Source organism: Coregonus lavaretus (assembly GCF_964263955.1).
Source record: "Coregonus lavaretus genome assembly, chromosome: 2".
Lineage (NCBI taxonomy): Eukaryota > Metazoa > Chordata > Actinopteri > Salmoniformes > Salmonidae > Coregonus > Coregonus lavaretus.
Genome location: NC_139989.1, coordinates 64,359,143 through 64,430,552, shown reverse-complemented (window position 1 = coordinate 64,430,552; position 71,410 = coordinate 64,359,143). Strand labels below are relative to the sequence as shown.

General features: G+C 44.7%; 4 protein-coding genes across 6 annotated transcripts in view; 2 read left to right on the top strand and 2 right to left on the bottom strand.

Annotated features, from left to right (window-relative positions):
• The window catches only part of LOC311105594 (ras-related C3 botulinum toxin substrate 3-like), a 14,761-nt gene extending 8,112 nt beyond the window's left edge, over nt 1–6,649 (bottom strand). Inside the window, exon 1 of the mRNA XM_084147788.1 lies at nt 6,478–6,649. Within this exon, the coding sequence (XP_084003914.1) occupies nt 6,478–6,512 (35 nt within the window). The 5' untranslated portion in view covers nt 6,513–6,649. The remainder of the gene's footprint in view (nt 1–6,477) is intronic.
• Nucleotides 6,650–11,642: 4,993 nt separating this feature from the next.
• LOC311148040 (cAMP-dependent protein kinase type I-alpha regulatory subunit) lies at nt 11,643–24,088 on the bottom strand. 2 transcript variants are annotated; one of them, XM_084184930.1, is made up of 11 exons: nt 23,997–24,088; nt 22,082–22,275; nt 15,426–15,593; nt 14,993–15,084; nt 14,775–14,836; nt 14,548–14,594; nt 14,193–14,351; nt 13,817–13,877; nt 13,381–13,502; nt 12,933–13,014; nt 11,643–12,521 (listed from the first exon to the last, which is right to left on the bottom strand). In XM_084184930.1, the coding sequence occupies exons 2-11, from the start codon at nt 22,253–22,255 to the stop codon at nt 12,349–12,351; spliced, it is 1,140 nt and encodes a 379-aa protein (XP_084041056.1). In that variant the 5' UTR covers nt 22,256–22,275; nt 23,997–24,088; the 3' UTR covers nt 11,643–12,348. The 2 variants fall into 2 exon arrangements, with proteins under 2 accessions (XP_084041056.1, XP_084041055.1); XM_084184929.1 differs by having other exon boundaries at nt 15,384–15,593; nt 23,997–24,084.
• An 890-nt stretch (nt 24,089–24,978) lies between these two features.
• Nucleotides 24,979–37,320, top strand: LOC311101710 (actin-related protein 2/3 complex subunit 1A-A-like). 2 transcript variants are annotated; one of them, XM_084142868.1, is made up of 10 exons: nt 24,979–25,132; nt 25,976–26,122; nt 29,246–29,350; nt 29,613–29,835; nt 30,213–30,320; nt 31,060–31,266; nt 32,279–32,354; nt 32,695–32,885; nt 33,231–33,321; nt 36,829–37,320. In XM_084142868.1, exons 2-10 carry the CDS (start codon nt 26,059–26,061, stop codon nt 36,832–36,834), a joined length of 1,071 nt encoding a protein of 356 aa, XP_083998994.1. In that variant the 5' UTR covers nt 24,979–25,132; nt 25,976–26,058; the 3' UTR covers nt 36,835–37,320. The 2 variants fall into 2 exon arrangements, with proteins under 2 accessions (XP_083998994.1, XP_083998995.1); XM_084142869.1 differs by having other exon boundaries at nt 25,007–25,132; nt 25,979–26,122.
• A 5,002-nt stretch (nt 37,321–42,322) lies between these two features.
• On the top strand, nt 42,323–66,335 carry LOC311148904 (WD repeat domain phosphoinositide-interacting protein 1-like). The gene is made up of 14 exons (XM_084185924.1): nt 42,323–42,659; nt 49,546–49,628; nt 52,760–52,926; nt 53,256–53,352; nt 53,505–53,602; nt 54,082–54,174; nt 54,563–54,633; nt 56,482–56,589; nt 59,403–59,481; nt 59,674–59,759; nt 60,388–60,495; nt 61,971–62,110; nt 62,244–62,344; nt 65,115–66,335. The coding sequence occupies exons 1-14, from the start codon at nt 42,550–42,552 to the stop codon at nt 65,163–65,165; spliced, it is 1,392 nt and encodes a 463-aa protein (XP_084042050.1). The 5' UTR covers nt 42,323–42,549; the 3' UTR covers nt 65,166–66,335.
• The last annotated feature ends 5,075 nt before the right edge of the window (nt 66,336–71,410 follow it).

Sequence of the window (71,410 nt, the reverse complement as noted above, 5' to 3'; positions counted from 1 at the left end):
AAATTTCTAAAAACCTGTTTTCACTTCGTCATTATGGGGTATTGTGTGTAGATTGATAAAAATAGATATTTAATCAATTTTACAAGAAGGCTGTAACGTAACAAAATGTGAAAAAAGTCAAGGGGTCTGAATACTTTCCGAAGGCACTTTGTATATCAATGAATTGGCGAGGGCACTAGAACAGTCTGCAGAATCCAGCCTCACCCTACTAGAATCTGAAGTCAAATGTCTACTGTTTGCTGATGATCTGGTGCTTCTGTCCCCAAACAAGGAGGGCCTACAGCAGCACCTAGATATTTTGCACAGATTCTGTCAGACCTGGGCCTTGACAGTAAATCTCAGCAAGACAAAAATAATGGTGTTCCAAAAAAGGTCCAGTTGCTAGGACCACAAATACAAATTCTATCTAGACACCGTTGCCCTAGAGCACACAAAAAACTATACAGACCTTGGCCTAAACATCAGCGCCACAGGTAACTTCCACAAAGCTGTGAACGATCTGAGAGACAAGGCAAGAAGGGCCTTCTATGCCATCAAAAGGAACATCAAATTCGACATCCCAATTAGGATCTGGCTAAAAATACTTGAATCAGTTATAGAACCCATTGCCCTTTATGGTTGTGAGGTCTGGGGTCTGCTCACCAACCAAGAATTCACAAAATGGGACAAACACCAAATTGAGACTCTGCAAAAACACCAAATAACGTAAAACATAAAACACCAAATAATGCATGCAGAGCAGAATTAGGCCGATACCCGCTAATTATCATAATCCAGAAAAGAGCCGTTAAATTCTACAACCACCTAAAAGGAAGCGATTCCCAAACCTTCCATAACAAAGCCATCACCTACAGAGAGATTAACCTAGAGAAGACAGAGTTTACCTTGTATCTTTATTGACCTTTTATTTCAGTATTTGCACTGTCTCTGTGCACACTCACAGGGCCCTACACACTCACACACACTGTCACTCCAACACACTCACTCAATAATTTGCTCACACACACATAATATGCACATACATTTATACTGACTCTACACACCTGCACAACCACTCACATACAAGCTGCTGCTACTCTGTTGTCACGCCCTGATCGAGAGAACTCTTGTTGGTTGGGTCAGGGTGTGAGTTTCTGTTGAATTCTATGTTATTGTATTTCTAGGTTGTAGATCTAGTTTGAGATTTCTATGTTTGGCCGGGTGTGATTCCCAATCAGAGGCAGCTGTCGCTTGTTGTCTCTGATTGGGGATCATACTTAGGTAGCCTGGTTGCCTACCTTAGTTGTGGGATCTTGACTCGCGTTTGGCTTGTTGTGTTGTAGCCACTGTTTGAGCGTCACGTTTCGTTGTTTTGTTATTTTGTCAAGTGTTTATTCTTATTAATAAACATGTACGCATACCACGCTGCACCTTGGTCTGACCCGTCTCTCAACGATCGTGACATCTGTTTATCTTATATCCTGATGCCTAGTCACCTTACCCCTATACATATCTACCTCTATCACGCCAGTATCCCTGCACATTGTTAATATGGTATTGAACTGACCCTGTATATAGTATGCTTACCCCTATACATATCTACCTCCATCCCTCCAGTATCCCTGCACATGTAAATATGGTATTGGAACTGACTTTGTAAATATTTCCTGTATATAGTTGCTTACTTACTTACTTTATTGTGTATTTCTTATTCTTATTTCTCATGTTTTTTTTATTCTTCTAGTAATACATTGTATTTTTTGTTTATTTTTTATTATTATTTTTATTAATTTTTTTGGTGGGGTAGATCAGCTTAATATTGCAGATAGATTGTAACTTCCATCAATGTAATTGTCTGCATCAATTCCAATCCCCCATGTTTTTTTTTATATATACATACACATATACACACACACACATACATACACACATAAAAAAATATATATATTCCCCTTTATTACTTTCCAACCCCGCCACCCTTTCCCCACTTGGAGTAAACTAGTGAACAACAATGCCTAGGCCTCTACTTCCAGCCCATACCTACTATCTACATTTTATGGACACAGTCAATTTTACAGTAATTACATTATGTTTGTTCTTTCTCCTGAACAACTTCTACTCTCAACCTCTCCGATCATTTTCATGATGTCCATCCGGTTTGCTTCTATATGCCATATCTTTCTAACTGTGCTCCTCCACAAAAGCTCCCAACCTACAACCCATACACTTATTATGGACACAGCGTGCCTACATTATTAGTTATCTTGTTATTATTTGTTGTTAGTTGTTATTAGTCCCATCCTTCAATTCCATTCAACACCTCCCATCTATCTTTTAACACCATCCATATAGGATTTCTATTTGCCATATATATTTCAACTGTACTGTGATGTCTTACAAAAGTTCTGAACCTTTCTATTCTCATTGTTTCTACAGATTGTGAATTGAAAATAAACATTTTTGCTAATAGTATTATTATGTTATTGATCGATTGACTATGACTTTTCAGATCACCCAGTAGTGCTATCTGCAGGGTTAGCGCCAGGTAAATATTGCAATCCTTTAGCCATTCCTGGACCTGTGTCCAAAAACAAGCTACAAATGGACAGTACCAAAACAAATGATCTAATGATTCTGTCTCTTCGCAGCAACATCTGCAGAGCTGGGAAGATTGTATCCCCCATATAAATAACATTCTATTGGTAGCAAGAATTTTATATAATAATTTAAATTTAAAAATTATACGTTTTGAATCCGGTGTCGTTTTTGCATATCAGTTCATAAACACTATGCCATGGAATCGGTACGTCAAAAATCTCTTCCCAACTATTTTGCAATCTATACAGTGGGGAAAAAAAGTATTTAGTCAGCCACCAATTGTGCAAGTTCTCCCACTTAAAAAGATGAGAGAGGCCTGTAATTTTCATCATAGGTACATGTCATCTATGACAGACAAACTGAGAATTTTTTTCCAGAAAATCACATTGTAGGGTTTTTAATGAATTTATTTGCAAATTATGGTGGAAAATAAGTATTTGGTCAATAACAAAAATTTCTCAATACTTTGTTATATACCCTTCGTTGGCAATGACACAGGTCAAACGTTTTCTGTAAGTCTTCACAAGGTTTTCACACACTGTTGCTGGTATTTTGGCCCATTCCTCCATGCAGATCTCCTCTAGAGCAGTGATGTTTTGGGGCTGTCGCTGGGCAACACCGACTTTCAACTCCCTCCAAAGATTTTCTATGGGGTTGAGATCTGGAGACTGGCTAGGCCACTCCAGGACCTTGAAATGCTTCTTACGAAGCCACTCCTTCGTTGCCCGGGCGGTGTGTTTGGGATCATTGTCATGCTGAAAGACCCAGCCACGTTTAATCTTCAATGCCCTTGCTGATGGAAGGAGGTTTTCACTCAAAATCTCACGATACATGGCCCCATTCATTCTTTCCTTTACACGGATCAGTCGTCCTGGTCCCTTTGCAGAAAAACAGCCCCAAAGCATGATGTTTCCAACCCCATGCTTCACAGTAGGTATGGTGTTCTTTGGATGCAACTCAGCATTCTTTGTCCTCCAAACACGACGAGTTGAGTTTTTACCAAAAAGTTATATTTTGGTTTCATCTGACCATATGACATTCTCCCAATCCTCTTCTGGATCATCCAAATGCACTCTAGCAAACTTCAGACGGGCCTGGACATGTACTGGCTTAAGCAGGGGGACACGTCTGGCACTTCAGAATTTGAGTCCCTGGCGGCGTAGTGTGTTACTGATGGTAGGCTTTGTTACTTTGGTCCGAGCTCTCTGCAGGTCATTCACTAGGTCCCCCTGTGTGGTTCTGGGATTTTTGCTCACCGTTCTTGTGATCATTTTGACCCCACGGGGTGAGATCTTGCGTGGAGCCCCAGATCGAGGGAGATTATCAGTGGTCTTGTATGTCTTCCATTTCCTAATAATTGCTCCCACAGTTGATTTCTTCAAACCAAGCTGCTTACCTATTGCAGATTCAGTCTTCCCAGCCTGGTGCAGGTCTACAATTTTGTTTCTGGTATCCTTTGACAGCTCTTTGGTCTTGGCCATAGTGGAGTTTGGAGTGTGACTGTTTGAGGTTGTGGACAGGTGTCTTTTATACTGATAACAAGTTCAAACAGGTGCCATTAATACAGGTAACGAGTGGAGGACAGAGGAGCCTCTCAAAGAAGAAGCTACAGGTCTGTGAGAGCCAGAAATCTTGCTTGTTTGTAGGTGACCAAATACTTATTTTCCACCATAATTTGCAAATAAATTCATTAAAAATCCTACAATGTGATTTTCTGGATTTTTTTTCCTCATTTTGTCTGTCATAGTTGACGTGTACCTATGATGAAAATTACAGGCCTCTCTCATCTTTTTAAGTGGGAGAACTTGCACAATTGGTGGCTGACTAAATACTTTTTTTCCCCACTGTATGTGACGGCTGCCAATCCTTTGGTCCTTAAATGAAACTAATATACCTTTTTATTTATCACAGTTTTCCTTAACCAATTATGTTCTTTAATGCAAGACCGACAGACAAGTTCCTTACTTTCTCCTCCTTCCACTTTCCTCTTCCATTTTTGCGGTAAGGCTGCAATTATTTGGTTGTAATTTTGGGTAGAGCAGACATTTCCATATGTTTTTGTTAGCTGCATGTGCGACATAACTCCACCAGTCCTACCGATGATATCATTTGCAAAGATTATACCTTTTTTAAACATTTTGTCAAAAAAAAAAAACTTTGCAATTGTAATACATTGTTATAGATTATTTCATTGTTGGGTTTTGAGTTTGCAAGAAAGGCATTTCACTGTACTTGTGCATGTGACATTAAAACTTGAAATCGAATTTAATTGAGAGAGAGAGAGAGGAGAGAGAGAGAGAGAGAGAGAGAGAGAGAGAGGGAGAGAGGAGAGAGAGAGAGAGAGAGAGAGAGAGAGAGAGAGAGAGAGAGAGAACAGAGACAGAAAAGGAACATCTCAAACTAGATGTTTCCCATGCCAATAAAGCCCTTTCAATTGAATTGAGAGAGAGTGAGAGAAGGAGAGAGATAGAGTCTTAGCTGAAGAGGTCTCTGTGCATCCTCCAAACCAGGATGTAAACATGTCATTTCTCAGAGGGTGGAGAGAAATGAGCTCCAATGAGAGGTCCCACAAAGAACAAATATGAAAAAGGGAGACATTAGCCTCTGTCCCAAATGGCTCCTTATTCACTATGTATTCCAATAGCTTCCTTATCCATCCCCTCTGTACCTATTCCCCAGGTCATTGCTGGGTTAAATTTAAAAAAATGTAGTTCACTTCTTTTGACCACATCTCATTGGGAATATGGAGCCATTCGGGATTCTAGCTAGACTCGAGAGTCACCAAGAACAGGACATTGCTCTCATACCTCTGTAGTAACACTGTCGTTACTATAGTTACTATAGTAGAAAGAATACATATGGGAGCAGTCAGCCTAGTCCATCAGGACACACAACTGCAATGCGTTTCAACTACTAGAGTCTTCCTCAGGCAGCGTTACTATAGTAACACGTCAACTTCATTACTATGTGTTGAGAAAGCATTAGGATACAAGGACATGGTAATATAATGCTGTTACTGGAGTAATTACAATGTTATTACACAGGAATAAGAGCAATTTCATGTCGATTGTTGTGCTACCGTTTTAGCACCACGTCTGTACCCCCTGCTATCGGAAGACTCCACTTCACATCATTACCTGTGTGTGTGTGTGAGTGTGTGTGAGTGTGTGTGTCTCTCTTGCACATCCTCTAACAAAATCCTAGACAGGGCCCCCCACAACCCTGTTTACCTATGCTATGCAGTGCAGTACTGTGTACCCTACCTCCTCCACACACTACCCAAGATCTACACCACATCCACACCAATTCACAATGTAGCAGCAGTAAAATAAACCTGTCTTTCAAAGATGTATATGGTAGAAAGGCTATATAAACACAGTATCTTGCATAGGTGCCCATGCCCATGCCCATCCGTAGCCCGACGCCTTCGTAGGAGCTGGATGTGTAGGTGTGAAAGCATTACATCATTTAATGAGTCTCAGCCAAGACCTCCCGACATTTCTGCAACCATGCACATATTTATGTATATTTCACAATTTTGCACACCAAAAAAAAAAAATCGTCACATATGGGTTTATAAATGTTGTTAATCGGAGAAGCTTTAGTTAGATATTGTTTTTATATTTCAATGAAACCTTCGAATAGCTATAGTTAAATTTCAGACAGAATATTTCACAACCCGCCCTTATAATTTATTGTGCAAAACCTGGCGAAAATTTTGGCAAATACATTGATAACATGTAATCACAAAGTAGGCTAACAAAATTTTAATTAAATTGCTCAACATTCATTTCACGCTCACGCACTTTGATGAGAGAGCGGATTCTAGCGAACTGAAAGCCGCCCCAGCCCTTATTGCAACAATTGCCCTCTCACAGACTCGAAAAAACACAGTCTTACCCATCGCCCACCACGACGCATTTGATGGCCTGCATTTTGCAGAGGGTGGTGGTATCCAACGCCTGACTTTTCCCTGCGTTTAAATATGACAAATTGTTTATAATTTCTGATATCGCTAATAATAAGTGGATTGGTACAGCTCCTCGCGACAAGGCTGCAGTAGCGAAGCGGAGGCAGTGTCGAATCTCGACGGAACCTCCCGGAAAAGATCGAACGTGTTTAAAGGGAAAGTTCTATTTTTGCCCCAACAGCACTTGAACTCTGTAGACGACAATGTGCGCTTCCCAAATTACACCCTATTCCCTATGTAGTACACTACGGGCCCACGGGGCTCTGGTCAAAAGTAGTGCACTATATAGGGAATAGGGGGCTATTTGGGTTTAGCTCCGTGCAGAGTTCTGGTGATGAAGGGTATCAGGATGAAACAACCAGCCTAGCGCGCACACGCACACACACGCACAGAGACATACGCACACGCACAGAGACACACGCACACGCACACACAGCAACACACACACACCTCAAAACAATCCATCAATAACCACAGTTGACACACTTTGTAAGAATTTGTTTTATTGCTTGACCTAACATTAGGACAACCTATACCAAAAATGATTATAACTGAGCACAAACAGTAAATCAAACCTTGTACAGTCATTATAATCATAATCATAGAAAAATGGTCCTCTGGCCAAAACCCACAGCTCCATGTCTGGTGGCTGCAGGACTACGTCCCAAATGGCACCCTATTCCCTACACAGAGCACTACTTTTGAACAGGGCTCGAAAGTAGTGCTCTATACAGGGAAAAGGATGCCATTTGGTACGCAGACTGCAGGCCTTTACAAAGGTCAACGAGAGCTTGAAGGCTGCGTCCTGATTCGCCACCCTTTTTTCTCCTGAAGTGTGCACTGGCACACTTTTTTTGCACTGACTTAGCAACGGCGGAAACTGCCCCCTCCCTCCAGCCAACGCTTACACCAATCCTATGCTTTTCAGTCTATGACAGGGAGTGTGCAAGCCAAGTGGACACTTTGTGAGCAGGGAAGAGAATTGGGACATAGCTGAAGAATGGGAGCACTAAGCAGAGTGGGCCCAATCCTAAACCAAAACCTTGACCCCTTATTCCCTACTCCCTAGTTTAGATAGGAAAGGATTGGACAGGTACAAGCCATATGGTAACAGCTCCACCTTGCCCTCTGATAGGGTAGGTGGAGTTTTGAGCCACCTCGATGACACCGTGCTGCCTGTCTGCCCCTGCTCCAGAGACCATCCTTGCCCGCCCTCCCCCTTCTGACCACCTCCCTCTGTGTAGCTCAGTTGGCAGAGCATGGCGTTTGCAACACCAGGGTTGTGGGTTCGATTCCCACGGGGGGCCAGCATGAAAAATGTATGCACTCACTAAAAAACTGTAAGTCTCTCTGGATAAGAGCATCTGCTAAATGACGTAAATGTAAAATGACCACTCAAGCCATGAACTCTGACCCTCTCATGATCTTCCATCTCACCAATTATGTTGTTTTCTAAATTGCTTGTTTTTGTTGCTTTAAAGCACTTTGAGATTCTTTATGTAATAATGAATAGCACTATAAAAGTTGAATAAATTATTATATTGCTGATACCCATCCAATCCTCTCAGATCTGCACTGGTGCCCAAAGGGTTATAATAGGGGCTAAGGGTTGATTTGGGACACAATATCTTTCTCTAAAGCAGGGGTGAACAGCGCTGGTCCTGGAGGGCATCTGTATCTCTTTCTGCTTTTCTTATTCACCTTTTAAAGGTAGACTCAGCGATACGACATAGACGCGGAAAGTAAACAGCACAGCGGGTCAATTTTCCGCAAACATTTAAGAGCACGAGGCTCAACTTCTCCGCTGTTTTGGTGTCCTGGCTATACCACTGTGAACAGCGGGGAGTAAACCCGTGCACATGCGCAGATATTGTGTGCGACTTGTGTGTGTGTGAGAGAAGTGTTGCATCTCGCTCGTCTCAGTATCTGCGGTGCTGCTCGTGGCGACATCATTTTACTGAGTCTAACTTTAATCACAGACTAATTTTGACCTGGGCCACCAGGTACGTGTGTGTGTACACTATCCAATCAATTATGTTACTTAATCAATTTAGTGCCAGGGCCAAATGAAAACCCGAGCTGTGCACCTCTGTTCTATAAGCCCTGATCACATTACCTAAAGGCAAAACAATAGTCAACGTCTCAGACTGTTTGGATTCTCGTACGTACTGCACCTTACAGTTATTGTACTTACAAACATTGTCTGTGTCACACACCGACACTGGTAAAGCTGTGATGGCGATTGTTGTTAGTCAGTGTGTCAAAAACACCTCCCTGACCGTTCATCTATAGACAGAACTCTGTAGTTAGTAAGGTTTCAAAATTACGGTAACTTTCCCAAGTTTTCCCAGAGCGCCAACCAGGAAAATAACCAGAATTTTGCAACCCTAGTTGTTAACGAGTGAATTAATTATCAAAAAATAAAAAATAAAAACACGGAATGAGATGCAAGCCACTAAACATAAAAGGAATAGATAAAAAAAAGGTGGTTGACTATGATTTAAACATAATGCATCAATCAGTACGTGAGGAAGAGGTGACAGTAGCCACTCATTCTAGATTCCACAAGTCCTTCCACTGCTGGGAGTTCTCCATCAGGTATACTAGGGAATAATGAGGGCTATAATCCACTTCAGTAGTCAAGTTATACAACAAGCAGTAGCCTAGAAGAGCTCACTGCTTCATTTTCACTTACTCCTGCCTCCATGAGAGAATATAGAAAACCATCAATATTTCAACATTGGGTGTGGGGCATCCATTCATCCTCAACTAGATACACTGGGTGCGTCTGAAAAGGCACCCTATTCCCTATATAGTGCACTACTTTTGACCAGAACCTATGGGGCTTTATATAGGGAACAGGGTGGCATTTGAGACGCACACACAGCCTGACAAAATGTAATTTATTCAAAACAATACACCAAGGACAGTTGAACAGTACAAATCTAAAACACAATCGTCGATCAATGAATCAAATCGGCCAATAATACCTAGCAAGGCCGTGTCCATTCCAGACTGGTACTAGTTCAGTTGTAAAAATTTGATCCAGGACACACACCAAAGGTAGTACACTACATAGGGAATTGGGTACCATTTGGGACACATTTGTCCATAACAACAGATTCATTCAACAGTTACTTTCAGAGGACTATGCTATACATTACTGATCTGTATCCAAATCTCTATACATCACAGTTTTGATGGATTCCTTTATAATTCCATGAAGATAACACCAGTAACACTTTAGATACCGTTAGGCTGAAGAAAAGAAAGGGTCTTACTCTAACGGTATACTACAGTACATTACAAAATATTCATCAAAATTCAAAATGGCAAACATCCAGGTGACAACAATATACTGTAGTTGTGGATTAGAACAAACATGGGTTTTTCAAAAGACAACAAAATGGTTCAAACTAAAATGGTTAGATAAATGTTAGACCCAAACATTGAAAACACTTGACTCCATGATGGTATGGAACCAGAATCCTTTTTGGTTCTAATTCTGAATTCTAAGAGAGTGTAGATAAAACGCAACCAGGCACTTCTCAAAGATAGTTATAAGACTGACGGAATCCGCATAATAAACTAACACTTCAATGAATGGGTGAAAAACAACAGACGTTTTCAGAAACAGACCTCCCATGAGATATCCCATGTCAAAAACATTTGAAAAGATACTGGTGTTTAGGAAGTTATGTATGGCACTGGACATCTAATATCCACAGGATGAAATACTACTATTAAAACCACCAGGGTTGATATCAGTACTATCCATATTCTTGATTGAACTAGAGAGGTTGGATTAACGTTGAGTTGTAACATGCTTTCCTCACAACCATGATTGGTTATAAAAACCTCTTATTTAGAAGCAAATGGACACGTGTAGCACAAACTGAAATACTGAACATCTCTTAAGACTTGAGTAACTTGATGTTCTGCCCAGATCTGCTTTCTGTGAGCAGTAAATAGGCAGAGTAGACTAGAAGCCGTTGTTCCTTTCCTGAACGGAGGATTTGAACACACCCAGACACAATGACACGTTTAAGGTCTATCCCAAAGACCGGGGGGGAGCGATATAAAAAATTCCAATAGGGAAAGAGCAGCCACACCATTGGATCTGGGACTCCCTGCATCAACATCACAGACTCAACCTCATGGTGTAGAAACCACAGCTTTATGACACTAACATGGTTGTGGCTGGCATTACGGTTCTCTATTCTAAACCACTTCATGGTCAAAAGCTCAGGGGGAACAAACCACTATTAGCTAGAAACACAATGGAGTCATCCCAAATGGCACTCTATAAAAGTGCACTACTTTTGACCAGGCCTCTGTAGTGGATAAGATGCCATTTGGGACACAGCCAATGAATGGAGGATAATTTAATACGATACATCCCTTGATGCCACATGGTACTGGGATAGTTCCGAAAGAGAAAGCGTACATCTCCTGTATCCCAAATAACACCCTATTCCCCACATAGGGCACTTCCTTTGTCCATACAGAACAGGGTGCCATTGGGAGCCTATGAGCCTGTAGCATGATGGAAAAAAATAAGGCAGTCTGATCGTTAACATTTAGGATGCGTCCTAAATGGCACCCTATGAAGTGCACTACTTTTGACCAGGGTCATATGGTACTAGTCAAAAGTAGTGCACTAGATTGTGAATAGGGTGCCATTTGGGACACTTTGGTCTACCCTCGCTCCTCTGAACTACTGGGACCTGATGCTTACACAGTGAACTAGCAGGCACATAGAAACTTGGTTTAAATATGTATAAATACATAAAGAAATATATATCTAATATAATATATATTTATTTTCATTTTAAACCAAGTTTCTTTGCGCCTGCTAGTTCATTGACCCTGGTGACCCTGGTCAAAAGTGTGTGTGTGTGTGTGTGTATATATATATCACAAACTGCAAAAAATATGTTTCTGTCATTGACCTAATATATATAAGCAACTAGAAAGATAAAATAGCACACCGCTTCACCTCCATGGTCGGCATGGAGACAGTCTACTTCTACTTAGTAGTACCCTCAGAACGTTTCAGAAAACAACTATAAAACATTAAGTATAAGAACACAGATCAGCCTTTGGTGGATATCTATTCAAAACAACATTTCTCTAAAGATTGTTTCTCCACTCTCATAAGCCACTTTAGACTTACCCCAGACATTAGGAATATCAAGACACAATATCATCCTTAATGTCATGATACATTTACGGTTCCAATCCTTCTCTCTTCCCTACAAGTCACAAAGGAACATTTATTTGTGACATCATGACCCCTGCGTGTCGTCCATTGTGAGCAGACTCCCATGGTGTCCCTAGCCCACACGTTACAAAGTCTTCTGGATCCTAACTAGAGTTTCGTTTTGACCCAGTGTCAGAGAGAACACTCAGTAATGGAACTCTAACCCCAATGGAACCCTGGCTCTGAAAAGACCCTCTCTGTCATGTCTGAACCCTCCCTACCTGTTGCCTTCTGAACACTAGAGACAACTCATCCTCCCTTCATAGTTAACATTAAAATACTACAGAAATATTATGCCCTCCAGAGCTCATTGCATACGTGTCAAATCAAATTAATCTGGATTCATAGCAGATAAAATAACACCAGAAGTAAATAGCCTAAGTAAATAGACATGTGATCTGGACCCCTGGGTGGAGGGTTAGAAACATTAACAGGCCAATAAGAAAATAAAGCAGATCATTGGTGGACCCCGTGGTTAAGGAAGGAGCATGGAGGAGGAGGAGGAGGAAGGAATGGAGCGATAGGAGAATGGAGGGACTCAGACGGAGAGAGAGACGAAGCTGTTGTACTGCTGAATGTTCCTCTTCAGGATGTCTGAGCAGGGCCCCAGAACGCGTTCGAACCGCGGTCGGTCGAGCTTGACACACTTCAGAGGGCCGCGGGAGACCACGGTCGCAGCACGGGGACGGTTCATCAACAGGGCGATCTCACCTGGGAGAGACGGAGAAGAGGACAACTGTTAGAAACAACAACAACAATCTGGGAGAGATGGGAGGAAGAAGGGGAATATTGACAACAATGATCAACAGATCTGGGACCAGACTATAGAAGGAGACAACAGATCTGGGACCAGACTATAGAAGGAGACAACAGATCTGGGACCAGGCTATAGAAGGAGACAACAGACCTGGGACCAGGCTATAGAAGGAGACAACAGATCTGGGACCAGGCTATAGAAGGAGACAACAGACCTGGGACCAGGCTATAGAAGGAGACAACAGACCTGGGACCAGGCTATAGAAGGAGACAACAGATCTGGGACCAGGCTATAGAAGGAGACAACAGATCTGGGACCAGGCTAGTGGATTTCCACTACTGAGGTAGTCCAGTCAGTCCACTCACCAAAATAGTCTGAGGGCCCCAGTCTGCCCACCTCTACAAACTCTTCATTCTCTGAGCGTCTCTGGAGCACCGCCGCTGAACCCTGAACAAACACAGGAACAGAAAAACTCAGGAACAAAACCTACATAAGCCAGAAGTCCTGTGAGGGTGAGAGGGCACAACACAGCTGGGCCAAAAGTTGAGGTTAAAAGATGGTGATATCTTGTTGATGGCGTTTCCCTTAGAGAGAGAGAACTCCCAAGCTCTTAACATGGAAAACAAAAGTCTACTACTTCAAAAGACAGCATTTAGAAATAAAACCCAATGGAAAAGGTTAACGTAACATATTTCCCATGAGATATTCGAGGGTACATGACAATGATACAGGATGTGAAAAGAAAGCCTACACATCTATTCTTAAAGAAACCAATGAAAATAGGGAGACAGCATATTGCTGAAATAATCCTACCTCCAGGATGATGAAGAACTCATCTCCAGGTTCACCCTGAACTACGATCTTCTGTCCGTCCTCAAACTGAACGGTCTCCAGAGCATCAGCTACAGTCAGCCTCTCCCACTTGTCCAGAGACTCTGTAGAGGACCACACAGCACACTACAGTCAGCCTGTCCCACTTGTCTCGGGAGTCTGTAGACGCCAGGTGTTGTTACACACACTGGCCACATGGTGGCGCCAAACATCACCACTCACTCAACAACACACCAGAGGGGGAATGACAGGAAAGCTCATGGGCTGGGTTTCTTTGTAGTGACTTGATTCCATACATAGCCACTTACACCAAATAGGTAGGTAGGGACCATGTTATTACACTGTTACCCAACTTTTTGAGTAGCTTGTTTGTGGAAGTAGTCACCGAAAAAAACGTGCAGAATGTGTAACTCCTCACCTAAAATGGACACCTTGCTGAGGAATTCCTCATACATCTTACGCTTTCTCAAAGTGCTACCCTGAAAAGTCACAGAGAGAGAGAGAGAGAAAGACAAACCATGTTAAGTCACATAATAACACCCAACTGCGCACTGTGTTCAGATTTAGCCCCAGAAACCTTGAATTGATCTAAAATTGCTACCATTGTCAGAGACCTCTGAGTGGCTGAATTGACACAATGTGGAAGCTAGGTAAACCGTAACTATAACAACCACTGTCTCCCAATAATGTTGCTGGCAAGTAAAATAACACCTCATAACATTGGATATTAAATGATATCTACGTAGAGCTGAATGAATCCGTTCTGCCAAAGCCTGTCAGCCAGCCAGCCTCACCATGAGTATCCTCCTGTAGCTGTCTCTGTCGATGCCCCACAGTTTGACGTTGCTCTTGGCTCGGACCGTGGCAGCCCTGGGGGTTCCGTAGATCAGGGCTAGCTCGCCAAAGCTGCCACCCTCCCCAATATTGGTCACCCACTCATTGTTCACATACACCTATTAGAGCGAGAGAGAGCAACAACTTCACCAATGGAAATAGCTTTCCCTACAGTATGAACTTCTGTCAGTATTTTGTCTTATAATATAATGTATTTTTAACAGATCTACCACTACAGAGACCATAGAAAGGTAGTCTGTCTCCCTACTGTACACAACAGTTGGCCTAGCATGCAGACAGAAAACAGGGACGTACATCCATCTCTCCCTGGTCAATGACGTAGAAGTTATCTCCCTCATCACCTAGTGGAAAACAACAGCTGTGAGACACATTCCGATCAAGCAGTAATCATGTTAAAGTTCTGTTGTTAAAGTGTTCAAGTAATCATGTTAAAACTACAGCCAGGGGATTTTCCTGGACAGGGCACGATGGAAAATAAAAAAACTGAATGACTTCATTTCAGTAAAAGGTAAACGCCATACCTTGCTGAATGACCGTCTCCCCAGCGATGTAGGTAACAGAAAACATTGCGTCAAAGATGTCACTGTAAAGAGTGCAGTGGGTCAACGTAACGACAACACTGAATATCACCGGATCACATAATCTGGTTTGTTTTTAAGGCCTTAATTTTCATTTCACAGCACCAGTAGTACACTAGTGTGTAGTACACTATTCATTAACAGTTGAGGAACAGGTGTACCTTCTCTCATTGTCGTCCAGGTGAGCAAACAGCACGTTCTTCTCAATAGCTTTAGCCAGGGCGGCCATCGTTTTGTAGTCTTTAGGAATAACCTGCAGAGGTAAAAGGAACAGCTTCACTGATCACAACCGAACTGCCTTCGGTTGTTAAGATTATACTTATTAGATTGAAGTAGTGGGCTCAGTCCCCGATTCTCCGCCCTTCTCCTGAAGAGTACACTCCCACACTTTCTTGCATGGACTTTACGATGGTAAAGCCAATGCTTACCCCGATCCTATGCCTTTAAATGCACAATGGGGAATGTGGCAAGGTGAACACTTCTGGAAAAGGGTGGATCATCAGGACGTAGCCGAGAAGTGGTGGGCAGTAAGAGCTGTAGGGTCAGGTGCACCTGTAGCGATGCGTGATTGGCTGAGGGCTGACCCCCCCTGACCTTTCTGACGTAGGAGGCGGCGTCCTCCTCGGTGTAGACCTCGGCACTGATAGCGCCGCGCCGCCGCCGCCCCTTCACCACGGGGTTCATGGGAGGAGACACCTCGTCCTCGCGGGAGTCGGAGCGAGAGTTGGACTTCTGCTGCTGTAGGATCTGCTTAGCCTCCTCCTGGGGGGGGGGGGATATATCAGTTATAGTAGAATAAAGTAAAGTAGATTAGAATGGAGTAGAACAGAGTGGAGTAGAGGTCTTCACAGCTGGGGCTTTCCCACCTGGACCCGATATGCATACAGTGGGGGAAAAAAGTATTTAGTCAGCCACCAATTGTGCAAGTTCTCCCACTTAAAAAGATGAGAGAGGCCTGTAATTCCAGAAAATCACATTGTAGGATTTTTTATGAATTTATTTGCAAATTATGGTGGAAAATAAGTATTTGGTCAATAACAAACGTTTCTCAATACTTTGTTATATACCCTTTGTTGGCAATGACACAGGTCAAACGTTTTCTGTAAGTCTTCACAAGGTTTTCACACACTGTTGCTGGTATTTTGGCCCATTCCTCCATGCAGATCTCCTCTAGAGCAGTGATGTTTTGGGGCTGTCGCTGGGCAACACGGACTTTCAACTCCCTCCAAAGATTTTCTATGGGGTTGAGATCTGGAGACTGGCTAGGCCACTCCAGGACCTTGAAATGCTTCTTACGAAGCCACTCCTTCGTTGCCCGGGCGGTGTGTTTGGGATCATTGTCATGCTGAAAGACCCAGCCACGTTTCATCTTCAATGCCCTTGCTGATGGAAGGAGGTTTTCACTCAAAATCTCACGATACATGGCCCCATTCATTCTTTCCTTTACACGGATCAGTCGTCCTGGTCCCTTTGCAGAAAAACAGCCCCAAAGCATGATGTTTCCACCCCCATGCTTCACAGTAGGTATGGTGTTCTTTGGATGCAACTCAGCATTCTTTGTCCTCCAAACACGACGAGTTGAGTTTTTACCAAAAAGTTCTATTTTGGTTTCATCTGACCATATGGCATTCTCCCAATCCTCTTCTGGATCATCCAAATGCACTCTAGCAAACTTCAGACGGGCCTGGACATGTACTGGCTTAAGCAGGGGGACACGTCTGGCACTGCAGGATTTGAGTCCCTGGCGGCGTAGTGTGTTACTGATGGTAGGCTTTGTTACTTTGGTCCCAGCTCTCTGCAGGTCATTCACTAGGTCCCCCCGTGTGGTTCTGGGATTTTTGCTCACCGTTCTTGTGATCATTTTGACCCCACGGGGTGAGATCTTGCGTGGAGCCCCAGATCGAGGGAGATTATCAGTGGTCTTGTATGTCTTCCATTTCCTAATAATTGCTCCCACAGTTGATTTCTTCAAACCAAGCTGCTTACCTATTGCAGATTCAGTCTTCCCAGCCTGGTGCAGGTCTACAATTTTGTTTCTGGTGTCCTTTGACAGCTCTTTGGTCTTGGCCATAGTGGAGTTGGGAGTGTGACTGTTTGAGGTTGTGGACAGGTGTCTTTTATACTGATAACAAGTTCAAACAGGTGCCATTAATACAGGTAACGAGTGGAGGACAGAGGAGCCTCTTAAAGAAGAAGTTACAGGTCTGTGAGAGCCAGAATTCTTGCTTGTTTGTAGGTGACCAAATACTTATTTTCCACCATAATTTGCAAATAAATTCATTAAAAATCCTACAATGTGATTTTCTGGAATTTTTTTCTCAATTTGTCTGTCATAGTTGACGTGTACCTATGATGAAAATTACAGGCCTCTCTCATCTTTTTAAGTGGGAGAACTTGCACAATTGGTGGCTGACTAAATACTTTTTTTCCCCACTGTAAATAAAAAATAATAATATAGAGACCCGTTCCGAACGGACCAGAAGACAACTAGACACGCTCCCTATAGACCTGGTCGGATCCAGACCCGGTCCGATCCGAGTGAGGGAAGCAGCAGAAAAGTCATTTATTACGTTTCTTTATGAACCAGAGCTGATAAGGCGCGAGAGGAGGGAGAGAGAGGAGCCGCTGTAGCAGGCGGAGGAGGGGCTGTACCGTGAGCGAATTATATGGGGAGGAGGGAGGGAGAGACGAGAGACAGCAACCAATCAAGCCGACTTGCGCTATAGAACATAGCGCAAGTCCCCCTCATCAAGCTACACACAATACACCATAATGACATAGCAAAAACTGTAAATATCACATTAACGGAAAGTATTCATACCCTTTACTCAGTACTTTGAGTATTTCGGTTCCAAACTTCTTCCATTTAAGAATGATGGAGGCCACTGTGTTCTTGGGGACCTTCAATGTTGCAGAAATGTTTTGGTACCCTTCCCCAGATCTACGGACAATTCCTTCGACATCATGGCTTGGTTTTTGCTCTGACATGCACTGTCAACTGTGGGACCTTATAAAGACAGGTGTATGCCTTTCCAAATCATGTCCAATCAATTGAATTTACCACAGGTGGACTCCAAGTTGTAGAAACATCTCAAGGATTATCAATGGAAACAGGATGCACCTGAGCTCAATTTCAAATCTCATAGCAAAGGGTCTGAATACTCATGTAAATAAGGTATCTGTTTATTTATTAATACATTTGTAAAAAAAAATCTAAAAACCTGTTTTTGCTTTGTCATTGTGTGTAGATTGATGCTATATATATTTTTTAATCAATTTTACAATAAGGCTGTAACGTAACAAAAAGTGGAAAAATTCAAGGGCTCTGAATACTTTCAAATCAAATTGTATTTGTCACATGCGCCGAATACAACAGGTGTAGACCTTACAGTGAAACGCTTACTTGCAAGCCCTTAACCAACAATGCAGTTAAGAAAAATAAGTGAAGTAAAAAATTAAAATAGAAAACATAATTAAAGAGCAGCAGTAAAATAACAGTAGCGAGGCTATATACAGGGGGTAACGGTACAGAGTCAATGTGCGGGGGCACCGGTTAGTCGAGGTAATTGAGGTAATATGTACATGTAGGTAGAGTTATTAAAGTGACTATGCATAGATAATAAACAGAGAATGGCTGCAGCGTAAAAGAGGGGGGAGGGACAACGCAGTCCTGGTAGCCATTTGATTAGCTGTTCAGGAGTCTTATGGCTTGGGGGTAGAAGCTGTTAAGAAACCTTTTGGACCTAGACTTGGCGCTCCAGTACCGCGTGCCGTGCGGTAGCAGAGAGAACAGTCTATGACTAGGGTGGCTGGAGTCTTTGACAATTTTTAGGGCCTTCCTCTGACACCACCTGGTATAGAGGTCCTGGATGGCAGGAAGCTTGGCCCCAGTCATGTACTGGGCCATACGCACTACCCTCTGTAGTGCCTTGCGGTCGGAGGCCGAGCAGTTGCCATACCAGGCAGTGATGCAAACAGTCAGGATGCACTTGATGGTGCAGCTGTTTAACTTTGAGGATCTGAGGACCCTTGCCAAATATTTTCAGTCTCCTGAGGGGGAATAGGCTTTGTCGTGCCCTCTTCACGATTGTCTTGGTGTGTTTGGACCATGATAGTTTGTTGGTGAGGTGGACACCAAGGAACCTGAAGCTCTCAACCTGCTCCACTACAGCCCCGTCGATGAGAATGTGGGCGTGCTCGGTCCTCCTTTTCCTGTAGTCCACAATCATCTCCTTTGTCTTGATCACGTTGAGGGAGAGGTTGTTATCCTGGCACCACACGGCCAGGTCTCTGACCTCCTCCCTATAGGCTGTCTCATCGTTGTCGGTGATCAGGCCTACCACTGTTGTGTCGTCGGCAAACTTAATGATGGTGTTGGAGTCGTGCCTGGCTATGCAGTCATGGGTGAACAGGGAGTACAGGACGGGACTGAGCACGCACCCCTGAGGGGCCCCCGTGTTGAGGATCAGCATGGCAGATGTGTTGTTACCTACCCTTACCACCTGGGGGCAGCCCGTCAGGAAGTCCAGGATCCAGTTGCAGAGGGAGGTGTTTAGTCCCAGGGTCCTTAGCTTAGTGATGAGCTTTGAGGGCACTATGGTGTTTAACGCAGCGCTGTAGTCAATTAATAGCATTCTCACGTAGGTGTTCCTTTTGTCCAGGTGGGAAAGGGCAGTGTGGAGTGCAATAGAGAATGCATCATCTGTGGATCTGTTGGGGCGGTATGCAAACTGGAGTGGGTCTAGGGTTTCTGGGATAATTGTGTTGATGTGAGCCATGACCAGCCTTTCAAACACTTCTACAGACGGGAGTGCTACGGGTCTGTAGTCATTTAGGCAGGTTATCTTAGTGTTCTTGGGCACAGGGACTATGGTGGTCTGCTTGAAACATGTTGGTATTACAGACTCAGTCAGGGACAGGTTGAAAATGTCAGTGAAGACACTTGCAAGTTGGTCAGCACATGCTCCGAGTACACGTCCTGGTAATCTGTCTGGCCCTGCGGCCTTGTGAATGTTGACCTGTTTAAAAGGTCTTACTCACATCGGCTACGGAGAGCGTGATCACACAGTTGTCCGGAACAGCTGATGCTCTCATGCATGCTTCAGTGTTGCTTGCCTCGAAGCAAGCATAGAAGTAATTTAGCTTGTCTGGTAGGCTCGTGTCACTGGGCAGCTCGCGGCTGTGCTTCCCTTTGTAGTCTGTAATAGTTTGCAAGCCCTGCCACATCCGACAAGCATAGGAGCCGGTGTAGTACAATTCAATCTTAGTCCTGTATTGACGCTTTGCCTGTTTGATGGTTCGGAGGGCATAGCGGGATTTCTTATAAGCGTCCCGGTTAGAGTCCCGCTCCTTGAAAGCGGCAGCTCTACCCTTTAGCTCAGTGCGGATGTTGCCTGTAATCCATGGCTTCTGGTTGGGGTATGTAGGTACGGTCACTGTGGGAACGACGTCATCAATTAACTTATTGATGAAGCCAGTGACTGATGTGGTGTACTCCTCAATGCCATCGGAAGAATCCCGGAACATATTCCAGTCTGTGCTAGCAGAACAGTCCTGTAGCTTAGCATCTGTATCATCTGACCACTTTTTTTATTGACCGAGTCACTGGTGCGTCCTGCTTTGGTTTTTGCTTGTAATCAGGTATCAGTAGGATAGAATTATGGTCAGATTTGCCAAATGGAGGGCGAGAGAGAGCTTTGTACGCGTCTCTGTGTGTGGAGTAAATGTGGTATACAGTTTATTTTCCTCTGGTTGCACATTTAACATGCTGGTAGAAATTAGGTAAAACAGATTTAAGTTTCCTTGTATTAAAGTCCCCGGCCACTAGGAGCGCCGCCTCTGGATGAGAGTTTTCCTGTTTGCTTATGGCCTTATACAGCTCATTGAGTGTGGTCTTAGTGCCAGCATAGGTTTGTGGTGGTAAATAGACTGCTACGAAAAATACAGATGAAAACTCTGTGGTCTACAGCTTATCATGACATACTCTACCTCAGGCGAGCAAAACCTAGAGACTTCCTTAATATTAGATTTCATGCACCAGCTGTTGTTTACAAATATACACAGACCACCACCCCTTGTCTTACCGGAGGCGGCTGTTCTATCTTGCCGATGCAGCGTAAACCCCTCCACCCGTATGTTATCCATGTCATCGTTCAGCCACGACTCGGTGAAACATAAGATATTACAGTTTTTGATGTCCCGTTGGTAGGATATTCGTGATCATAGCTCGTCTATTTTGTTATCCAATGATTGTACGTTGGCGAATAGGACTGATGGTAGAGGCAGATTACCCAATTGCTGTCGGATCCTTACAAGGCACGATATCTCTTTCTTTCACCTGCGAATGACGGGGATTTGGGCCTTGTTGGGTTTCTGAAGTAAATCCTTCACGTCCGACTCGTTAAAGTCAAAATCTTCGTCCAGTACGAGGTGCGTAATCGCTCTCCAAATAACATAGCAGAGAGCGAGAGAAAGAGAGTTGGACTTGACACAAAGCTCCACTGTATCATCCCAACTCAAAATGTCAGGACCAACGGACTAAACTCTCACTAGCACTCAACGGACATTGCAATGCATTATGTGGCAACCAGAAATAACGCAACCAGAACCAGTCTAGTTTGCCACACTATAATTGTGCCATAGCACAATTGGTTAGGAGCCTGTAAAACGGCAGCCATCTCCTCCGGCGTTATTAATTGGTTTAGAATGCACTGTAGTTTTAGAACAGTATAGAATAGAACATAGAAGCATTTACCTTCTAGTGGGGAACACAGAGAGTAGAGCTTTATTACTGTATACCCTTCAAGTGGGGAACACAGAGAGTAGAGTAGAGCTTTATTACTGTATACCCTTCTAGTGGGGAACACAGAGAGTAGAGTAGAGCTTTATTACTGTATACCCTTCTAGTGGGGAACAGAGAGTAGAGTAGAGCTTTATTACTGTATACCCTTCTAGTGGGGAACAGAGAGTAGAGTAGAGCTTTATTACTGTATACCCTTCTAGTGGAGAACACAGAGAGTAGAGTAGAGCTTTATTACTGTATACCCTTCTAGTGGGGAACAGAGAGTAGAGTAGAGCTTTATTACTGTATACCCTTCTAGTGGGGAACAGAGAGTAGAATATAGCTTTATTACTGTATACCATTAGAGCAGAGTAGGATTGGACTTTTCTGTTCACTTTGAGATGAATAGTTGCCTTTGTTTACAAATATCAGCACGCGGGCACACACGACCCTGCCCACTCAGACTCACCTTCTCCAGCCTCTCAAAGTACTCTCTGAGGAAGGCCATGGGTCTGTCTGGCCGGGAGGTACATAGCTGTACGATGCAGTCCTTCAGTAGCTGTTGGATGTTATGTTTCTGCACATACAGCTCACACTCCCTCAGACTCCTCTCCTCCTCACTGCTCGTACTGCCCGACGCCATCACACTCAAAACCTATTGACCTGCGGGACACAGACAGAGACAGAGACAGAGAAAGAGAGACAGAAAAGCAGGCGTAGCAGGAGAGAAGGGGCAGTGTTTGATAAACAGAAAGAGAGAAGTAGAAACAGAGCAGGACAGTGAGGAGGAGAAGAGAACATGAGGGTGTTGAGAAAAAAGAGAGCGTAATGATAAACAGAGTGAGGGAGGGAGGGAGAGAAACAAGGGTGTGAAAAGAGGGGGGAGAGAGGGCAAAAAAGTATTGGTTTACAGCAAGGTAGGGAGTTGAGAGAGAGCGTAAGAGAGGGGGGAGAGAGCGAGAGAGAGGAGAGGGGGGAGAGGGAGAGAGCGGTTGAGGGAGAGAGCAGGGGGAGCGGGAGAGCAAGGGGGGAGAGAGGGAGAGCGAGGGGGGAGAGAGGGAGAGCGAGGGGGGAGAGAGGGAGAGCGAGGGGGGAGAGTTAAGAATTAAGGAAAGTTTTGACTATGTACAAACTCAGTGAGCATAGCCTTGCTATTGAGAAAGGCCGCCGTAGGCAGACCTGGCTCTCAAGAGAAGACAGGCTATGTGCACACTGCCCACAAAATGAGGTGGAAACTGAGCTGCACTTCCTAACCTCCTGCCAAATGTATGACCATATTAGAGACACATATTGCCCTCAGATTACAGACTCACAAAGAATTTGAAAACAAACCCAATTTTGATAAACTCCCATATCTATTAGGTGAAATACCACAGTGTGCCATCACAGCAGCAAGATTTTAGCGGGGAAAGGAGAGAGCACGGAGGGGGGGGGGGGAAGAGAGAGTGAGAGAAAGAGAGTTGGACTTGACACAAAGCTCCATTGTATCATCCCAACTCAAAATGTCAGGACAGCAGTAGACCACACTGCTGAACCAACGGACTAAACTCTCATTAGCACTCAACGGACATTGTAATGCATTATGTGGCAACCAGAAATAACGCAACCAGAACCAGTCTAGTTTGTCACACTCTCTCCAACTCTCCTTATATAGCTAGTTTGAGACCGAGAAGTAAGAATGTTACAAAACCATGACAGAAGCAGACAGGCATGTAACATCAGTGTGCGACAGAATTTTTCATAACCTGATTTATGGTGTGTGTGTGTACTACTGTATACTGAAAATGACAACACCTACAAAATATTCAGATACTTCAACTTGGAGAGAGGTAGGTGTCCATAACGCCCATAAATGAAAAATGTGGTGGATCAATTTGGGACTATCAATTATCGAAGTTAAATTGATCACATACAAGGGCAAACAAACAAAACTTGAGGTAACTAGCTACATAGATACTGTAAACTGGTGAGTGTTGGCAAGCTACCGAGCTACTTAGTAACTCGCATCATAAGACGACAAAACTACTGTCACAATCAAGTGTAATGGTTGGTAGCTAGCTAGCTAGCTAATGCTATGTAACTCGCAGCGGACCCTTGCTTAATATTCAGTAAAAATGCATTTTTAATAACTGTTTGGAAAGCATAGGGAATTAATATTCTGAGAGATTCTGAAACCATTAGCTAAAAGGCCCGCAGAGGTCTTGTCATAAAACAGCCATCTTGGAAACCTAGCTATCGTGCTAGTAACGTTAGCCAACTCGCGTTATCATAACAAACGGGAAGACGGCGACATACAGGTTATAATTAAGCATTGTCCTCATACGTGCAGCCCTCCATCAAATACATCGCGATTATTTAGAACAAAAACAAGACAAACCGCTTACCAAACCCGATTGAAATGCTGTCTTTATTTCGGAAACTGACAGTTCTTCGTCCCTGTTTTCCCCCCCTCAGTCCTTAGTTGGACGGCTGCCCTACCGGAAACAGGTTTGGACCAATCACTGCCTCGTTCTGGCACATACGTAACCTTAACTACCTTAAAGGGCAAGGGCTTTTTTTTTTACTGCCAACCCTTCACACAAAATGTGTGTTTTGATAACAAGTATTTCGTTTACTGCATATCAACTGTTTTCTTTTTTACTAAATACAACATTTGTAGGGGTAGCAAGAATATCCAAATAGACTTGTCTCTCTTGTCTCTTGAGAAGTTTAGTTTTTCCATAGGCCTACCATTGAAGGTAGTATTCTTGCTGTCAACTCAGTATCAGAATAAACCAAATATATCTGATTTCTTCATGCATGCTTTCATAAATAATCTAGTGCGTCATGTTACTTATTCCATCAAATAAGTAAATTTACTGAAGTCATCTGACAGTATGCTGTTGAGGGAAAGTCTTATTCCGTCCAACTACTACAGGTGTACTGTTGAGGGAAAGTCTTATTCCGTCCAACTACTACAGGTGTACTGTTGAGGGAAAGTCTTATTCTGTCAAAGTACTACAGGTGTACTGTTGAGGGAAAGTCTTATTCTGTCAAAGTACTACAGGTGTACTGTTGAGGGAAAGTCTTATTCTGTCAAAGTACTACAGGTGTACTGTTGGGGGAAAGTCTTATTCTGTCAAAGTACTACAGGTGTACTGTTGAGGGAAAGTCATCTGACAGTATGCATGTTATCTTCATCCTCCACCACCCTTTGTCTCAGGTGCTTGCTCAATAGCTGAATACGCAGACACACCCTCTCTCTCTCTCTCTCTCTCTCTCTCTCTCTCTCTCTCTCTCTCTCTCTCTCTCTCTCTCTCTCTCTCTCTCTCTCTCTCTCTCTCTCTCTCTCTCTCTCTCTCTCTCTCTCTCTCTCTCTCCCCCTCTCTCTACTTCCTCTTCAGTCCTGCCCTACACTGCTTCATTCGTGTCGACTGCCCAGAGTCCGCGAATACAACCCTGCTACAACCACACACACACAGAGACTTTAAAACGTTGTTTTACATCAGCTTAACATTCCTGTCCACTGGAGGAAGGAGAGGTAGGAGGGAGAGACTGGTTTTGGTTGACATTTCCTTCTTTCTTAGTTGCATTGGGTTTCTTATGGTTTTCTATGGCGTGGTCTTTCCTGTTTGAGTGTGTGTGTGTGCATGTGTGTGCGTGTGCGTGTGTGTTTGATCTCTATGGTAATTAAGTGTGATAAGAAAGCACTCTCGGTTCAGTTCCTTGTCAGATATGGGGAATGGGAGGCATTGCAGAAAGGTCTTATAATGCCACGTATCAAGGGCATCAAGAATGTCGGAGTGACAGTATGAGAGACAAAGTTAGTGTGTAAAAACAATGGAGGCCAATAGAGTAGGAAATCAATGGAATGCAATGGAACCCGTCTAGTGTTGTTGTGTATAGGATCAATCAGAAAGTCCTTTCTGGTCCTCTGAGTGTCTCTCACCAAGTGGGGGGAAGATACAAATCTCTACCTATTCAAAATATATACTGTAGGGTTGACTGTATCTAAATCCAATGGTTTTTCCCACTATGTCAACACAGCTAGCAGGCAAGAACAACCATGTAAAGATGAAAGGTAGCCATTATGTGTGTTTACAAGGTATGTGCCAACACTGACAACGAAGGTCCGCAATTAGTTTTGAGTCGTTGCTCAACTCAACGAAAGTCGATGCTCAACTTAACATTGACCTAAACGTGCATGGTTGTAGCAAGATACAACTCAAAACAATTCAGACATTCAACCAGTGTCTGAAATACACAGGGGCTTGAGTTGCTTGGGCGCAAATTTGCCCCCTAGAGTATAGCCTAGGCCTACAATCTAACTTTATCTAACCCAATCTTTCTCAATTTTAACCCTCCCTTCCTGGTTTTACTACAGTAGAGTTCCAACCAATCCCTGACAAGAAGAAGACATTCCAATCCCAGCCACATTCCAGAACCTTGTGGAACAATTGTTGAGACATGTCTCTGTACAGCTTTGGGCTGGAGCCTCTCTCCTGCCATGCCTGGAATAAGGACAGGACGCGTAAGTAGACCTGCAGCAATACTTAAACCAGTCCGCCCGCATTTCCACACACACACACACACACACACACACACACACACACACACACACACACACACACACACACACACGCACACACACACACACACACACACCTCTCTTTCTCCCAGTCAATACCTCCATTAGCTGGCCTGCTGTCTCCTCGGATGCGTCCCTAAATTCCCTATTTAGTGCACTACTTTTGACCTGGGCCCATAGGGCTCTAGTCGTATGCAGTGCACTATGTGGGGAATAGGGTGCCAGTTGAGACGCTTTAACCCTTGTGTTGCTTGCTGTCTGCCAGATGCACTTCCTCTTCCTCCTCTAATTGCTGTCCATTAAAGTGGTCTGTAGATCTGGGGAATGTGATTATCAACAGAGGATATGTAACGGAGACGTAAGGAGCTCCATACTGTAGTACTCTATATTCTCTTGACTAGGGCCCAAAGTTCCATACTGTAGTGTGGCCCGAATGGTACCCTATATTCAAGGGCCCAAAGTGCACTATGTAGGGAATAGGGCACCAGTTGGGACACAGACACACTGTGTGCATTAGACTTCTTTACTAGTCTAACTGTACCCCTTAAGTATTCTCTTAAATGACAAAGACGTAACATGAACACTGAGTGGCACAGTGGTCTAAGGCACTGCATCGCAGTGCTAACTGTGCCACTAGAGATCCTGGTTCGAATCCAGGCTCTGTCGCAGCCGGCCGTGACCGGGAGACTCATGGGCGGCGCACAATTGGTCCAGGGTAGGGGAGGGAATGGCCGGCAGGGATGTAGCTCAGTTGATAGAGCATGGCGTTTGCAACGCCAGGGTTGTAGGTTTGTTTCCCACCGGGGGCCAGTATAAAAAAAAAAAAATGTATTCACTAACTGTAAGTCGCTCTGGATAAGAGCGTTTGCTAAATGACTAAAATGTAAAATATGTGATTTATCTACAGTATCCTACATTTTGACAAGTTATCTCTGATGTGGAGAGAGATTGTAGGCAACATTTGATTTATCTACAGTATCCTACATTTTTACAAGTTATCTCTGATGTGGAGAGAGATTGTAGGCAACATTGTGATTTATCTACAGTATCCTACATTTTTACAAGTTATCTCTGATGTGGAGAGAGATTGTAGGCAACATTGTGATTTACCTACAGTATCCTACATTTTTACAAGTTATCTCTGATGTGGAGAGAGATTGTAGGCAACCTGATTTATCTACAGTATCCTACATTTTTACAAGTTATCTCTGATGTGGAGAGAGATTGTAGGCAACATTGTGATTTACCTACAGTATCCTACATTTTTACAAGTTATCTCTGATGTGGAGAGAGATTGTAGGCAACATTGTGATTTATCTACAGTATCCTACATTTTTACAAGTTATCTCTGATGTGGAGAGAGATTGTAGGCAACATTGTGATTTATCTACAGTATCCTACATTTTTTACAAGTTATCTCTGATGTGGAGAGAGATTGTAGGCAATGTGCTAATCTGGTCCGCAGCCGGCTCTCCCTCTATCCAACGTCTATATGCAGTAGCAATTGAGCCTGGGGACAAGGTTAACAAAATGATATTGCTACACAGCAAATTAAAAATTAACTCTATGAGCGTAAAAGAACCCCAGTGTTGACTGTGAGAGTGTGATTGTGTCAGTTTTACCAGAGATCTGTATATAATGACTAGAGGCTCATGTCACCATCCCTAACAATGGGAGCCATTGTCCCAAAGGCGGGAAGGCAGGCAGTCTGCTTATCAGTCTGCTCACTAAGCCCATAGAAACACATTGAATAACGCTCTATACCCGCGTGGGCAGATTTTGGCCGAGAGTGAAACCTCTCGGTTCGCCTCTTCCGCTCTGGTTTTACTCTGTGGAGAGTACAACGTTCCCATCAAAACCACGCCCATCATTATCATATTTCCCAGCATGCTCTACTGCAGGTAGACGTTTAAGGATTGTTTTTTTATATCTTTGTTTTTGCTTGTACATTGATTGATTGATTGATTGATTGATTGATTAATATTATGCTACTCAAAGACAAATAACATACATTTTTCTAAACTAATCCAATCAGTTAATTAGATTTTTTGCACCCGTTACTGAAATGGTTGTTCCAGTTTAAATGGTTTACGAACTCTCCTCACAATGTTCTTAACCCTGGCAGTCATTCTGTCTAGATTCCAAAAGGAATTACGCATCACTTTGCAAACCAGCATAATGTGACTTGCAGGTAGGGTTGCCATAAATCCCAGATTTTTCAGAAATCCCGGTTGGAAGATTCCTGGAAATGGAAGGGAATAATCAGAACATCCCAAATCCTTTAACCAGGATATCTGGGAATTTAGGGAATGTTACTACCCTACTTGAAGGCCTGATGTGGCCTGTAAACCATGAGTTTCAGGCCACTTTATTAGGGTAAAAGTAGGCTTAATTGGTGTAATTGTTAAAAAATACTATGAGGTGTTATTGCATAAAATCATTGGCGTAAACTATATACACTTCCCGGTGTTAAACATGAGGTGTTCTTGCATAACATTAAAAGTGTTAATTTCCTTAACACTGACCAAGTGTAACATCATCAGCATTAAACACAGTGATTTAAAAACTGAAAAGTGTGGACACTTATACACGCAGGCCCAGTGTTGAATTGAACACTGTCAGTGTTGATTCACCACTGGACACTTTGCTGTGTATACATATACAATATACTGTATGTTTCTGTACACTGCTGCACATGTTGTATATGATACATCAACGCATTATAGACATCTCTACTCCCCATAATATGCAATGTTGTGTGTGTGCTTGCGTGTGTGTGTCACTGTCAATCGGCATATTTCTATCCATTACACATTAGTTACATGTTAATCAAGATATTGTAGTGACGTAAAGTTGTCTCTCCTCTCACCAGATATTGCTGTGTATTAGTTGTTGTTAATCAAGATATTGTAGTGACGTAAAGATATCTCTCCTCTCACCAGATATTGCTGTGTATTAGTTGTTAATCAATATATTGTAGTGACGTAAAGATGTCTCTCTCCAGAGATTGCTGTGCATTAGTTGTTAATCAAGATATTGTAGTGACATAAAGATGTCTCTCTCCAGAGATTGCTGTCAGCCCCAACAACAGTGTGGTGATCATCTATGAGAAGAAGGGGAACGAGTGGGCCAAGATCCACGAGCTGACTGAGCACAGTGGACGGATCACAGGTACCCACATACAATATGTCCCAAATGGCGCACTATTCCATATAGTGTACTACTGTAGACCAGGGCCCATAGGCCATTTGGGACTCAGCCATAGACAGCCAGGAAGTGAAACATCATTGGTTAGTCAGTAACTCCACTGAACAAACAGACACACACACACACACACACAGGGTGCTAGCCTGAACATGTTGCTTCACAAGGCATTATGGGATTCCAACCGCATCATTCTCTTCATTGACTCCTTTTCCTGAAAACCTTCCAGGCATCGACTGGGCTCCGGAGTCGAACCGCATCGTGACGTGTGCATCGGACCGTAATGCGTACGTGTGGACCCTGAAGGACAAGGTGTGGAAGCCTACTCTGGTGTTGGTGAGGATCAACCGGGCTGCTACCTGTGTCAAGTGGTCCCCCCTGGAGAATAAGTTTGCCCTGGGCAGCGGAGCTCGCCTCATCTCTGTCTGCTACTTCGAGAAGGAGAACGACTGGTGAGAGACACAGAACACATTTGGTCGGTCGGTCGGTCGGTCTCTCTCTCTCTCTCTCACTCACTCACTCACTCACTCACTCACTCACTCACTCACTCACTCACTCACTCACTCACTCACACACTCACACACTCACACATGTACTCTCACTGTACCCTCTTACTAATACTGTTATTGTGACTGTGACTACAGTAGTACACTATAGGCCGGAAGTGAGTCACCATTTGAGATGTTCCCAGAGAGAATCTACTGTAACCTTTGCCCTCTGACCCTGTAGTGGCTCAGTAGTGTCTTGAGATTTGCCCAGTATGAATCTATTGCAACCTTTGACCTTTGAGACCTCTGTGACCTCTGCCCCCCCCCCCCCCCCCCTGCAGGTGGCTCAGTAAGCACATAAAGAAGAGCATCCGGTCCACGGTGATGTGTCTGGACTGGCACCCCAACAACATACTGCTGGCTGCAGGGTCCTCTGACTTCCACTGCAGGTCAGAACCAACAGATTTCAACTGTCTCTAATGCTGTTGATGCTACTGTTTTGACGATTGTTATTTATTCAACCTTCAGCAAGGTAATCATTGGGGACAGATGATTTATTTTCTAATGCTTGGTCAAGGAGCTGTTATAAAAAAAATATGACAATATAATTACATCAGTACAGCACTTCTGCTTGATAACCCCGCACCACCTTTGAATTTAATCTGATGTCATTTTCGCAAACACTTTTGCCATAGATTTGTGTTTTCTCACAACAAGTTTCTTTACCATGCACTCTTGGAAAAAAAGGTGCTATCTAGAACCTAAAAGGGTTATTTGGCTGTCCCCACAAGAGAACCCTTTGGAGAACCCTTTTAGGTTCCAGGTAGAACCCCTTTAGGTTCCATGTAGAACCTTTTTCACAGAAAATTCTACATGGAACCCAAAAGGGTTCTAGCTGGAACCAAAAAGGTTTCTACCTGGAACCAAAAAGGGTTCTTCTATAGGGACAGCTGAAGAACCCTTTTCGAACCCTTTTTTTCTAAGTCTGAGTTGTAATATGGTGGTTTAATTGTTTATACTAATGTATATACAGTCTGTTTATACTATAACAGTATTTAAAAATACTCTCTCACACGTTCTAGCTCTCTCTTTGTGATACAGAATAAGCAGGTATTAAAGTAACGTTGTCCGAGCCAGATCGGCCCATAGTGATACAAACATCACAATTCCCAAATTCTCTTCATGCAGGATCTTCTCTGCCTACATCAAGGAAATCGAGGACAAGCCAGGCCCGACAGCGTGGGGGGCGAAGATGCCGTTTGGGGAGATGCTGCTGGAGACCAGGGACTGTGGAGGTTGGGTGCACAGTGTCTCCTTCTCCCCCAGCGGAGACCACCTGGCCTGGGTCGCTCACAACAGCAGCATCAGCGTGGCCGACGCCACCCAGGGGAAAGAGTGAGTGAAAGAGTGAAGGATTAAAGAGGTGAAAGAGTGAAGGGGTGAAAGAGAGAAGGAGTGAAGTGGTGAAATAGTGAAGGGATGAAAGAGTGAAGGGTTGAAAGAGTGGAGGGATGAAACAGTGAAGGGGTGAAAGAGTGAAGGAGTGAAGGGGAGAAAGGGCAAAAGAGTGAAGGGATGAAAGGGTGAATGATTGAAGAGGTGAAATAGGTGAAGAGGTGAAATAGTGAAAGATTTAAGGGGTAAAAGAGCAAAAGAGTGAAAAGGGGAAAGAGTGAACGGGTGAACGGGTGAAAGAACCAAATAATGAACACGTGAAAAAATTAAGGGGTGAAAGAGTGAAGAGGTGAAAGAGTGAAGAGGTGAAAGAGTGAAGGGATGAAAGAGTGAAGGGATAAAAGAGTGAAGAGGTGAAAGAGTGAAGGGATGAAAGAGTGAAGGGATAAAAGAGTGAAGAGGTGAAAGAGTGAAGGGGTGAAAGAGTGAAGGGATGAAAGAGTGAAGGGATGAAAGAGTGAAGTGGTGAAAGAGTGAAGGGGTGAAAGAGTGAAGTGTGAAAGGGTCAAAGAGTGAAGGAGTGAAGGGATGAAAGAGAAAAGGGATGAAAGAGTGAAGGAGTGAAAGAGGGAAGCGTGAAAGTGTGAAGGAATGAACGAGTGAAGGGATGAAAGAGTGAAGGGTGAAAGAGCGAAAGGGGAAAGAGTGAAGGGGTGAAAGAGTGAACGTGAAAGGGACAAATTATAAGGCAGATGCCACCCCAGGGGAAAGAATGAGTAGCTATTACTGACAGACTACTGGTGTCCTCTTGCCTCACTTCCTGAAAATGTCAAAGCGAAACCATTAGAGCCTTGGAGGAGATCCTTGAAAAGGAACATTGTGTCCTTCTGATGTTCTGAGAAAGAGGCTAGGAGAAGGGATGTGAGGAAAAACACTTTAGAAATTCACCCAAAGAGAGGAACATGTCATTGACCCCTTGACTCTTGACCTCTGTCCTTGTGTTGATTGACAGGGTGACTCAGCTGACAATGGACCGCCTACCTCTAGTGAGCGTGCTCTATGTGAGCCCCACAGAGATGGTTGCTGCGGTAAGAAAACACACCTCTCTCACTCTCTCTCTCTCTTCATTTTTGACTGACCAGAACCATGACAAGGTTACTCAACACATGAGCCTATTTCACCGAACGACTTCCACCTCTGGGAGTTCATTGAAGAAATACACTCGGCCAGTCCCAAATGGCACCCTATTCCCCTATATATATAGGCTATACGGGATCCCTTGTGTCACGGTATCGTACAGCTTCCTCCTATGGTCCCTGGTCAAAAGCAGTGCATTATAAAAGGCAATAGTGTGCCATTTGACCCTCGGCCATAAGGCGATATCATACACACCCTGCATCCCTAACGTCTAAACCCTCTATGTTCCAGGGCCATGACTGCTGTCCGTTTCAGTTCTCCTATAAGGGCCCAGGCAGTCTGAAGTTTGTTAAGAAGCTGGACATCCCCAAGCAGACGTCTAGGGGCAGCATGTCCGCCATGCAACACTTCCGCAATCTGGATAAGAAGGCTACTGACGATGAGAGCAATGAACTGGGCTGCTTGCACCAGAACAGTATCACGTGAGGAGAGAGGGAGTGTGTTGTGTTATGTGTTGTGTGTGTGTTTGTTGTGTGCTGTGTGTGTGTTTGTTGTGTGTTATGTGTGTGTGTGTTTGTTGTGTGTGTGTTTGTTGTGTGCTGTGTGTGTGTTTGTTGTGTGTGTGTTTGTTGTGTGTTGTGTGTGTGTGTTATTTGTGTGTGTGTGTGTCATGTGTGTGTGTGTGTTTGTTGTGTATTGTGTGTGTGTTTGTTGTGTGTTGTGTGTGTGTGTGTGCTTGTTATGTGTGTTGTGTGTGTGATGTGTGTGTGCGTAAGAACTTGTTGAGTATAGTGAATCTCTCTGCTCCTGTGTCTCCCTCCCTCCAGTCAGCTGTGCATTGTGTCAGGAAAGAAGACCCACGTGGACAAGTACAGCAGCGTGGGTCTGGACGGAGCCATGGTCCTCTGGGACTTCAAGGTACTGCTTATAGACACTACATAAACAAAAAAAACAGGCTATTTACACGAGCACACTACAGAATACACGACCACACTGCTACGCCATCTTGGATCCATGTCATGACATGACATGACATTACATTCAGAGACTCAGGAGCCAATAGACATGCAGCACTCTACTCAGAGATCAATTCAAAGGCACAGGGTGCGTCTGAAATGGCATCCTAATCCTAGCTACATGGTCTGTAACCTGACTCATTATGACTAGGGGTTTTAGTCCTAGCTACATGGTCTGTAACCTGACTCATTATGACTAGGGGTTTTAGTCCTAGCTACATGGTCTGTAACCTGACTCATTATGACTAGGGGTTTTAGTCCTAGCTACATGGTCTGTAACCTGACTCATTACGACTAGGGGTTTTAGTCCTAGCTACATGGTCTGTAACCTGACTCATTATGACTAGGGGTTTTAGTCCTAGCTACATGGTCTGTAACCTGACTCATTATGACTAGGGGTTTTAGTCCTAGCTACATGGTCTGTAACCTGACTCATTATGACTAGGGGTTTTAGTCCTAGCTACATGGTCTGTAACCTGACTCATTATGACTAGGGGTTTTAGTCCTAGCTACATGGTCTGTAACCTGACTCATTATGACTAGGGGTCTTAGTCCTAGCTACATGGTCTGTAACCTGACTCATTATGACTAGGGGTTTTAGTCCTAGCTACATGGTCTGTAACCTGACTCATTATGACTAGGGGTCTTAGTCCTAGCTACATGGTCTGTAACCTGCCTCATTATGACTAGGGGTTTTAGTCCTAGCTACATGGTCTGTAACCTGATTCATTATGACTAGGGGTTTTAGTCCTAGCTACATGGTCTGTAACCTGACTCATTATGACTAGGGGTTTTAGTCCTAGCTACATGGTCTGTAACCTGACTCATTATGACTAGGGGTTTTAGTAATAGCTACATGGTCTGTAACCTGACTCATTATGACTAGGGGTTTTAGTCCTAGCTACATGGTCTGTAACCTGACTCATTATGACTAGGGGTCTTAGTCCTAGCTACATGGTCTGTAACCTGACTCATTATGACTAGGGGTCTTAGTCCTAGCTACATGGTCTGTAACCTGACTCATTATGACTAGGGGTTTTAGTCCTAGCTACATGGTCTGTAACCTGACTCATTATGACTAGGGGTTTTAGTCCTAGCTACATGGTCTGTAACCTGACTCATTATGACTAGGGGTCTTAGGCCTAGCTACATGGTCTGTAACCTGACTCATTATGACTAGGGGTTTTAGTCCTAGCTACATGGTCTGTAACCTGACTCATTATGACTAGGGGTTTTAGTCCTAGCTACATGGTCTGTAACCTGACTCATTATGACTAGGGGTTTTAGTCCTAGCTACATGGTCTGTAACCTGACTCATTATGACTAGGGGTCTTAGTCCTAGCTACATGGTCTGTAACCTGCCTCATTATGACTAGGGGTCTTAGTCCTAGCTACATGGTCTGTAACCTGACTCATTATGACTAGGGGTCTTAGTCCTAGTTACATGGTCTGTAACCTGACTCATTATGACTAGGGGTCTTAGTCCTAGCTACATGGTCTGTAACCTGACTCATTATGTCTAGGGGTCTTAGTCCTAGTTACATGGTCTGTAACCTGATTCATTATGACTAGGGGTTTTAGTCCTAGCTACATGGTCTGTAACCTGACTCATTATGACTAGGGGTCTTAGTCCTAGTTACATGGTCTGTAACCTGACTCATTATGACTAGGGGTCTTAGTCCTAGCTACATGGTCTGTAACCTGACTCATTATGTCTAGGGGTCTTAGTCCTAGTTACATGGTCTGTAACCTGATTCATTATGACTAGGGGTTTTAGTCCTAGCTACATGGTCTGTAACCTGACTCATTATGACTAGGGGTTTTAGTCCTAGCTACATGGTCTGTAACCTGATTCATTATGACTAGGGGTTTTAGTCCTAGCTACATGGTCTGTAACCTGACTCATTATGACTAGGGGTCTTAGTCCTAGCTACATGGTCTGTAACCTGCCTCATTATGACTAGGGGTCTTAGGCCTAGCTACATGGTCTGTAACCTGACTCATTATGACTAGGGGTCTTAGTCCTAGCTACATGGTCTGTAACCTGATTCATTATGACTAGGGGATTTAGTCCTAGCTACATGGTCTGTAACCTGACTCATTATGACTAGGGGTCTTAGACCTAGCTACATGGTCTGTAACCTGCCTCATTATGACTAGGGGTCTTAGGCCTAGCTACATGGTCTGTAACCTGACTCATTATGACTAGGGGTTTTAGTCCTAGCTACATGGTCTGTAACCTGACTCATTATGACTAGGGGTCTTAGTCCTAGCTACATGGTCTGTAACCTGCCTCATTATGACTAGGGGTCTTAGTCCTAGCTACATGGTCTGTAACCTGACTCATTATGACTAGGGGTCTTAGACCTAGCTACATGGTCTGTAACCTGCCTCATTATGACTAGGGGTTTTAGTCCTAGCTACATGGTCTGTAACCTGACTCATTATGACTAGGGGTCTTAGTCCTAGCTACATGGTCTGTAACCTGACTCATTATGACTAGGGGTTTTAGTCCTAGCTACATGGTCTGTAACCTGACTCATTATGACTAGGGGTTTTAGTCCTAGCTACATGGTCTGTAACCTGACTCATTATGACTAGGGGTTTTAGTCCTAGCTACATGGTCTGTAACCTGACTCATTATGACTAGGGGTCTTAGTCCTAGCTACATGGTCTGTAACCTGACTCATTATGACTAGGGGTCTTAGTCCTAGCTACATGGTCTGTAACCTGACTCATTATGACTAGGGGTCTTAGTCCTAGCTACATGGTCTGTAACCTGACTCATTATGTCTAGGGGTCTTAGGCCTAGCTACATGGTCTGTAACCTGACTCATTATGTCTAGGGGTCTTAGGCCTAGCTACATGGTATGTAACCTGAGTTGATGTGTGCATAAATGTGAGAAGTCAGCGTATTCAGCCAGGTGTTGAATGTACGTACCCAGGAGACAGCAATTTACCGAGATCAGGGCCAGCTCCATCATTCCAAGCAGATTATTCATATGTTCATGGTGACAAAGTAAACATGTACAAAAAGCCCACTACAAAAAAGACACGCCCAACTAAAGAGGTTTTCTAACACAAAGACAAAAGCCGTCTGAGAGGCTTCTGGCCTCCTCTCTCTCCCGGACTGACAATCCCCTTCATTGGCTGCACCTGATGATGTGCTTATCAAGGCTTAGCTCAGCACCTCGACCCAGCTGCTGCCACCTGGGGGATGGAGTGTGGAAGTGTATCCTGGACAGTGTGTTTGTCTATGTCCCAACACTAACCTTTCCCCCGATATCATAACACCATATAGTGCACTACCTTTGACCAGAGACCTATGGGTAAAACTCAGGCTGTTATAATTTGTTTATATTACATTTATGAACCTGTTTTCCTTCCTCTTCTCTCTGTCTCCCTGCAGCACTGAGTTAATGGAGGATGCTAGATCCGTAGGCTGTGTCCTGCCATCTGTGTGGTCAGCATCACTCCAGCTGACCATGGGACTCACCACTACCAGTTGTTATTAACATCAACATCAAGCAGTTAGTCACACCAGGGTTGGGGTCAATTCTATTTAAATTCCATTCAATTCAGAAAGTAAACCTAATTCCAATTCCTCTTAAAAATGTTCCTCATTTAAAAGCATTGAAGAGAATTGGAATTTCAGTGTACTTCCTGAATTGACTGGAATTTAAATGGAATTGACCCCAACACTGAGTCACACCACTGTCAAGTTACCTATTATTTTACACAGATAGATGTGTTATCGTGTGTATTACTGAGGCATTAATTTTCAACTGGAACAGTAGACGTTTCTGAAGCTTCAAGATGTTTCGCAAATAAATCAGGTTGCTTTGTGCTGGGTTTCAATCAATGAATCAATATTGTTGAATAAATAAACATGCTTTCTACAGATTCTGGTGGACTGAGTTTTCATATTGTACCGTGGTTCCAATGTGATAAAAGGACTCATACCCAAGTGAAACGTTTGGTGTATATTTCTAATACTGTAATAAGGCACATTATTATATAAATCATATTGTCCATCCCTGGCTGAGGGCTACACTTCAACAAGTTATTGTGTCTATGGCAGTTTGGCTACAGTGAACCTACACTCCAGAACTGTTATAAATGATACACATTTAAATGCAAAGTAACATGTGTATGCAAAAGGCTGCTGCAGGTGGTTGAGGGTCGCTCAAGGAGAAATCAAGGAAGGTCAATGTTTTGCCGGCTGTTACTACTGTGAATGAATAGCTTTTCTTGTCGACCACCGCCACTGTGACCACCTTCCACTGTGACCACCTTCCACTGTGACCACCGCCCACTGTGACCACCTTCCACTGTGACCACCGCCCACTGTGACCACCTTCCACTGTGACCAGCACCACTGGCTTGAGTTCTCCGTGACATAACAACATGCGGAGTTACTTGCCACTAGAGAGGAAGAGGCGGAGCCAGAGGGTTAACTCACGTCAAAGTCTGTCCACGGGGGTAATACAGCGTTATTCAATGTGTTTCTATGGTCTTAATAAGCAGACCGATAGCTTGTCGCCTGTCTTGCCGCCTTCGGGACAACAACTCATTATATACAGTTTCTCTGCTACTACTGCATAGCTTTATGCTAGGGGCGTTATCCGACCTCCCTTTCCCTTAGAGGAGCCAATCAAAACAAACATTTTCCCCACCTGACCATAGATAATGATAGTGAAAGCGCTGAGTATGCAAATAATTTAAGAACACCTGATCTGTCCATGACATAGACTGACCAGGGGAATCCAGGCGGAACGCTATGATCCCTTATTGATGTCACCTGTTCAATCGACTTCAATCAGTGTAGATGAAGGGGAGGAGACAGGTTAAAGAAGGATTTTTAAGCCTTGAGACAATTGAGACATGGATTGTGCATGTGTGCCATTCAGAGGGTGAATGGGCAAGACAAAATATTTAAGTGCCTTTGAATGGGGTATGGTAGAAGGTGCCAGGCGCATCGGTTTGTGTCAAGAACTGCAACGCTGCTGGGTTTTTCACGCTCAACAGTTTTACGTGTGTATCAAGAATGGTCCACCACCCAAAGGACATCCAGACAACTTGACACAACTGTAGGAAGCGTTGGAGTCAACATGGGCCAGCATCCCTTTGGAACACTTTCGACACCTTGTACAGTCCATGCCCCGACGGATTGAGGCTGTTCTGATGGGCAACTCCATATACCACAAACCCCAGAGGTGCCTTATTGCTATTATAAACTGGTTACCAAAGTACTTAGAGCAGTAAAAATACATGTTTTCTCATACCCGGTCTGATATACCACGGCTTTCAGCCAATCAGCATTAAGGGCTCGAACCACCTAGTTTATAATTCCCGTTATAGCGTCTGTGAGCGCACAGGCAGCGCCATTGAGGTAATCTCCATTTTGAAGTAGTACATCGATGGCCCGGTTGCAACCCGGTTGTACTCCAACCGGGTCATCAGGAGGGATCCCGTGTAGCTCAGTTGGTAGAGCATGGCGCTTGCAACGCCATGGTTGTGGGTTCGATTCCCACGGGGGCCAGTCTGAAAAAATGTATGCACTCACTAACTATAAAAGCGTCTGCTAAATGACAATTTTTTAAAAAAAAATTTATGAATTTGGAAGTCCCACCCAGTTGACTACATTAAAATGGTGGAAGCCAAGATTGTCTATTATTTAGATATGATAGTCAAGTGACCACTCTAACAATGGAAGGAGGTGAGATCAGGTGGGACCATTCTAGCCAATGAGAGGGCAGATACACCTGCGAACAACAGGCCATAGAGATAGACAGAGGACTCATCTTTGTATCTGTGCCATTAAGATGTTAAGATGGCGTTGCAGTGGATAGCAGCCTTTTTATGGGCTCCTGACTAATTCTGCTATTTTGTGTGTTTTTCTTACACTGATCTTAACTTTTTGTTTTACATAATGTCTCCGCTTTCATTTTCTATGACCGAAAACAGCTTCAGGACATCTGAACAGTGATCACTAACCTCAATTTGGATGACAATTTCTACTTCAACGAGTCGGCAGCGCTGGACGTTCTGCTTACTCCGGACCAGGCCCTAATCCCCGGGTCTTGAAAGAAGAAGTGACGGCACAAGAGAGGCAGACGAGCCGGCATCCTGATGAGACTACGTTGGTGAGTAAATAAACCCTATGTCCTTTTGATTGGCTAACGTACAGTCACTAGAGAACAAGCTGGACGAGCGCCGTTCGAGACTATCCTATCAACGGGACCTGAACAACTGTAATATTGTATGTTTTTCTGAGTCGTGGCTGAACAAGGACATGGATAATATACATCTCGCTGGTTTTTCCATGCATCGTCAAGACCGGACGGCAGCCTCGGGTAAAACAAAGGGGGGAGGAGTCTCTTTGTTAACAACAGCTGGTGCGCGATCTCTAATGTTAAGGAAGTATTTTGCTCTTCTGAGTTAGAATACATCATGATAGGCTGCAGACCATACTATTTATTTTTTTACGCTATCTATTTACCACCACAAACCGATGCTGGCACTAAGACCGTACTCAACGAGCTGTATAGGGCCATAAGCAAACAACAAAATGCACATCCAGAGGCGGCGCTTCTCGTGGCCGGTGATTTTAATGCAGGGAAACTGAAATATGTTTTACCTCATTTCTACCAGCATTTCACCTGTGCAACTAGAGGTGACAAAACTCTAGATAACCTTTACTCCACACACAGAGACGCATGCAAAGCTCTCCCTCACCCTCCATTTGGCAGATCTGACCATAACTCTATCCTCCTGATTCTTACTTACAAACAAAAACTTAAACAGTAAGTACCAGTGATGCGTTCAATACGGAAGTGGTCGAATAAAGCAGATGCTAAGCTACAGGACTGTTTCGCTAGCACAGACTGGAATATGTTCCGGGATTCATCCGATAACATTGAGGAGTTTACCACATCAGTCACAGGCTTCATTAATAAGTACATCGACAACGTCGTCCCCACAGTGACCGTACGTACATACCCCAACCAGAAGTATTACAGGCCCATCCGCACTGAGCTAAAGGCTAGAGCTGCCGCTTTCAAGGAGCGGGACACTAATCCGGGCACTTACAGTGAGGGAAAAAAGTATTTGATACCCTGCTGATTTTGTACATTTGCCCACTGACAAAGAAATGATCAGTCTATAATTTTAATGGTAGGTTTATTTGAACAGTGAGAGACAGAATAACAACAAAAAAATCCAGAAAAAAGCATGCGTTTTTCTGGATTTTTTTGTTGTTATCCAGCCCCCAGGTGGTGAGGGTATGCAACAACACATCCGTTACGCTGATCCTCAACACTGGGGCCCCTCAGGGGTGCGTGCATAGTCCCCTCCTGTACTCCCTGTTCACCCATGACTGCATGGCCACGCACGACTCCAACACCATCATTAAGTTTGCCAACAACACAACGGTGGTAGGCCTGATCAACGACGACGATGAGACAGCCTATAGGGAGGACAGTGACCTAGCAGTGTTGTGCCAGGACAACAACCTCTCCCTCAATGTCAGCAAAACGAAGGAGCTGATTGTGGACCACAGGAAACAGATGGCCAAGCATGCCCCTATCCACATCGACGGAGCTGTAGTGGAGTCAGTCGAGAGCTTCAAGTTCCTCTGTGTCCACGTCACTAAGGAATTAATCTGGTCCACACACACCAACACAGTCGTGAAGAGGGCACGACAACGGCTCTTTCCCCTCAGGAGGCTGAAAAGATTTGGCATGGGCCCTCAGATCCTCAAAAAGCTCTACAACGGCACCATTGAGGGCATCTTGAATCGCTGCATACATCACCGCTTGATATGACAACTGCTTGGCATCCAACCTCAAGTCGCTACAGAGGGTAGTGCAGACGGCCCAGTACAACACTGGGGCAGAGCTCCCTGCCATCTAGGACCTCTATACATGATGGTGTCAGAGGAAGGCCCTAAAAATTGTCAAAGACTCCAGCCACCCTAGTCATAGACTGTTCTCTCTAATACCTCACAGCAAGCGGTACCGGTGCACCAAGTCTGGAACCAACAGGACCCTGAACAGCTTCTACTCCCAAGCCATAAGACTGCTAAATAGTTAACCAATAGCTACCCGGACTATCTGCATTGAACCTTTTTTGCAACTCTTTTGACTCATCACATACGTTGCTACCTATATGTACATATCTACCTCCATTACCTCGTACCCCTGCACATCGACTCGGTACTGGTACCCAGTGTATATAGCCAAGTTATCGTTACTCATTGTGTATTTATTTATACGGTTATTATCTTTCTATTATTTTTCTATTTTACTCTCTGTATTGTTGGGAAGGGCCCGTAAGTAAGCATTTCACTGTCAGTTGTTTACGAAATATGTGACAAATAAAATGTGATTTGATTATAGCATCTGTGACAGCATGGACAGCATTTCCATTTTAAAGTACTCAATTTTATTCTTCTTCATTGGCTGATTGCTCCCAACTCATAGGAATCCCCACCCAGTAGACTACTTTAAATGGTGGAAGCCCTCAATGGCAATGTCTATGCTAAAATGGGTTATATCCACGATGAGTCCTCTATCTGAGTCCTCTATCTATCTCTAGACAACAGGCACAACTCCGATATAAAGTAGTTTTTTCAAAGTTGGGCTTATTTTCTGGGAGGAGTAAAACCTCTTGCTTCGCGTCTTCCTCTCTGGCGCTGCCAATACTAAAACAGACTTTTGGCCAATACAGGCCTCTATCATTCTCTATGCACCTGACCAATCAGAATCGAGCCGACGACAACATTGAATTTCGCTTTTAGCCAACTGCGACGGGAAATCCGAGTGACTCAACAAGCTGTCAGCTGTTCTTGTTTTGCTTCGGTTTTTCCCCTTCTTCTTCCTCCAGAGTGTCTGATCTCTCCTGTAATAACTAAGAACATTTATGGAACTCAGATTTGGACTCTAAAAACACCGGAAATACGGAGTTCAAAACACCCAGGCCTATGATTAGATCGGTTTACTGTTAAAAAGGCGATCGAGATTTCTTCTCAGCTGGATCCTCAATCCGACGCTATCGTGCTAAGAGGCAAAACCGATCCCAGGCCTCCGATCCAGGGCGGAGGGAGGGAAAGAGGTCGCTGGGAATCGGGATGGAGACGGGAGAGGGAGCAGACGGTCCTAGCGGACCGGGTGAACCGGGAGCCGGGCCGGGGACGGATCTGGCGGGGCTTGGCTGCGCCTCTTTCAACCAGGACTCCACGTAAGCGCCTCCGAACCCGCTGCCTGTTGGGCTGGTTGCCGACAACAGAATGCTCTCTCTGCAAATGTCCTCGTCATTTTCTATAAAATAAGCTATGGATAAATATACCTGTCAGTATGATATCATGGTGATGCAATCTTAAAACATATTTCCCTTTCATCGTGAGGTCCTAAAATCATAATTAAATAGCCCATAGATGTTATAGAATTATACATAGCGGCTATATAATCAGAACGTGATGATCAGAAAGGGCTGTTCACAGTCATCTGAACCAAATACACTAATTATGCTTAAACCCTAAACCACAGGATTTGTTCTAAAAAGCTTTGAAAGCTCGGAGTGAAAGTGTTCAGCCAAGGCTACTGATGAGAAAGACGGAGAGTGTTGACAACAGGGGATGGAACCGTTCTGGAGGCAGAACAACAGGACTTCAAAAGCACTCCTGTTATACACGCTAATAGAAAATAGAAATATATTGATCCCTTTCTCAATGTCTTCATTTTAAAGTGGGGTATAGGACTGGACCAACACAGTAATAAACTAGTATAATAATAATAATAATAATAATAATAATAATAATAATAATAATAATCTCACTAAAATAAGAGATTGAGACGAGAGAGAGTTCCTTTGCCTAATGTAAGCACTAACTGAGAACGCTTGAATCGCCAAGCTCAACTACTTTTCATGAACAGAGCGCTATCCCAAATGGCATCATATTCTCTATGTAATGCACTAGTTTTGACCAGGGCCTGTAGAGCACTATGTAGGGAATAGGGTGTTATTTGGGGACGCAGCCTAACTTTCAAATCGCCTGCTCACCTGATATGTGGCTGGCTGGCACTGTGGAGAGAATTCTCACAACCTGTCCATAGCTTCTGTCGTAGGCTAGGTACTAGGTAACACACCTTGAACAGGAGAGTGTTTATCTGATGAAGGAATGCAGAACAGAGTAGACCTGTTGTCCTGTCCTGTTGTGTTTGGATCAGGTTGAGAGCTTCAAGTTCCTTGGTGTCCACATCACCAACAAACTAACATGGTCCAAACACACCAAGACAGTCGTGAAGAGGGCACGACAAAACCTATTCCCCCTCAGGAGACTGAAAAGATTTGGCATGGGTCCTCAGATCCTCAAAAGGTTCTACAGCTGCACCATCGAGAGCATCCTGACTGGTTGCATCACTGCCTGGTATGGCAACTGCTTGGCCTCCGACCGCAAGGCACTACAGAGGGTAGTGCGTACGGCCCAGTACATCACTGGGGCCAAGCTTCCTGCCATCCAGGACCTCTATACCAGGCGGTGTCAGAGGAAGGCCCTAAAAATTGTCAAAGAGTCCAGCCACCCTAGTCCTAGACTGTTCTCTCTGCTACCGCACGGCAAGCGGTACCGGAGCGCCACGTCTAGGTCCAAGAGGCTTCTAAACAGCTTCTACCCTCAATCCATAAGACTCCTGAACATCTAATGAAATGGCTACCCCCCCCCCCCCCCTCTTTTACGCTGCTGCTACTCTCTGTTTGTTATCTATGCATAGTCACTTTAATAACTCTACCTACATGTACAGTGGGGAGAACAAGTATTTGATACACTGCCAATTTTGCAGGTTTTCCTACTTACAAAGCATGTAGAGGTCTGTAATTTTTATCATAGGTACACTTCAACTGTGAGAGACGGAATCTAAAACAAAAATCCAGAAAATCACATTGTATGATTTTTAAGTAATTAATTTACATTTTATTGCATGACATAAGTATTTGATACATCAGAAAAGCAGAACTTAATATTTGGTACAGAAACCTTTGTTTGCAATTACAGAGATCATACGTTTCCTGTAGGTCTTGACCAGGTTTGCACACATTGCAGCAGGGATTTTGGCCCACTCCTCCATACAGACCTTCTCCAGATCCTTCAGGTTTCGGGGCTGTCGCTGGGCAATACGGACTTTCAGCTCCCTCCAAATATTTTCTATTGGGTTCAGGTCTGGAGACTGGCTAGGCCACTCCAGGACCTTGAGATGCTTCTTACAGAGCCACTCCTTAGTTGCCCTGGCTGTGTGTTTCGGGTCATTGTCATGTTGGAAGACCCAGCCACGACCCATCTTCAATGCTCTTACTGAGGGAAGGAGGTTGTTGGCCAAGATCTCGCGATACATGGCCCCATCCATCCTCCCCTCAATACGGTGCAGTCGTCCTGTCCCCTTTGCAGAAAAGCATCCCCAAAGAATGATGTTTCCACCTCCATGCTTCACGGTTGGGATGGTGTTCTTGGAGTTTTACTCATCCTTCTTCTTCCTCCAAACACGGCGAGTGGAGTTTAGACCAAAAAGCTCTATTTTTGTCTCATCAGACCACATGACCTTCTCCCATTCCTCCTCTGGATCATCCAGATGGTCATTGGCAAACTTCAGACGGACCTGGACATGCGCTGGCTTGAGCAGGGGGACCTTGCGTGCGCTGCAGGATTTTAATCCATGACGGCGTAGGCGTAGTGTGTTACTAATGGTTTTCTTTGAGACTGTGGTCCCAGCTCTCTTCAGGTCATTGACCAGGTCCTGCCATGTAGTTCTGGGCTGATCCCTCACCTTCCTCATGATCATTGATGCCCCACGAGGTGAGATCTTGCATGCCCCAGACTGAGGGTGATTGACCATCATCTTGAACTTCTTACATTTTCTAATAATTGCGCCAACAGTTGTTGCCTTCTCACCAAGCTGCTTGCCTATTGTCCTGTAGCCCATCCCAGCCTTGTGCAGGTCTAAAATTTTATCCCTGATGTCCTTACACAGCTCTCTGGTCTTGGCCATTGTGGAGAGGTTGGAGTCTGTTTGATGTTGTGTGTGGACAGGTGTCTTTTATACAGGTAACGAGTTCAAACAGGTGCAGTTAATACAGGTAAGGAGTGGAGAACAGGAGGGCTTCTTAAATAAAAACTAACAGGTCTGTGAGAGCCGGAATTCTTACTGGTTGGTAGGTGATCAAATACTTATGTCATGCAATAAAATGCAAATGAATTACTTAAAAATCATACAATGTGATTTTCTGGATTTTTGTTTTAGTTTCCGTCTCTCACAGTTGAAGTGTACCTATGATAAAAATTACAGACCTCTACATGCTTTGTAAGTAGGAAAACCTGCAAAGTCGGCAGTGTATCAAATACTTGTTCTCCCCACTGTACATATTACCTCAATTACCTCGACTAACCTGTGCCCCCGCACATTGTCTCTGTACTGGTACCCCCTGTATATAGCCTCGCTACTGTTATTTTACTGCTGCTCTTCAATTATATGTTTTTTTTTTTTTTTTTAGGTATTCTTTCTTAAAACTGCATTGTTGATTAAGGGCTTGTAAGGAAGCATTTCACTGTAAGGTCTACACCTGTTGTATTCTGCGCATGTGACAAATAAAAATTGATTTGATTTTGATTTGAACATACAATTACTTCAACAATACACAGCTCACTTAATTTTTCCGGTGCAACTTTAGGCTACATTTTCTTTCAAGATACGATGGGCTAAATATTATGGTTGTGAGAAAATAAAAACTTAAAGTTTGATGTCTCTGCCACGAATTTCCAGTTTGAAAACGCTCTCCAAACTACATATTCCCAATGCATTTTGATACGTCGGCCAAAGGTGTGCGTTTTTGATAGGCCTAAAATGATTTTTGCCATAGGCCTTTGTAATACATAGCCTGCATTGGGGATTTTATTCATCAGAGATCTCACAATAAAAACAGCATTCAAAACTAAAACTAAGAAAGTTCAGGATAAAGATTAACAAAGATACATTTAAACAAAGTCTGGAACAATGAGTACAGTGAAGACAGAGAGCTTACTGTGGAATCTGTCTGTGTGTGGTCAAATGAAAAACTGCAAACACTTTTTCTGTCTTTCACTGATGATGATTGCAGGTTTGTACCTGTTTCAGAGCAGGACCGGACATGAGCACCAGACAGCCCCATCGAGTGGAACAGAGTAGTGGCTCTGAAAAACAGATGTGTATTTAGAACATGCCCAATGTAAAAACTCAGCAAACTTTTTAAACACTCCTAGTGTCGACCCAAATGGCACCCTGTTCTCTATATAGTGACTGTCCTCCCTGCTAGATGACTGTTCTCCCTGCTAGGTGACTGTCCTCCCTGCTAGGTGACTGTCCTCCCTGCTAGGTGACTGTCCTCCCTGCTAGGTGACTGTCCTCCCTGCTAGATGCCTGTCCTCCCTGCTAGACGACTGCCCTCCCTGCTCAGTCATCTTAATTTACATTTACGTCATTTAGCAGACACTCTTATCCAGAGCGACTTACAGTTAGTGAGTGCATACATTTTCATAGGTGCCTGTCCTCCCTGCTAGGTGACTGTCCTCCCTGCTAGGTGACTGTCCTCCCTGCTAGGTGACTGTCCTCCCTGCTAGGTGCCTGTCCTCCCTGCTAGATGCCTGTCCTCCCTGCTAGATGCCTGTCCTCCCTGCTAGGTGCCTGTCCTCCCTGCTAGATGACTGTCCTCTAGATGCCTGTCCTCCCTGCTAGGTGCCTGCCCTCCCTGCTATGTGCCTGTCCTCCCTGCTATGTGCCTGTCCTCCCTGCTAGGTGACTGCCCTCCCTGCTAGGTGACTGCCCTCCCTGCTAGGTGCCTGTCCTCCCTGCTAGGTGACTGCCCTCCCTGCTAGGTGACTGTCCTCCCTGCTAGGTGCCTGTCCTCCCTGCTAGGTGACTGTCCTCCCTGCTAGGTGACTGTCCTCCCTGCTAGGTGACTGCCCTCCCTGCTAGGTGCCTGTCCTCCCTGCTAGGTGCCTGTCCTCCCTGCTAGGTGACTGCCCTCCCTGCTAGGTGACTGCCCTCCCTGCTAGGTGACTGCCCTCCCTGCTAGGTGACTGTCCTCCCTGCTAGGTGACTGCCCTCCCTGCTAGGTGACTGTCCTCCCTGCTAGGTGCCTGTCCTCCCTGCTAGGTGCCTGTCCTCCCTGCTAGATGACTGTCCTCTAGATGCCTGTCCTCCCTGCTAGGTGCCTGTCCTCCCTGCTAGGTGACTGCCCTCCCTGCTATGTGCCTGTCCTCCCTGCTAGGTGACTGCCCTCCCTGCTAGGTGACTGCCCTCCCTGCTAGGTGACTGCCCTCCCTGCTAGGTGACTGCCCTCCCTGCTAGGTGACTGCCCTCCCTGCTAGGTGACTGCCCTCCCTGCTAGGTGCCTGTCCTCCCTGCTAGGTGCCTGTCCTCCCTGCTAGGTGCCTGTCCTCCCTGCTAGGTGACTGCCCTCCCTGCTATGTGCCTGTCCTCCCTGCTAGGTGACTGCCCTCCCTGCTAGGTGCCTGTCCTCCCTGCTAGGTGCCTGTCCTCCCTGCTAGATACCTGTCCTCCCTGCTAGATGACTGCCCTCCCTGCTCAGTCATCTTAATTTACATTTATGTCATTTAGCAGACGCTCTTATCCAGAGAGACTTACAGTTAGTGTGTGCATACATTTTCATACTGCCCCCCCCCCCCCCCATGGGAAACGAACCCACAACCCTGGCGTTGCAAGCGCCATGCTCTACCAACTGAGCTACAGGGGACAGTTAATGATGTAACTGTGCTGAAGGAGGACCTAACCTAAATGAGTTAATTCTTCTTCTGTTGGACAGCAGTAGTGCATCTCAGTCAAGATTTGCATACTAGCCTACTTTATGCAAATAATATTATTTATTTTATGTTAATTGAGTTCACTGGAAGGCGACACGTGGTTTACTCAATAAACAAAAGAAAAGTTCCTACAATTTGAATTATATGAATAATTAAATAGTCGTTTTTAATTACTCAAGGGTTTCACATCACAGAACCATAGAGATCATATAATGTAATTCCTTGGATAGAATCGTGAACATACTGTATCAGAACGTCACTGAGAACAGACATTCTCAGTGGTGGAATAGCATTCACTCTAGTAAATCTGATCTCAGGACTGTATGTGTTTGTGTCGTGTCTGTAACAACAGGAACACTTAACCAAGATACAGATGTCTGTTAGACCTGTGTTACTCAGTATCAGATAGGACGTTTGTATTAGACCTGTGTTACTCAGTATCAGATAGGACGTGTGTATTAGACCTGTGTTACTCAGTATCAGATGGGACGTGTGTATTAGACCTGTGTTACTCAGTATCAGATAGGACGTGTGTGTTTGTGTGGGCAGTTTTATCAGTTCTCTCAGAAACGTTGCATCAGTTTGGAAACATGATGACTATACAGTGTGTGTGTGGAGAGTGAGTGAGAAAGAGAGAGTGAGAGAATAAGAGAGAGAGAGTGAGAGAGAGAGAGAATGGGAGAGAGTGTGTGTGCAATACTTACTTTGTATTTGGACTGGCTATGCAAAATGATAACTGAGCAAGTTCAAGCACATCAGTACTCCATAGGCAATATCATGTTTAACAGAAACTGAAAATGATATTTCAGTCATGTAGTTTGGGGAAATTCCCTCCTGCCCAGAAAGGATGGAGAACATAGAGTTTACATGAGGAAAGAGTCACACTTTCAACTTTCAAATTCTATGTTTTTGTCCCTTTATCAAAAGTCCTTGCAGCAAACTTTAAAACAAAGTAAATGTTTGGGGTTCTGGAATCCCCAAAATAAACAATGCCTATAAAAAGCCTTGAGAGCAAAGTCTGGTGTGCATGAGATGAGTCACACTTCATTGACATGTTTTTACCGTAGCAAGTTCAATGTATTTTTTACTTATCTACCTCTGCTCGTTGTGTGTGTATGTGTGTGTGTGTGTGTGCACACTGTAATACTCATGAAGAAACTAGTCACACATTGACTTATAATATTATATATGTGTTTATCAACCTCTTTTCAACCTCTGTATGTGTTGTTGTTGTGTGTGTGTGTGTGTGTGTGTGTGTGTGTGTGTGTGTGTTCCCAGGTCATTGGCAGTGGGAACCAAGACAGGCTATAAGCTGTTCTCTGTGACCTCAGTGGACAAACTGGACTGCATCTACGAGAGCGGTTAGTATAGCCCCGTCCCAAACAAACCCCTTGACCCTTACCCTAGTCCCCGTCCCAAACAAACCCGTCCCAATCAAACCCCTTCTCTTAGAACTCGTCCCAAACAAACCCCTAGACCCTTCCCCTAGACCCTTCCCCTAGAACCCGTCCCAAACAAACCCCTTCCCCTAGAACCCGTCCCAAACAAACCCCTAGACCCTTCCCCTAGAACCCGTCCCCCAAAAAAACCTTCCCCTAGAACCCGTCCCAAACAAACCCCTAGACCCTTCCCCTAGAACCCGTCCCAAACAAACCCCTTCCCCAAGAACCCGTCCCAAACAAACCCCTAGACCCTTCCCCTAGAACCCGTTCCAAAAAAAAACCTTCCCCTAAAACCCGTCCCAAACAAACCCCTAGACCCTTCCCCTAGAACCCGTCCCCCAAAAAAAACCTTCCCCTAGAACCCATCCCAAACAAACCCCTTCCCCTAGAATAGACTTAGTTCCAACACCTCTGCCTCTCTCTGATAGGCTGCCTGTACTCTGACTCCTATACCAGAGCCTTGTACAGTGCCTTCGGAAAGTATTCATACCCCTTGACTTTTTCCACATTTTGTTACGTTACGGCCTTGTTCTAAAATGGATTAAATAAATACAAATCATCAGCAATCTACACACAATACCCCATAATGAAAAAGTGAAAACAGGTTTTTAGAAATAAACAACTGAAATACCTTATTTACATAAGTATTCAGACCCTTTGCCATGATACTCGAAATTGAGCTCAGGTGCATCCTGTTTCCATTGATCATCCTTGAGATGTTTCTACAACTTGATTTGAGTCCACCTTTGGTAAATTAAATTGATTGGACATGATTTTGAAAGGCACGCACCTGTCTATATAAGGTCCCACAGTTGACAGTGCATGTCAAAGCAAGAACCAAGCCATGAGGTCAAAGGAATTGTCCGTAGAGCTCCGAGACAGGATTGTGTCGAAGCACAGATCTGGGGAAGGGTACCAAAAATATTCTGCAGCATTGAAGGTCCCCAAGAACACAGTGGCCTCCATCATTCTTAAATGGAAAAAGTTTGAAACCACCAAGACTCTTCCTAGAGCTGGCCGCCCGGCCAAACTGAGCAATCGGGGGAGAAGGGCCTTGGTCAGGGAGGTGACCAAGAAATCGATGGTCACTCTGACAGAGCTCTAGAGTTCCTCTGTGGAGATGGGAGAACCTTCCAGAAGGACAACCGTCTCTGCAGCACTCCACCAATCAGGCCTTTATGGTAGAGTGGCCAGACGGAAGCCACTCCTCAGTAAAAGGCACATGACAGCCCGCTTGGAGTTTGTGAAAAGGCACCTAAAGACTCTCAGACCATGAGAAACAAGATTATCTGGTCTGATGAAACCAAGATTGAACTATTTGGCCTGAATGCCAAGCGCCACGTCTGGAGGAAACCTGACACCATCCCTACGGTGAAGCATGGTGGTGGCAGCATCATGCTGTGGGGATGTTTTTCAGCAACAGGGACTTGGAGACTAGTTATGTACGAGGCAAAGATGAACAGAGCAAAGTACAGAGAGATCCTTGATGAAAACCTGCTCCAGAGCGCTCAGGACCTCAGACTGGGGCGAAGGTTCACCTTCCAACAGGACAACGACCCTAAGCATACAGCCAATTCAACGCAGGAGTGGCTTCAGGATAAGTTTCTGAATGTCCTTGAGTGGCCCATCCAGAGCCCGGACTTGAACCCGATTGGAGAGACCTCAAATTAGCTGTGCAGCAACGCTCCCTATCCAACATGACAGAGTTTGAGAGGATCTGCAGAGAACAATGGGAGAAACTCTCCAAATACAGGTGTGCCAAGCTTGTAGCGGCATACCCAAGAAGACTCAAGGCTGTAATCGCTGCCAAAGGTGCTTCAACAAAGTACTGAGTAAAGGGTCTGAATACTTATGTATATGTGATATTTCCGTTTATTTATTTATTTATAAATTAGCTAAATTTTATAACAACCAGTTTTTGCTTTGTCATTATGGGTTATTGTGTGTAGATTTATGAGGGGGGGAAAACAATTTAATACATTTTAGAATAAGGCTGTAACATAACAAAATGTGGAAAGAGTCAATGTGTCTGAATACTTTCCGAAGGCACTGTATTGGGATCTGATATGATCTCCCTTCAAGGCTCTGACTCATACAGTACTCTGCTCTGCCAAGCTGTAGCATTGTTCAGCCCATATATAGGATCTCATTCTAGTTCTGTCCAGCCTTTCTCTGGGCATTAGTGTCAGTTACAGGGAAATTCATTGGCAGTCCTCTTCCAGTGACGGGTAATTCTCTGTTAGTCTACTTCCTTGTGGTGAATCACTGGCTGTGTTCCAAACTTCATAGAGCCCTATGGCCCTTAGTCAAAAGTAGTGCACTATATAGGCAATAGGGTGTAATTTGGGTTGCAGACACTGTGTGTAGACTGATAACTGGTTGACAGACAACAGTGGATAGATGGATCACTTCACTAGCCACCAGTCTCTGGTCATTTACTGCTCAGTTCATTATTACTGGCAGACAGACACAGTGATACGGTGTGGAGATAGCGTCCTGCCGTGGTTGGTTTCTAATACCAGGCTACCTCAGCCCCCCAGGACACTAATACCAGGCTACCTCAGCCCCCCAGGACACTAATACCAGGCTACCTCAGCCCCCCCCCAGGACACTAATACCAGGCTACCTCAGCCCCCCAGGACACTAATACCAGGCTACCTCAGCCCCCCAGGACACTAATACCAGGCTACCTCAGCCCCCCAGGACAATAATACCAGGCTACCTCAGCCCCCCAGGACACTAATACCAGGCTACCTCAGCCCCCCAGGACACTAATACCAGGCTACCTCAGCCCCCCAGGACACTAATACCAGGCTACCTCAGCCCTCCAGGACACTAATACCAGGCTACCTCAGCCCCCCAGGACACTAATACCAGGCTACCTCAGCCCCCCAGGACACTAATACCAGGCTACCTCAGCCCTCCAGGACACTAATACCAGGCTACCTCAGCCCTTCAGGACACTAATACCAGGCTACCTCAGCCCCCCAGGACACTAATACCAGGCTCCCCCCATCCCCCTGTGTGTCACCCTTGCTCTCCCCCATCAGAGACCCCAGATGTGTACATCGTTGAGCGGTTGTTCTCCAGCAGTCTGGTGGTGGTGGTTAGTCTCTCCATGCCCCGACGTATGAACGTCTACCACTTCAAGAAGGGAACGGAGATCTGCAACTACAGCTACAGTAACCACATCCTCTCTGTCAGACTCAACAGACAGGTAATAGAACTACAGTAACCACATCCTCTCTGTCAGACTCAACAGACAGGTAATAGAACTACAGTAACCACATCCTCTCTGTCAGACTCAACAGACAGGTAATAGAACTACAGTAACAACATCCTCTCTGTCAGACTCAACAGACAGGTACAGTAGATTGGACACGTATACATACATGGATACACGCAGATATGCATGGACAGATATGTAGGTCTCTTGCTAAACAACAATGACAATGTTTCAATGGGAACTTGAGTGTTCTCTCTCTGTCTCTCTCTCTCTCTCTCTCTCTCTCTCTCTCTCTCGCCCTCTCTCTCTCTCTCCTGTAGAGGCTGGTGGTGTGTCTGGAGGAGTCAGTCTACATACACAACATCAAAGACATGAAGCTGCTGAAGACCCTACTCAGCACGCCCTCCAACCCCTCAGGTAAACACACTATATACAGTGTCCATACAGAACGGTGTTTCCCAAACCAGTGTGTCTGCTCTATGTCTTTCTGATGGGTTGGGAAAAGCAGAAGCTGTCTTTCTGTGGACTGAAAGGAAAATGGATCAATAAAGTATTTTTCTTCTGTTCAGGTCTGTGTGCTCTGTCCATCAACCATTCCAACTCCTACCTGGCCTACCCAGGCAGCTCCACCATCGGAGAGATCATAGTTTATGACGCCAACAACCTGGTAAGGCCTACTATACTACTGAACTACTACTGAACAACTACTGTACTACTACTACTACTATACTACCACTGTACTACTATACTACTACTATACTAATATACTACTAGTATACTACTTTACTATACTACTACTGTACTACTATACTACTGTACTACAGTACTACTACTATTGTACTACAGTACTACTACTATTGTACTACTATACTACTACACTACTGTAATATTACTGTACTACTATACTACTTTACTATACTACTGTACTACTACTATACTAGTATGATACTGTACTACTACTATACTATTATACTACTACTACTATACTATTGTACTACTGTACTACTATACTACTACGGTACTACTATACTACTGTACTACTATACTATTATACTACTGTACTACGATACTACGATACTACTGTACTACTACTACCATACTATTATACTCTCTCTCTCTCTCTCTCTCTCTCTCTCTCTCTCTCAGAGCACTGTGACAATGATCCCGGCCCATGACAGTCCCCTGGCTGCTCTCACCTTCAACGCATCAGGCACCAAGCTGGCCAGCGCCTCGGAGAGGGTAAGCACTGAGCACTACTAGGATAGCTGCCCCTAGTGACAGGAGGCCAGCACTGCTTTTTGACAGCTTACCTGGATATTGTAGTTAGGCCCTGGCTATGTCAAAAACATTTAGTACTTGACTAGTAATAGATGTATTCTGCTACAGCACATACAGTGTCTTATAAGCCCATGTGGGCGGGGCATCCTGAAGAGGCATGACACCATACTAATATAATAATACAGTGTAGCTAGACAGCCCTGACTAGGAGGGACTGACTCTCTTCCTGTCTCCCTTTATTCCCCAACGCTTGGCTCTTCCTCTCTCCCGTCTTCATATCTCTGTCTCTCCCTCCCTCCCTCTCTCCCTCTCTCCTGCTCTCCCTCCCTCCCTCCCTCCCTCTCTCCAGGGTACTGTAATCCGTGTGTTCTCCATCCCAGAGGGACAGCGTCTGTTTGAGTTCCGCAGAGGGATGAAGAGGTCAGAGTTCACACAACAGAACATAAACTGTATAAACACACGTTATACTGTAACAGAACACATAAAACACACATTATGAACAGGACCAACAGAACACATAAAACACACCTTATGAACAGGACCAACAGAACACATAAAACACACCTTATGAACAGGACCAACAGAACACATAAAACACACCTTATGAACAGGACCAACAGAACACATAAAACACACCTTATGAACAGGACCAACAGAACACATAAAACACACCTTATGAACAGGACCAACAGAACACATAAAACACACCTTATGAACAGGACCAACAGAACACATAAAACACACCTTATGAACAGGACCAACAGAACACATAAAACACACCTTATGAACAGGACCAACAGAACACATAAAACACACCTTATGAACAGGACCAACAGAACACATAAAACACACCTTGTGAACAGGACTAACAGAACACATAAAACACACCTTATGAACAGGACTAACAGGACACATAAAACACACCTTATGAACAGGACCAACAGAACACATAAAACACACCTTATGAACAGGACCAACAGAACACATAAAACACACCTTATGAACAGGACCAACAGAACACATAAAACACACCTTATGAACAGGACCAACAGAACACATAAAACACACCTTATGAACAGGACTAACAGAACACATAAAACACACCTTATGAACAGGACCAACAGAACACATAAAACACACCTTATGAACAGGACCAACAGAACACATAAAACACACCTTATGAACAGGACTAACAGAACACATAAAACACACCTTATGAACAGGACTAACAGGACACATAAAACACACCTTATGAACAGGACCAACAGAACACATAAAACACACCTTATGAACAGGACCAACAGAACACATAAAACACACCTTATGAACAGGACCAACAGAACACATAAAACACACCTTATGAACAGGACCAACAGAACACATAAAACACACCTTATGAACAGGACCAACAGAACACAGGACATTTCTGGACATTTCCTCGTCTAGGTTCTCTATTCCCGCCCCCAATGAAATAACGACCTATCAGGAGCATGGGAAACCGTAAGGATTTTGCTGTGGTAAACAAATAAATACTTAATTTCAGTGATACGGATTGATTGTCAAATAGTTAAATCTACTCTTGGTCAGCTACAAAAGCAGGTTTAATTTACACCGATGATAACACCCACCAGAGGGCGAAAATGTCTTCAAAGACGTTGACCGCAAACAACACTATAATTAACACTGGCAACACTGCAGCCATAGATGTAATCTCCAGATTGGGGAGACAGGCATGTGTTTATTTTAAATTTATTTGACCTTTATTTAACTAGGCAAGTCATTTAAGAACAAATTCTTATTTACAATGACGGCCTACACCGGCCAAACCCGGACGACGCTGGGCCAATTGTGCGCCGCCCTATGGGACTCCCGAGCACGGCCGGTTGTGATACAGCCTGGAATTGAACCAGAGGGTCTGTAGTGACGCCTCAAGCACTGAGATGCAGGGTGAGATGCAGTGCCTTAGACCGCTGCGCCACTCAGGAGCCCGAGTGGTGCAATGCAGAGTAGTAGACTAACATTATGACAACATCAGAACAGACTGAAGACAGGTTTCTGAGTTTATAAGAAGCTCCACCACATGGCTCAGTATTGGAGTTGAGTCATGTGGAATAGAACAGGCAAAACAAGGGAATATCAAGCTGAAATGTTTTGCGTTTCAAATGCATCTTTCATAGATAGATGACGTCATTGGTGTAATTAAGTTCTTACTAACAGTATGAGTGTAGAAGAGACTTATAATAACTTCCTGTGTGTGTGTGTCTGCAGGTACGTCAACATCAGTTCCCTGTCCTTCAGTCCTGACGCCCAGTTCCTCTGTGCCTCCAGCAACACTGAGACCGTACACATCTTCAAACTGGAACAGCATGGACCCAGGTACACACACACAACCACACAAACACACACACACACACACACAGAAGGAGTCACCCTCAACCTGGCAAGTCTACATGGGGAAAACACTCTCACTCTCTCTCTCTATCCCCCTCTCTTTAACCCTGTATCTCCCTGTCTCTCTCTGTGCATCTCAATGTCTCTCTGTGTATCTCCCTGTCTCTCTGTGTATCTCCCTGTCTCACTGTGTATCTCCCTGTCTCTCTAACCCTGTATCTCCCTGTCTCTCTAACCCTGTATCTCCCTGTCTCTCTCTGTGTATCTCCCTGTCTCTCTCTGTGTATCTCCCCGTCTCTCTCTGTGTATCTCCCCGTCTCTCTCTGTGTATCTCCCTGTCTCTCTAACCCTGTATCTCCCTGTTCTTCTAACCCTGTATCTCCCTGTTCTTCTAACCCTGTATCTCCCCGTCTCTCTCTGTGTATCTCCCTGTCTCTCTAACCCTGTATCTCCCTGTTCTTCTAACCGTGTATCTCCCTGTCTCTCTCTGTGTATCTCCCTGTCTCTCTGTGTATCTCTGTCTCACTGTGTATCTCCCTGTCTCTCTAACCCTGTATCTCCCTGTCTCTCTAACCCTGTATCTCCCTGTCTCTCTCTGTGTATCTCCCCGTCTCTCTCTGTGTATCTCCCCGTCTCTCTCTGTGTATCTCCCTGTCTCTCTAACCCTGTATCTCCCTGTTCTTCTAACCCTGTATCTCCCCGTCTCTCTCTGTGTATCTCCCTGTCTCTCTAACCCTGTATCTCCCTGTTCTTCTAACCCTGTATCTCCCTGTTCTTCTAACCCTGTATCTCCCCATCTCTCTCTGTGTATCTCCCTGTCTCTCTAACCCTTTATCTCCCTGTCTCTCTCTGTGTATCTCCCTGTCTCTCTGTGTATCTCCCTGTCTCTCTGTGTATCTCTGTCTCACTGTGTATCTCCCTGTCTCTCTAACCCTGTATCTCCCTGTCTCTCTGTGTATCTCCCTGTCTCTCTGTGTATCTCTGTCTCACTGTGTATCTCCCTGTCTCTCTAACCCTGTATCTCCCTGTCTCTCTAACCCTGTATCTCCCTGTCTCTCTGTGTATCTCCCTGTCTCTCTGTGTATCTCTGTCTCACTGTGTATCTCCCTGTCTCTCTAACCCTGTATCTCCCTGTCTCTCTAACCCTGTATCTCCCTGTCTCTCTCTGTGTATCTCCCCGTCTCTCTCTGTGTATCTCCCCGTCTCTCTCTGTGTATCTCCCTGTCTCTCTAACCCTGTATCTCCCTGTTCTTCTAACCCTGTATCTCCCTGTTCTTCTAACCCTGTATCTCCCCGTCTCTCTCTGTGTATCTCCCTGTCTCTCTAACCCTGTATCTCCCTGTTCTTCTAACCCTGTATCTCCCCATCTCTCTCTGTGTATCTCCCTGTCTCTCTAACCCTGTATCTCCCTGTCTCTCTCTGTGTATCTCCCCGTCTCTCTCTGTGTATCTCCCGGTCTCTCTAACCCTGTATCTCCCTGTCTCTCTCTGTGTATCTCCCCGTCTCTCTCTGTGTATCTCCCGGTCTCTCTAACCCTGTATCTCCCTGTCTCTCTCTGTGTATCTCCCTGTCTCTCTCTGTGTATCTCCCTGTCTCTCTCTGTGTATCTCCCCGTCTCTCTCTCTGTGTATCTCCCTGTCTCTCTAACCCTGTATCTCCCTGTCTCTCTCTGTGTTTCTCCCCATCTCTCTCTGTGTATCTCCCGGTCTCTCTCTGTGTATCTCCCGGTCTCTCTATCCCTGTTACTCCCTGTCTCGCTAACCCTGTATCTCCCTGTCTCTCTAACCCTGTATCTCCCTGTCTCTCTCTGTGTATCTCCGTCTCTATAACCCTGTATCTCCCTGTCTCCCTTACCCTGTATCTCCCTGTCTCTCTCTGTGTATCTCCCCGTCTCTCTCTCTGTGTATCTCCCTGTCTCTCTAACCCTGTATCTCCCTGTCTCTCTCTGTGTTTCTCCCCATCTCTCTCTGTGTATCTCCCGGTCTCTCTCTGTGTATCTCCCGGTCTCTCTATCCCTGTTACTCCCTGTCTCGCTAACCCTGTATCTCCATGTCTCTCTAACCCTGTATCTCCCTGTCTCTCTCTGTGTATCTCCGTCTCTATAACCCTGTATCTCCCTGTCTCCCTTACCCTGTATCTCCCTGTCTCTCTAACCCTGTATCTCCCTGTCTCTCTCTGTGTATCTCCCTGTATCTCCCTGTGTATCTCCCTGTCTCTCTCTGTGTATCTCCCTGTCTCTCTCTGTGTATCTCCCTGTCTTCTCTAACCCTGTATCTCCCTGTCTCTCTAACCCTGTATCTCCCTGTCTCTCTCTGTGTATCTCCCTGTCTCTCTAACCGTGTATCTCCCTGTCTCTCTAACCCTGTATCTCCGTCTCTCTAACCCTGTATCTCCATGTCTCTCTCTGTGTATCTCCCTGACTCTCTCTGTGTATCTCCCTGTCTCTCTCTGTGTATCTCCCTGTCTCTCTCTGTGTATCTTCCTGTCTCTCTAACCCTGTATCTCCCTGTCTCTCTCTGTGTATCTCCCTGTCTCTCTCTGTGTATCTCCCTGTCTCTCTCTGTGTATCTCCCTGTCTCTCTCTGTGTATCTTCCTGTCTCTCTCTGTGTATCTCCCTGTCTCTCTCTGTGTATCTTCCTGTCTCTCTAACCCTGTATCTCCCTGTCTCTCTAACCCTGTATCTCCCTGTCTCTCTAACCCTGTATCTCCCTGTCTCTCTAACCCTGTATCTCCCTGTCTCTCTCTGTGTATCTCCCTGTCTCTCTAACCCTGTATCTCCCTGTCTCTCTCTATGTAGTGGAGAGGAGGAGTGTCCTACCTGGGGATCATACGTAGGGAAGATGTTCTCTGCAGCCAGCAGCTACCTCCCAGCCCAGGTGTCTGTCTTATTTGCATTTCCTTTCTTGTTCCCTGCATGTTTATATATTATGCTTATTCTTATTCAATACTATTTCAAATACTTTTTTAGTTGCTGTACTGAGAGGAGATCTTGTAAGTAAGCATGTCATTGTACTGTGTACACCAAGCTGTATCCTGTCATACGACAATAAACTTTGATTGGATTTGAGGTGTCTGGAGTGATGAGTCAGGAAAGAGCCTTCGCCACTGTACGCCTCCTAGTGGCCGGGCAGAGGAACGTCTGTACCCTCGCCACGTGAGTCTCCCTGTGTGTGTGTGTGTGTGTAGGGCGTGTGTTTGTGTGTGTAGGGTGTGTGAGTTTGAGTTTGTGTGTAGGATGTGTGTGTGTAGGGTGAGTGTGTGTGTGTGTGTGTGTGTGTGTGTAGGGTGTGTGTGTGTGTGTGTACTGTATAGGGTGTTGGTGTGTGTTTTTGGTCTCATTAGGTTTTGGTCTTCTATTTGTTATACACAGTAATAGACAGTATTACACAGTAATAGACAGTATTACACAGTAATAGCCATAGTAGACAATAATATACAGTATTACACAGTAATAGACAGTATTACACAGTAGTAGACAGTATTACACAGTAGTAGACAGTAGTAGACAGTAGTAGACAGTAGTAGACAGTAGTAGACAGTATTACACAGTATTAGACAGTATTAGACAGTATTACACAGTAATAGACAGTAGTATACAGTTACACAGTAGTAGACAGTAACATACAGTATTACACAGTAATAGACAGTAGTAGACAGTTTAAAATACTATATAGTAGATCATCCTGACCTGATCCTAGAGTAATGGCCATAATTGATAGAGTACTGTATGTCCTGTTACACTGGGTGTGAGGGTGTCATGGCTGGCTGTGTCTGTCTGTCAGGATCCAGAAGCTTCCTCGTCTGCTGGTGGCCTCCTCCGACGGACAGCTGTTCATCTATAACGTAGACCCTCAGGACGGAGGAGAGTGTGTCCTGGCTCAGAAACACAGGTGAGAGGTCAACTCAGGTCAGAGGTCAATCGAGGTCAGAAGCCCTTACTGCTGCTTTGCTAATCAAACAAACTTCTGAAAGTGATATATGGAAAACCATCATCTGCAACTTATTCAATACCAGACCTAGTATTCATGTTGTCATCTGCAACTTATTCAATACCAGACCTAGTATTCATGTTGTCATCTGCAACGTATTCAATACCAGACCTAGTATTCATGTTGTTATCTGCAACGTATTCAATACCAGACCTAGTATTCATGTTGTCATCTGCAACGTATTCAATACCAGACCTAGTATTCATGTTGTTATCTGCAACGTATTCAATACCAGACCTAGTATTCATGTTGTCATCTGCAACGCATTCAATACCAGACCTAGTATTCATGTTGTCATCTGCAACGTATTCAATACCAGACCTAGTATTCATGTTGTTCTCAAAATCAATCTCGTCACTTTCGCTGTGTTTGTTCCTTTTCTCTGTCTGTCTGTCTGTTCTCTCTGTCACGGTCTGTCTGTCTGTTCTCTCTCTCTGTCTGTCTGTCTGTTCTCTCTGTCATGGTCTGTCTGTCTGTTCTCTCTGTCTCGGTCTGTCTGTCTCTGTCTGTCTGTTCTCTCTCGGTCTCTGTCTGTCTGTTCTCTCTCTGTCTCTGTCTGTTCTCTCTCTTTATCTGTTTCTCTCTCTCAATTCAATTTCAATTTAAGGGGCTTTATTGGTATGGGAAACATAAGTTTACATTGCCAAAGCAAGTGAAATAAACAGAACAGTAAACATTACACTCACAAGTTCCAAAAGAATAAACACATTTCAAATGTCATATTATGTCTATATACAGTGTTGTAACAATGTGCAAATAGTTAAAGTACAAATGAGAAAATAAATAAATATATATGGGTTCGATTCCCACAGGGGGTATAAGAAAAAAATGTATAATAATGTGACTAAACTGTAAGTCGCTCTGGATAAGAGCGTCTGCTAAATGACTTAAATGTAAATGTAAATATGGGTTGCATTTACAATGGTGTTTGTTCTTCACTGGTTGCCCTTTTCTTGTGGCAACAGGTCACAAATCTGGCTGCTGTCTCTTGCTGTCTCTCTCTGTACCATCTCTCTCTCCCTCTCTCTCTCTTTCTAACCCCTCTCTCTCTATACCCTCAATCTCTCTCTCTACCCTCACTCTCTCTCTACCCTCACTCTCTCTCTACCCTCACTCTCTCTCTACCCTCTCTCTCTCTACCCTCTCTCTCTCTACCATCTCTCTCCCTCTCTCTTTCTAACCCCTCTCTCTTTCTAACCCCTCTCTCTCTACCCTCTCTCTCTACCATCTCTCTCCCTCCCTCTCTCTTTCTAACCCCTCTCTCTCTTCCCTCTCTCTTTCTAACCCCTCTCTCTTTACCCTCTCTCTCTCTACCATCTCTCTCTCCCTCGCTCTCTCTTTCTAACCCCACTCTTTCTAACCCCTCTCTCTCTCAGGTTGTTTGGTGAAGATGAGGACAAGGAGGAGGGGGTGGAGTCAGAAGGGTCAGAGGTCACGGTGCCCGTCCAGGCATGTCCATCATACGCCGCCACTGTTGCCATACCAACCACCGGCCCAGTCACTACCACGCTCACAGGTGTGTGTGTGTGTGAGAGAAAAGACATCAGCGAGAGAGAGAGAGAGAGATGGACGGAAAGAGAGATTTGTGTTGTATCTGTAAAGGTGTGTGTGTATAACTTTACCTGTAACCTCTCTCCTCTCCTCCCCAGGTTACTCTGAGGACGGTGGGGCTAAGAAAGGCGAGGTGATCCCAGAACATGAGTTTGCCGCGGGTCCCGTCTGTCTAGATGATGAGAATGAGTTTCCTCCAGTGAGCAACCAGCAACTCTCCTAGCCTGGTCCTATACAGAAATAGTAGTCCTGCTAACTCTCCTAGCCTGGTCCTATACAGAAACAGTAGTCCTGCTAACTCTGCTAGCCTGGTCCTATACTGAAACAGTAGTCCTGCTAACTCTGCTAGCCTGGTCCTATAGAGAAACAGTAGTCCTGCTAACTCTCCTAGCCTGGTCCTATATAGAAACAGTAGTCATGCTAACTCTGCTATCCTGGTCCTATACTGAAACAGTAGTCCTGCTAACTCTGCTAGCCTGGTCCTATACTGAAACAGTAGTCCTGCTAACTCTGCTAGCCTGGTCCTATACTGAAACAGTAGTCCTGCTAACTCTCCTAGCCTGGTCCTATACTGAAACAGTATAGGCCGCGGGTCCTGCTAACTCTCCTAGCCTGGTCCTATAGAGAAACAGTAGTCCTGCTAACTCTGCTAGCCTGGTCCTATACTGAAACAGTAGTCCTGCTAACTCTCCTAGCCTGGTCCTATAGAGAAACAGTAGTCCTGCTAACTCTGCTAGCCTGGTCCTATAGAGAAACAGTAGTCCTGCTAACTCTGCTAGCCTGGTCCTATAGAGAAACAGTAGTCCTGCTAACTCTCCTAGCCTGGTCCTATACTAAAGGACAGCTCCTAGTTAGTGGTAAGCAACAGTAGTACCTCTGGGATACTGAGCCTAGAAGGACATAAAGTAGAATCAGATCACATTTAAAGAGTTGACCATACTCTCTTTATATTCCACTCTGGTGCCAGCTAGGGTCCATTTAGAAACATAGTAACTATAATACTAGCCTAGTCCCCTTCCCTACCCCCTACTACCCCTTATAACAGTGGCCCAGTTAGCAAGGCCTCCATACTAACTTCTACAAAACAATGGGCTTAACTCCTACAGTATACACTGAGTGAACAAAACATTAGGAACACCTCAATTTGTCGGGGCTTGGACTCTTCAAGGTGTTGAAAGCGTTCCATAGGGATGCTGGCCCATGTTGACTCCAATGTTTCCCACAGTTGTCGGCTGGATACACACGGGAAACTGTTGAGCGTGAAAAACCCAGGAGCTTTGCAGTTCTTGACACAAACTGGTGCGCCTGGCACCTGCTTACCATACCCCATTCAAAGGCACTTAAATATTTTGTCTTGCCCATTCACTCTCTGAATGGCACACATGCACATTCCATGTCTCAATTGTCTCAAGGCTTAAAAATATATATTTTGAACCTGTCTCCACCCCTTCATCTACACTGATCAATAAGGGATCATAGCTTTCACCTCGATTCACCTGGTCAGTCAGTCTATGTCGTGGAAAGAGCAGGTGTTCCTAATGTTTTGTGTACTCAGTATATATACAGTAGGTTTTATAATACGTTTTTTTTTTTTTATGCTGACGGTTGCAATGTGTTTCACTCTGTGAATACCGGTATTACTTTAATATATCATTCCTCTGGAATTGCTATTTTAGCTTGTATGCGATTTTATAAATGTTACCTTCTTAATATTACGTGTTTAATGAATCAAGTGGGGTTTTGCCATGACGGATTTTGAAAGAACCTTTCAGATGTATAGGCCAGGATTAAATTCGATCGTGGGTGATAAGCGTTGGGGCTTTTAAAGGAAATGTTCACGCCTTCGCAGATATTACATTTGCGGTAAACGCTGCATATGTCGACTCAATCGGATATTGCCTTTAAAAGTCGCAATGCCGATAACCCGCGATCAGATGGAATCCTAGTTGCATGTGGACAGTTCTGTTGGTGTAATTGTTATATTAATCCACAAGGGGGTGCTGTTGTCCCACTGTGTGAGACCCTATTGCTCAGTGAAATCTGTAAGAAAGTAGAAGTTGCTCCTAAGCACTTATCTAGGATCAGCATACTCCTGGCCAGTCCTGACCTTTACTATATGAAGGTTAAGTGCAATACTGGTCCTAGATCAGTGTACAAGGAGAAGATTTTACGTTGCTCTATTGGCGACTGGGGTATAGAGAGAGCCCATGATTCTCAATGTCAGCCTTTTTCAAACCTCTCCTCGGGGACACCCAGACGTTTCACAGTGTTGTTGTAACCCTGAGCTAGCGCCTGATTATTAGCAGTCAAGTGCTTGTTGACCGGTCGTAGCATCAGGTGTGCTAGGACAGGCTGGGGGTTGCCGAGAAGAGGTTGGGAAGAGGCTACCTATGTAATGCCCTCCTAGTGTATATGTCCTATTGGAATGAATGTCTACCTGTAGTTCTTTCTCATTCTCTGAGAAGGGAGTGTAAGAGGTAATACATATCCATGTGACTACACTATAATAATGATGTCGTTTTCTTAAAGTTCTTGGCATGACTGTGTTTTATAACGTATAACGAAATCTGTTTGTACAACTCTGTCTAGTCTGTCCCATGCCTGGTCCTAGAAAACCTTGTCTGAGAGCATTAATTGCAGGATTTATCTTAGTGGAGTGTTTTTAAAACCTTTTCCTTGATATTGGTAAAGGTGGACATGTTATCTTTAGTCTGTCTCTCAGGGTTGGGGTCAATTCCATTTCAATTCAGTCAATTCAGGAAGTACACTGGAATTGACTGCGCTGCTTTTGACCCTGGTAGTGCACCTGGTGTAAAGTAGTGCACTATATAAGGAATAGGGTGCCATTTGGGACGCACCCTGAATTGACATGGAAGGAACCTCAACCATGTTGTCTCTATTATAACACAACTATGACCAAAACCATTCAACCTGACCCCTGACCCCGGTCTGTTTTGGTGTTTTGGTAGATAAATTGGTGCCGCGACGGAACTCGAGGTGGCCAGTGGCGCCGTCTGTGAGGGTAGAACGAAGGAAGAAAGGACAGGAGGACAGGCGGGCAGACGGACAGACAGACAGACAGGTGTTAGAACACACTAACACCTGGTCTGGAACCACTTACAGGAGGGCCGTTGCATGAGCTAGGACAAAGTAAACGAGAGGGAAAAAATACTCTTGTTTTAGGGTGCTAAGTTATTTTTTAATTAAGTGATTAAAAAATAAAATAATATTGATGATTTCTAATTGGAGGGGGGGGTCGGTGTTTGTGAGCCGGTGTGTTACAGTCCTGGGTCAAATATATAATGTCAAACACTTTCAAATACCACTATGTCCTAAAAGGCACCCCTGTTCCCTATTTAGTGCACTACTTTTGACTGGGGCTCTGCTCAAAAGTAGTGCACTATGTAGGGAATAGGGTGCCTTTTGGTACACAGTCCAGGGCTGTGCTTAGTTTAGTTCAGTGGTTCCCAACCATGGGTACTAGGACCGACTTGAGAAGACTCATGAGACCATAGGCCTACTGGTAAAATGCACATGAGGGGGTAAATCAGGTGTACTCCGGGCAGAGCAAGATTCAGTTGGTGGTAAAGTAACCGAAAAAGGTTGGGAACCACTGGTTTAGTTTACCCTGTATAATGTAACCAATGGAATATTCCCAAAAGGGCAAACTCCAAGCTAAATCAAGGTCACAAAGGCTATGTCTCAAATGGCACCTTGGAAGAGCAGTGGAAGTATTAGAGACCATGGAAGTGATCCGTCTCTGCTGTGTTAAGACTCTACTGTACGAAGTGCACGACTGACATGTCGGAAATATAACCACGTTTTTTCATTGCTACATACATTACTTGACAAAAATATTTTATAATAGAATAATTCAATTGTTTAATTTTTAGCATCATCACAACTTTGTATTATGTTTGTTATTATTAACATAAAGATTAGGAGTTTAACCGTTTTTATTATAATGTTGATTTTGTTTTAATTCTGTGTATCTGGATGTATTGATACTTATTAAGTGTTTACATGTGCGCCTCTGGGACACGATCCAGCAGGTCGTTTTGTATGTACGTGCCGATGATATCATTTGTAAAAGTGCGAAGTTTGCGGATTGCACAAGACCAAAAAAGAAACCACACAGAAACCAACAAATAAAGAACTAGACTTCAGTAGGAATGGAATTATGCAAATCACCTGACTTGTTGAGTGGTTATTTATCTCTAATGGGGGAGGAGAGAGCGAGAGAGAGAGCGAGATGTACTAGACTGTGGCGACCTAAATGCCAGAATTGGACAAGAACCTGACACCCTCAGCACACAGGGGGACAAACACCTACCTGGAGGTGACAGCATTTTCTTTTATTTTTTTTTATTTTTGTTAAATATTTAAATTTTTATTTATTTAATAAAAAAAAATTTGGGGGGGGGGGGGGGGGTAGAAGGATTACTTTATCCTATCCCAGGTATTCCTTAAAGAGGTGGGGTTTCAAATGTCTCCGGAAGGTGGTGAGTGACTCCGCTGTCCTGGCGTCGTGAGGGAGCTTGTTCCACCATTGGGGTGCCAGAGCAGCGAACAGTTTTGACTGGGCTGAGCGGGAACTATGCTTCCGCAGAGGAAGGGGAGCCAGCAGGCCAGAGGTGGATGAACGCAATGCCCTCGTTTGGGTGTAGGGACTGATCAGAGCCTGAAGGTACGGAGGTGCCGTTCCCCTCACTGCTCCATAGGCAAGCACCATGGTCTTGTAACGGATGCGAGCTTCAACTGGAAGCCAGTGGAGTGTGCGGAGGAGGGGGGTGACGTGAGAGAACTTGGGAAGGTTGAACACCAGACGGGCTGCGGCATTCTGGATGAGTTGTAGGGGTTTAATGGCACAGGCAGGGAGCCCAGCCAACAGCGAGTTGCAGTAATCCAGACGGGAGATGACAAGTGCCTGGATTAGGACCTGTGCCGCTTCCTGTGTAAGGCAGGGTCGTACTCTCCGAATGTTGTAGAGCATGAACCTGCAGGATCGGGTCACCGCCTTGATGTTAGCGGAGAACGACAGGGTGTTGTCCAGGGTCACGCCAAGGCTCTTCGCACTCTGGGAGGAGGACACAACGGAGTTGTCAACCGTGATGGCGAGATCATGGAACGGGCAGTCCTTCCCCGGGAGGAAGAGCAGCTCCGTCTTGCCAGGGTTCAGCTTGAGGTGGTGATCCGTCATCCATACTGATATGTCTGCCAGACATGCAGAGATGCGATTCGCCACCTGGTTATCAGAAGGGGGAAAGGAGAAGATTAGTTGTGTATCGTCAGCGTAGCAATGATAGGAGAGGCCATGTGAGGATATGACAGAGCCAAGTGACTTGGTGTATAGGGAGAAAAGGAGAGGGCCTAGAACTGAGCCCTGGGGGACACCAGTGGTGAGAGCACGTGGTGCGGAGACAGCTTCTCGCCACGCCACTTGGTAGGAGCGACCGGTCAGGTAGGACGCAATCCAGGAGTGAGCCGCGCCGGAGATGCCCAGCTCGGAGAGGGTGGAGAGGAGGATCTGATGGTTCACAGTATCAAAGGCAGCAGACAGGTCTAGAAGGACAAGAGCAGAGGAGAGAGAGTTAGCTTTAGCAGTGCGGAGAGCCTCCGTGACACAGAGAAGAGCAGTCTCAGTTGAATGACCAGTCCTGAAACCTGACTGGTTTGGATCAAGAAGGTCATTCTGAGAGAGATAGCAAGAGAGTTGGCTAAAGACGGCACGCTCAATAGTTTTGGAAAGAAAAGAAAGAAGGGATACTGGTCTGTAGTTGTTGACATCAGTGGGATCGAGTGTTGGTTTTTTGAGAAGGGGTGCAACTCTCGCTCTCTTGAAGACGGAAGGGACATAGCCAGCGGTCAAGGATGAGTTGATCAGCGAGGTGAGGTAGGGGAGAAGGTCACCGGAGATGGTCTGGAGAAGAGAGGAGGGGATGGGGTCAAGCGGGCAGGTTGTTGGGCGGCCTGCAGTCACTAGTCGCAAGATTTTATCTGGAGAGAGAGGGGAGAAAGAAGTCAAAGCATAGGGTAGGGCAGTGTGAGCAGGACCAGCAGTGTCATTAGACTTAACAAACGAGGATCGGATGTCGTCAACCTTCTTTTCAAAGAGGATTCAGCAGTGAGGAGAATGTGGCAAAGAGCTTCCTAGGGTTAGAGGCAGATGCTTGGAATTTAGAGTGGTAGAAAGTGGCCTTAGCAGCAGAAACAGATGAAGAAAATGTAGAGAGGAGGGAGTGAAAAGATGCCAGGTCGGCAGGGAGTTTAGTTTTCTTCCATTTCCGCTCAGCTGCCCGGAGCTCTGTTCTGTGAGCTCGCAATGAGTCATCAAGCCACGGAGCTGGAGGGGAGGACCGAGCCGGCCGGGAGGATAGGGGACACAGGGAGTCAAAGGATGCAGAAAGGGAGGAGAGGAGGGTTGAGGAGGCAGAATCAGGAGATTGGAGGGAGAAGGATTGAGCAGAGGGAAGAGATGATAGGATGGAAGAGGAGAGAGTAGTGGGAGAGAGAGAGCGAAGGTTGCGGCGGCGCGTTACCATCTGTGTAGGGGCAGAGTGAGTAGTGTTGGAGGAGAGCGAGAGAGAAAAGGATACAAAGTAGTGGTCGGAGACATGGAGGGGAGTTGCAGTGAGATTAGTAGAAGAGCAACATCTAGTAAAGATGAAGTCAAGCGTATTGCCTGCCTTGTGAGTAAAGGGGGGACGGTGAGAGGGTGAGGTCAAAAGAGGAGAGGAGTGGAAAGAAGGAGGCAGAGAGAAATGAGTCAAATGTAGACGTAGGGAGGTTGAAATCCCCCAAAACTGTGAAGGGTGAGCCATCCTCAGGAAAGGAACTTATCAAGGCGTCAAGCTCATTGATGAACTCTCCAAGGGAACCTGGAGGGCGATAGATGACAAGGATATTAAGCTTAAATGGGCTAGTGACTGTGACAGCGTGGAATTCAAATGAGGAGATAGACAGATGGGTTAGGGGAAAAATTGAGAATGACCACTTGGGAGAGATGAGGATTCCTGTGCCACCACCCCTCTGACCAGATGCTCTCGGGGTATGCGAGAACACATGGTCAGACGAGGAGAGAGCAGTAGGAGTAGCAGTGTTTTCAGTGGTAATCCATGTTTCCGTCAGCGCCAGGAAGTCGAGGGACTGGAGGGTAGCATAGGCTGGGATGAAGTCAGCCTTGTTGGCAGCAGAACGGCAGTTCCAGAGGCTGCCTGAGACCTGGAACTCCAGGTGTGTGGTGCGTGCAGGGACCACCAGGTTAGAGAGGCAGCAGCCACGCGGTGTGAGGCGTTTGTGTAGCCTGTGCGGAGAGGAGAGAACAGGGATAGGCAGAGGCATAGTTGACAGGCTGTAGCAGATGGCTACAATAATGCAGAGGAGATCGGAATGAAATGAACTAAACATCTGGGAAAGGAGAGAGCAGGGCCTCCCTCACCAAAAAAAATATAACTCTCCCAACTTCCACCTCAGAAACTATAATTGTTTCACTGAACCACCCGAATAAAACTCTCCCAACTTCCACTTTAGAAATTAGAATTGTTGTAAACTACAGCGGTTCAATGTTTCAAGGAATAGACTCAACTTACTTTATTCAGCTAGCTAACTATGACGCCATAGCTAACTAGCATGCTAGCATCCAATAACACACAGTTTAGCACCAATACTTGGTTACAACAAACTACCAATAGTGTGTTAACACACTAAACAGATAATTTGTGTCCGTGTCTAGTTCTTTCATAACGCAGCAATAATTAAACGTTGGCTAGCTAGCACAAAGATATTGTATTTAGCTACTACAGTACAGCTAGCTGGTAGTGTTGGCTAGCTAGCAATGGCTGCTGTGTTGACTTTGTTTTAAAAACGGCGTCGCTGCGAACGAATGTAGCTGGCTAAAAGGATATTGTATTTAGTTGCTACCGTTGCTAATAGCTACTCGCCAGCTAGTGCAGGAGGTGAGTTAGCTAGCTAGCTTCGTGCTACACCCGGCACCGCCGAATACAAAAGTAACCTACAATAACTACATACAACAACTACCCACAACAGCCCACGATGCCTACCTATAATACCTAATAATATACAGCCCACGATGCCTACCTATAATACCTAACTCCAATCTAAATACATAGTTTAAGCCTTACTCGACAAAGCCCAAGCTATGTATAAAGCCAAACTTACCCGACGCCAGCTGTCTGGGTGGCAGACTGCAATCAGTAGCTGTAATTAAGTACAGCAGCTACCAACCACCTAACGTTAATGCCTCGGATAATGAGGTTAGAAAAACAGCTGAATGGTAGGCAGCTAGCTGGCTCAACTACAGGTACTCTTAAGCGTGAAATAATGTGTGAAATAACATTGGAAACAACTAACCACAGTTGCTAAAAGTTACCAGTAGCTACCCGCTAGCTAGCTAGCTTTGTTGGTCCAAGTAGTGGGTAGCCTCGTGCTTCGCCGGGGTCCGCCGAATACAATACTTACCTACAATAATTACCTACAATAACCTACAATAACTACCTAAGTAAACTACCTATAATACCTAACTACAATACCTACCTACAATCTAAATACATGGTTTAAGCTTTACTCAACACCATATAAGAAGCCAAGCTTACCTCCTGCTAGAGAAAACACAACCTCTCCCGACCACCTCCGATACATTCCACCTAAGAAAATTAACAACAATTAAAAATTGTTTTATGAGGAATGCATAAACCTAAGAAAGAAATTGAGAAACCTATTCAACCAAAAACATAGAGACCCAGAAAACCTGAGCCTACGCCTTCACTATGGTGAATCACTAAAACAATACAGAAATACACTATGGAAAAAGAAGGAACTGCATGTCAGAAATCAGCTCAATGTTATTGAAGAATCCATAGACTCTAACCACTTCTGGGAAAACTGGAAAACACTAAACAAACAACAACACGAAGAGCTATCTATCCAAAACGGAGATGTATGGATAAACCAATTCTCCAATCTTTTTGGCCCTATAACAAAGAACAAACAGCAAAAACATATACATGATCAAATAAACATCTTAGAATCAACTATTGAATAATACCAGAACCCACTGGATTCTCACATTATATTGAATTAACTACAGGACAAAATACAAACCCTCCAAACCAAAAAGGCCTGTGGTGTTGATGGTATCCTAAATGAAATGATAAAATATACAGACCACAAATTCCAATTGGCTATACTTAAACTATTTATTTAGACCTGGCTCTCAAGAGAAGACAGGTTATGTGCACACTGCCCA

Coding starts and splice junctions, on each gene's coding strand:
- LOC311148040 (XM_084184929.1), bottom strand. CDS start 22,255: ATGGCGTCGGGCAGTACGAGCAGTGAGGAGGAGAGGAGTCTGAGGGAG. Junction 13,015..13,380: donor AGTTCTTCATCATCCTGGAG/GTAGGATTATTT, acceptor GTGTTTGTTCAG/GGTTCAGCGGCGGTGCTCCA. Junction 12,522..12,932: donor GGGGCCCTCAGACTATTTTG/GTGAGTGGACTG, acceptor CGTCTCTCCCAG/GTGAGATCGCCCTGTTGATG.
- LOC311148904 (XM_084185924.1), top strand. CDS start 42,550: ATGGAGACGGGAGAGGGAGCAGACGGTCCTAGCGGACCGGGTGAACCG. Junction 42,660..49,545: donor TCTTTCAACCAGGACTCCAC/GTAAGCGCCTCC, acceptor GTGTGTTCCCAG/GTCATTGGCAGTGGGAACCA. Junction 60,496..61,970: donor GTCCTGGCTCAGAAACACAG/GTGAGAGGTCAA, acceptor TCTCTCTCTCAG/GTTGTTTGGTGAAGATGAGG.
- LOC311101710 (XM_084142868.1), top strand. CDS start 26,059: ATGTCTCTGTACAGCTTTGGGCTGGAGCCTCTCTCCTGCCATGCCTGG. Junction 29,836..30,212: donor TTCGAGAAGGAGAACGACTG/GTGAGAGACACA, acceptor CCCCCCCTGCAG/GTGGCTCAGTAAGCACATAA. Junction 31,267..32,278: donor GACGCCACCCAGGGGAAAGA/GTGAGTGAAAGA, acceptor GTTGATTGACAG/GGTGACTCAGCTGACAATGG.